At 41.0% G+C, this 72,089-nt stretch overlaps 2 protein-coding genes across 2 annotated transcripts; one reads left to right on the top strand and one right to left on the bottom strand.

The window, feature by feature from the left end:
• Positions 1-25,704: 25,704 nt before the first annotated feature.
• SERINC3 (serine incorporator 3) lies at positions 25,705-45,203 on the top strand. Its single transcript, XM_020789243.3, has 10 exons — positions 25,705-25,861; positions 31,607-31,768; positions 33,691-33,848; positions 36,114-36,193; positions 38,231-38,368; positions 38,955-39,124; positions 39,731-39,821; positions 40,724-40,904; positions 41,665-41,892; positions 44,360-45,203. The coding sequence occupies exons 1-10, from the start codon at positions 25,823-25,825 to the stop codon at positions 44,496-44,498; spliced, it is 1,386 nt and encodes a 461-aa protein (XP_020644902.2). The 5' UTR covers positions 25,705-25,822; the 3' UTR covers positions 44,499-45,203.
• A 3,117-nt stretch (positions 45,204-48,320) lies between these two features.
• Positions 48,321-59,801, bottom strand: TTPAL (alpha tocopherol transfer protein like). Its single transcript, XM_020789248.3, has 5 exons — positions 59,697-59,801; positions 57,491-57,945; positions 54,960-55,153; positions 53,272-53,382; positions 48,321-52,172 (listed from the first exon to the last, which is right to left on the bottom strand). Exons 2-5 carry the CDS (start codon positions 57,927-57,929, stop codon positions 51,897-51,899), a joined length of 1,020 nt encoding a protein of 339 aa, XP_020644907.2. The 5' UTR covers positions 57,930-57,945; positions 59,697-59,801; the 3' UTR covers positions 48,321-51,896.
• Positions 59,802-72,089: the final 12,288 nt, after the last annotated feature.

Raw genomic sequence — 72,089 nt, 5'->3', positions numbered from 1 at the left:
CTTAGGAAGCCAGCTGAGTTAAATCTTGACTGCATTCCAACTGTTGGCATCCAAACACAGCCAGGATTGAAGAGTACTGTAGCTTCTATCACATTGCAGTTAATCACTCTAAGGACTCAATCAGACAGGTATTTGTCCTACTGTTTGGTGTGCTGTGGGGACAGATGGGTTTAATCTTTTTCCCCCCGGTCATCAAGATGTAATCACTAGAGCAAATCAATCTCCCCTTCTGTCAGGGGCTCCTACTTTTTTGGTGTGGGTAGGTTCACTCTAGTTTGGTCCTTTTCCTGTGCATGTGATCATTGGGAACAGACCAAGAAGCAAGCCTTAAGCTGTCCTTCCGTTGTCAATTTCTGGTGTTGTGAAGTGGCGTAATAAATGAGCCACTTCACAATACTGGCAAACTTAACACTTCTCCTGCTCCTTGGCTGAGGGACAAGGGAAATGAAATTATTATTTTTGACCCTGCTAAACCATCACTGATGTGCTACATCACTTAGATTAATTTTTTAAATTAACATCCTGTATGGAGGAGAGTTCTGCAATTTTTCTGCCCCCCTTTGTGTTAATTATATGGGAATGTATAGCAGAAGTGGGTGTAAATAATAGTTAATAATAGATAATTAACAGCGCAATCCTATTCCCGACTGCTCAGAAGTAAACCTCATTTACTTCAGTGCATTTTTTTCCAGCTAAATGGGCATAGAATCATAGCTTAGAATTAGTAACTAGATAGACAATAAAGCCTTTCACCAAACTTCCCCTGAAAATAATAATGGTGGGAGAATGATTCTATACTTAACGCTCTCTGCTGTTAAATGCATGATTGGATCAAAAATTTCATGTGAGGTGTTGTGGGATGGCGGTACTTGACCTGAGAGAAAATACAAAGCCTGGAGGGGCTTTGCATGTGCCAGGTAATGCCATCCAGATTATTAATATTATGCAAAATATGGAGTATCCAGTCTGGCCTGCCTGCCTGCCATTCTTACTTCATTAACTGGGAATATCTTGGTAGTGTACAGCAATATAATAAAACAATTACTAAAGAAAGCACTATATAAAACAAACATAAAAACCAGTAGCAGAGAATAAAAGATTTTGAGCATATAAAACTGGATTAAAACTGGCAGCATAAGAACTCAAAGATTCATTACAGAAACATTAAAACAGTTATTCACAATGTTAGGAAAAAGGACCAGGTTTTAGTCAATCTGTGGTTTAGCAAATTGTGCAGTACCATTAGTGGTCAATAAAAGCATCACGTACTCTCAACATTTGTATTGTTTAATGGCCACATGGTTCTCTTATTTCAACGGAATTCTGATAATATTTTTTAAAAATCTCTGGTTTATGAATGTGGAATATTATGCTTCTGTACCCACTATTAAAAAAGCCAGGAATAGCCCAATATTGCTGCAGAATATCATGCCTGTGTTGCCGGAAGGAAAAAGGATGCCAAGCTTTGTACATAGCAAAGGGCAGCCTGAATGTTTACAACAATAATGGCAGCAGTCAAGGTGGTCTACAGCAGGGATCCCCAACTCCTGATCTGTGATCCAGTAGCAGTCTGTGGCGTAGGTAGGACACCAGTCTCCTGACCCCCCGTGAGTGCTGCCACGTGCATGTGCACAGGGGCAGTCCACCTCCTGCAAGTGCGCCGTGCACATGCCTGCGAGCGGGCCCCCGCGAGTGCCACCACATGCATGCATGTGAGCGTCCTCCACCCCTTGCAGGCATGCCACACTCCCACTAGCGTGCCATGCTCCCCGTGCGAGCATGCCACACAGCCCCCCAACCAGTCCACGGTCTGTAGGATACAGTGGAGCCTCGACCTACGGACGTAATCCGTATTGGAACAGTGTCCGTAGGTCGAAAATGCATTCCCCATAGGAATGCATTGAAAACCCATTAATCTGTTCCAGCCCTTTCTCCCCCACCACTTCTCCGCTGCTGTAACCACCATTGGGCGCAGCGCTTTGGGAGAAGCCTCGCGGTGGGGGAGAAAGTCCGGATCAGATCCTGCCTTTCTTCCCCACCACCCGGCTTCTCCCAAAGGGCTGCCCCAATGGCGATTTTAGCAGCGGAGAAGCTGCCCGGTGGGGGAGAAAGGCCAGATCAGCTCCTGCCTTTCTCCCCCACCGCCCAGCTCCCTCCCATTGGGGCAAAAGAGCTAAAGAAGCAGCCTCTTCACCACCAACAGTTTGAATTTCCCACCCTTTTTCATCCGTACATCGAAGCTCCAGGCCGCAAATCGATCCAGAATTTTGCAGCTGGAGCTGTACGTACATCGAAAAGTCCGTAAGGGGGGCCATTTATAGGTCAAGGCTCCACTGTATTTCCTTCTGTTCGCTACCATTTACAAAGTGACACCATGCAAAGGAAAATCCAGAGATTGACTACTTTTTTCATCAGTTATGTATTTCTCACCCAAACACCAAACAATTCTCAGGGCTTTCTGTGAAGATTCTCAGTCGTCCAGGTGTGGTTATCTGGAAGTTGAGTCATGGCGACTGGACTTCTTTCTTGTTAGGTTGAAATGTTTCGCTACTTGGAGGAGGAGCGAAACATTTCAATCTAACAAGAAAGAAGTCCAGTTGCCGTGACTCAACTTCCAGATAATTCTCAGGGTTGTTTTTTAACAAGTGTGAATGGTAACTTAAAACTCTATGGCAACAGAGATCAGTGATTCCTGCATGTGTTACCTGAAAGTAGGGGAAAGTAGTCACTAATGATTGGTGGGAAGGAGGTGACCACAATCATTCTGAGTTGTGAATTATTATGTATTTTGCAAAATTATGTTAAAACTTTTGATGTTTTCTATTCTCAGACTATGAAGTACCTTTTCCATGTTCATTTTCCATTGAAAAGTTTTTGAAGCTTTAAATGAGAAAGCAGCTTCACAACAAACCTTACTTACAGTGATTTGCTTTTTCATGTCCCCCACGCCCCGCATATCACGCACACTGGGGTGGGAAGCTGTTTTTCAGAAAAGAAGAAGTGGCTTGGGAAAGGAGATGCGGCTGCTACAGCCACACCATCTTTACAACAATGCCTGCAAGGGAATAAGCCTGATCAAATCCCCCAGTTATGAAAAAGTTTTAGACCTCTGGAGGCAGTGAGGGAGGAAAAAACAGTTTGACAGCAAATATGCTGAACCAATTTGAATCAGCCTTGTTTGTCATGCAGAGCAGAAAGGTTAAAAAAAATGGAATTCACCCATTTTATAAGCAAAGTAAATTCCATGGTATTTGACCATGTAGTCGTCCTCGATGACAGAAATCCAGAATCCATGTTATAGTGATATCTTTATGAGCCCAAAAATCTGTGTGCCTTCAAGCTAAAATATCTCTGTTGGGCATGATGATACAAAAGGCTGATTTGATGTTAGTGATTTCAGATTGCAAGCTGCCTAAAGATATCACGAGGAAGAAGAAGCTGATTCTAAAACAGGGCTCACTAGGTGTCAGATTTCATGTTGAACAGCCCCTAGTTTTGTTGGGAACAAGAAATGCCATAAAAGGAAATAAACTTTGAATCTCTGTTTTGAAAACAGAGCCCCTCCTTTATGACCCCGAGTTCTCTATCCAGGGCATGTTCCACATCCCTTTATACAAACAGATCAGAGAGTCTTAGGCAGTTTCTGCATTGTCCAGATGGAGGTAAGTTTCAGGCCTGGATCACTCCTATCAAAAGTCCCTAAGCTGTGACAAATGGTAGTACTGCTGGTGCAGCATTTGCAATCTTCAGTTTAAAAATCCACCTTTAATTCAGTCAACCAGAAATGTTGCTTGAGTATGGAATTTGGAATTTGCTTTATGGCCACCATGTCTACCTCTGGTTATGTACATATAATATTTTAGTTTATTTATAAATAGGGTCCACATATGTGAAGTCAAACAGCTGAGATCCTTTAGCAAGCAGCCAAACACAGTGCCCCACATCATATCTCCAGAAAGAGACTAGCATTGCAGGTGTAGTCCTTACCAGTATGAGCAGATGGCAGGCAAAAGGCATAGGGTTCACTCACACACTGTGGCCTACTTATGCATAATCAATTATGCCATCTGGACATGACCAACAATGACCATAAAGGACTGAACCTGTAGGTGATCACAAAAGCCAAAATCAAGACTAAACAATAGAAATGGAAATGCTATGGAGAAGCACAATCACTACCAGCTGAACAAAATACTGTATGCCACATACTCATGCCAGAAGACTGGATCTACTTGCAATTACAGTAGGACCCCCATATCAGTGGGATTGGTATCTGTGGTTTCACTTACTCACTTTTTGCCCCCATCCTTATATACAGTATACAAGGGTATACTGGCCTTGGTCCTGCCCCATTCTTTGTTGCAGTGATCTCCAACCTTTTCCCAACTGTGGACCAATTTGGGGTGGCGTAGCGCACCCATAGGGAGACAGAGCTCGCTTGCACATATGATCATGTCGCGCTCACAAGGGGCACTTGCATGCATACGCACATTGCGCTCGCAGGGGCAGAACACGCTCGCGTGCATGCACACGTCGTGCTCATGGGGACACTTGCGTGCATGTGAATGGCGTGCTCGCAGGGGGCAGAACACACTCTTGTGCATGCATGCACAGCGCTCCTGGGGGGCGCTTGCGGGGGTGTGTGTAGGAGATCAGTGCCGGGTTGCGGACCAGGGATTAGGGACCTCTGGTATATAGGATTCCCTCATCTCCATGGTTTCAGGCATCCATTGTAGACCATGGAACCGATCCCCTGCAAATACGTGGTCCTACTGTAGTGGTGTCATACAGTATAGCTGATGGAATAAATATCAAAACAAACAATGAGAAACATAGCACAAAGAGTGGGAGAAATAATTGTCTAGTCACTCCCGAAGGTGGGCAAACTAATAGGTTTGCAGGATCTACTCATATTTTCTTCAAACCTTGAGATCCACTGATCAGAGCATGGTGCAAAAACCTTGAACTTTGAATCCCAAATTCAGGAATTTATCCTGGGTTCCAGAACTGAACTAAGGACATAATCTTTGCACAGAAAAGTCCACTCTAAGTCAGTCAAGTTGCTCAGACACACGTGCATGTGCTTGTGTGCACACACCTATTTTTGTTTTTATTATTTCAGTACTATAATTTAGATGTGGGGGGGCAATAGTTCTGCTGGTCTCGTCAGTCAACAATTGGGAATTATAAATCTTTGCTGATCTCTTTCAAATCACCCACAAATCTGCTCCTAAATTGTGCTGCCCCCCCCCCCACTGATGCCAAAGTGCCTTAAGAAGCGTGTTATCTCAGTCGCTGGACAGCTTGTTTTTGTCTGTGAGGATGTGTGGATGTGCTAAGAGAAGAAACAGCCACTTTGAAAGCAGCATTAAATAACAAGGGGGGAAGAGTGTTTACTCTTAAAGAGCTATTTATAACTCTAATAATCTGTGCTGAAACGATAAAGAGGTGGTGGTGGGGAGTTTAGTTACTTTTCTTTCTGTCTCTGGGGATTTCATTCCAAAAGTGTATCCCAGTTTCTTCTAGAGGAAACCTCACTCCCGTACAACTTAATTTGATCTGTTTTAAATGTAGCTCTTGCTTGTTTTGCTAACAGTATGGTTCTGAACCCTTAAAAGAGAAAAGATATTTATTTACAGTATTTCTTTAATAAAACATCAACGTGTGCCTCAAATAGGTCAGTCTTTATCATTTCTTTATAAAGAAGAGGACAATAAATTGCAGTTTGTGAATAATTCTTCTATGTAAGATTCTGCTTTGAAACCAAAAGTCTTGTGAAAACACTTAGTTGATTAGATTATGGATACATAAGAGATTCAAATGAATCCCTTTCTATGACCAGGCATCACATAATCTTTGCTGGCACAGCTGTAACAGTGAACAAAAGCCTTGGAATTTGCAAATGCATGGAAAGCACCAAAGTCTATGTTGGCTGGGAATGATGGTCGTTTTAGTCAAAAACAGACGGAGGGCGTCCAGTCAGAAAAAAGCTTAGAAATTCAGACTCTGCAGATCCAAATGGAGCTGAGGAAGTACTTGGTCGAATTATGAACACATTGGGGGTTTCAGGAATAGGTATGTTTTTTTTTTCCATACATAACAGTCATAAGGAGAGGATGTTGTTGTCCTTTTGACTTATATACTTCCTTATAGTGCTAGAACACTCTCTTGGAGGTTTACAACATAATTATGCAATAAACACTCCCCACCCCCAATGAGCTGGGTACTCATTTTACTGAAATCAGAAGGACAGAAAGCTGACTCAACTTTGAACTGGCTACCTGAACTTGTTGGAATCAAACTCAAATTGTGAGCAGAGGTTTGACTGCAGTACTGCAGTTTAACCACTGCACCGTGGTTGCTGAAGGCAGCAGGAAAAATGGATGTCTGGTGTAATAGACAGAGTAATGGACTAGGATTCATGGCTCTGCCATGGAAACTCATTAGGGGGTAGAACTGGAAAAGCCAATCCTTGAATACCTTATTTACCCTGAAAGCCCTATTAGAGTCACTCTATGTCAGTTCTGAGTTGAAAGCACAGGGCACAGTGCGACAACAAGGAGAGGGAACCCAGATTGGGATCACTTTGGGGAGTGGAAGAAAAAGGGGACTTAAATCTCTGTCTCTGCTTGGCGGAGGGAAACTATTCTAGATAACAAGGCCTATGGCTACTTAGTATACTAAAGGGAAGCAACAGCACAACTGCCAGTTGAATGAGTAACAGCTGAATTGACCTGGAGTTACCAGTACTCCTGCTCTGGCAAACAATTTTTTTTGTCAGGATTACACTGTCACTTGGTATGATGAGAAGCTGTCCCTCTGTCACATGTTGTTGCTTTGTGCTGTCTCGTCATTTGGAATTTATGGTGATCCTATGAGTTAATGATGTCCAAAAGCTCCTGTCTCTAACAACTCTTGCTCAGTTCTTGCAAACTCATGGCTGTGGATTTTTTATGGAGTCAACCCATCTCATAGATGGTCTCCCACTTTTCCAGTTTTCTTGTTGCCTTCAGCTTTTCCTAACATTACTGTCTCTGTCACCAAGGCAAGTCAAAGCTTGCAGCTCTCCACTTCCCAGTTAAAATTCTTATAGGCTGAGGTGGATTGATCTAGTTTGTGCATATGGTTTCCTTTATACCTTGCCAATTCTTTTCAAAAAGTCTGCCTCTTGTCTCTATAACATACTATAATTTCACATTCTAAGGGAATGGTGATTATTCTTCTCTCCATTCTTGTGATGTTTTGTTTCTTAAAGGAGGCAGAGCCAGGACTTCTTGTTTTACTCTTCTATTCCATTTCATTCTCCAATCTTCCTGATTCCTATTAAAGACACCTTTGGAACATCTTCAAGTTAGAAGAGGCTGGCAACCAATCCATTGCAGAGTTTTTGGAAAAGCCTGAACAAAAAGCTTCAGAAATTACGGTAAGTTTTAGAAGAGGTAGCTATGTTAGTTTGTGCCAGCATGTCAGGCAAAACCAAAACAAAAGATATTTTTTGTAAAAAAAAAATTAAGAAGGTAAAAACATTGTGGCATCATAAAGACTAACTACTATATTTTAATGTGAACTTTCATGGATTTCTTGTTTTTTCCCCCAGAAATTAAGGATAATGTCAGATGAAAACACTATAGCATTACAAATTGAAAGGTATACTATTATTCCATCTTTTGTGGCATTGCCAGGAGAGCAACTTTATATTCCCTGAATTTTGGGGGTCAAAAACTGAGACCACATTAACTCCAGCTAGCATGGGAAATGTTACTGTGCTTGCTTACGTCTGGCTTTTGCTTTTTTTAAAAAAGTATTTATTTATTTATTCCATTTATACCCCGCCTATCTAGTCATTGCGACCACTCTGTGATGAATCCTACTCAGATGCACTCTCAAAAGGACATGTTTGGCGACCTTCTACCCACTTACCTACATTATCTGCCCACTCAACTGTTCCTTCATTGTTTCCCTTCCATAACTTCCATTTCCAACAAAACTGGTAAAAGACTTGTCAGTTTCTCAGACACTCCCTTCAAAATGGCCAGTAAAACTGACACATAATCCAGAGTCATGTCAGTTGTTGTCTTCCTTCTGCTGACACTGAGAACTGTTGGAGGCCAGCCAGCCCTGATCTAGCAAAGCAAGTCTTATCTACTTACAACAAGGCAATGCAAGTACATACAATTATCAAGAAGTCTTACTGGTGAGCTCACCCTTCACCATATAAGGAGTTAAGAATTTTTTTTTTTTTGCTCATAAGTCATAATGAATGGCAGTCTGCAAATACACAACAGCCATTTACATTCTCCAAATACACAACAGCTCTTTGCATTCTCCACCCAAAGTAGCATAATTTTATACCCTCTAATGAATATACGGAAGGTACGTGGTGGCGCTGCGGGTTAAACCGCAGAAGCCTCTGTGCTGCAGGGTCAGAAGACCAGCAGTCGTAAGATCGAATCCACGCGACGGAGTGAGCCCCCGCCGCTTGTCCCAGCTCCTGCCAACCTAGTGGTTCGAAAGCATGCAAAAATGCGAGCAGATAAATAGGTACCACTTCGGTGGGAAGGTAAACGGCATTCCGTGTCTAGTCACACTAGCCACGTCACCACAGAGGATTGTCCTCGGACAAACGCTAGCTCTGTGGCTTGGAAACGGAGATGAGCACCGCCGCCTAGAGTTGGACACGACTGGACAAATTGTCAAGGGGAACCTTTAACCTTTACCTAATGAGTATACAGCTGGAATCCAGCTCCCTGCTGCTTTAACATTTCCCAATGTTTCCCTATATGTTATACTCTTACATGACACCAGTTTTTAAACAGATATTTTTATGAATCTCTTCCACCCAATATAGGAAACAAGAGTACAGTAGATAGGGTTTTTTTGATAATCTGTCTTGACCTAAATAAATTCCTTTAGTTTACTGTTCATACTTTGAATCAGGAAATTATCAGAGAATTATCTGAAAAAAGTAATGTGTAATGATGGCATACAGAATATTTTAGTAAAAGTTTTCTAAGTATGTAGCATGTCTCTGTGAAAGTTGCGCACAAATGCTACAATATGCAAGTACTTTTAAATGCCCCCTTTTACCACATTACACTCTAAATGCATCTAGAGTCTGCCGTTGTTATGTAAGCTACACTGAACAATTCCTAAGACTTGTCTATTGGGATGCTTTCAGACAAGGCTTCTACTGTGCAGCTGCTCTCCCTCCTTCAGATAATATTTAAAAGAGGTCTAGAAAAAGCTGTCCTCTACTTATAGCTCTCAAGTGTTTTTCCATCACTACTTATTTCTTTTTCTTTTTAAAAAGGAGGAAATAAGAGAATGTGACACAGTGGCTCAATTCCTGTTGCTTTGTTATGCTGGTGTAACACAAATGGTGTAACTGTTACAGGTGAATTGCCTTAAGTTAAGAAATCAACATAGGCATTATGAGTTGCGTGACTCAGCATGCAATTGTTAATGAGTATGATTATTTTTGAGAGGGACGTGGTGGCGAGAGGGACGTGGTGATGCTGCGGGCTAAACCGCAGACGCCTCTGCTGCAGGGTCAGAAGACCAGCATTTGTAAGATCGAATCCACGCGTCGGAGTGAGCTCCCGTCGCTTGTCCCAGCTCCTGCCAACCTAGCCGTTGGAAAGCATGCAAATGCAAGTAGATAAATAGGGACCACCTCGGTGGGAAGGTAACAGCGTTCCGTGTCTAAGTCGCACTGGCCATGTGACCACGGAAGATTGTTTTTGGGCAAAAACGCTGGCTCTATGGCTTGGAAACGGGGATGAGCACCGCCCCCCTAGAGTCGAACACGACTGGACAAAAAATTGTCAAAGGGAACCTTTACCTTTACCTTATGATGATTTTTGGCAGTGAAAGACAGGAGGGCCTGATGTGCTCTAGTCGGACACGATGTAAAAACTAAACCACAACATGCTGATTTTTAAATATGGGGCAATTTACCTCCAACAGTTGTGTCATTTGTGTAGCTATGGAGGTGGATTTTGGCCAATGCCTCTTGTTTGGGGGGAGCACCAGAAGCTGTGATAAAGCATCCTTGCTTACACTTGGTTTTGCAAGGGTCCACTTCATCTCGATACAAGAAATTTTGAGTATGGAGTTGTTGGTGACTTGTACATTGCAGAAAGTAAAAACTAATGACATTTTTGTAATATTTGCATATATATCAATAATGCGCAACAGGTTGGTTAGTTAGTTAGTTAGTTAGTTAGTTAGTTAGTTAGTTAGTTAGTTAGTTAGTTAGTTAGTTAGTTAGTTAGTTAGTTAGTTAGTTAGGAAGGAAGGAAGGAAGGAAGGAAGGAAGGAAGGAAGGAAGGAAGGAAGGAAGGAAGGAAGGAAGGAAGGAACCCAATAGACTGGTATAGCCAAAAAAAGCAGCATCTCTCAAATATGTGTGTCTTATTGAGTTTCGGCTTTCAAAAAGCTCTGTCTGCCAGGCTTTGTCATTTCTTTCTTTCTTTCTTTCTTTCTTTCTTTCTTTCTTTCTTTCTTTCTTTCTTTCTTTCTTTCTTTCTTTCTTTCTTTCTTTCTTTCTTTCTTTCTTTCTTTCTTTCTTTCTACATAATGTCATACAACCACTTAGAGGTGGCACACAGGATTTTCTTCTACATGTCATACTCACGCTCCTGTTTCCGCTACCTGAGAGAAACAGACTGCCACCAGAGGTGATTGATTTTCCTTCATTGGAGGATTGTAGGTTAAGGTTGGATGGCCACCTTTCAGGGTTGCTTTGGCAATAGATTTTCTGTCTCTGGAGGGCCATGAGAGCAATCATCAACTGAGTGAATTTTTGGAAACTCTGAGTCCCTTCCAGTTCTACATTTCTTTACATAGTTCTGTAATGGAGAGGATGAATCGCAATAACTGTGTGTTGCTGTTGCACTACCCCACCTTGAGATATTATTAAAGGTTCATGGAAAGTTTGTGAATTCTGTATGAAATCTGGATTCTGATGGTTGTTCTGGGTTTTTCGGGCTCTTTGGCCGTGTTCTGAAGGTTGTTCTTCCTGATGTTTCGCCAGTCTCTGTGGCCGGCATCCTCAGAGGACAGCAACCTGTGCTCTCTGGATTCTGGATTCTGTTTCAAATTTGGAGAAATTAATCTCCATCATTGGGTATATATTACCTTCTTAATTGCTTACTCACATTGAACTGCTTTACATGAAATCTAAACAATGGATTGGTCTAAGGAAATAAATCTCTTAGTTTTGTGGTCACATTTAAGCCTTATTTCTTTTGAAAAGAAAGGGGGGTTAATAGTTTGAATGTGCTAAGGGAAAAATATCTGAAGTCTAGAGATTCAAGATTCCTTATTGTGTTTGTTTGCTAGATAAATGCTTATGAATTCTGAAATGACACTTGTTACAGAAGTGACACATGCAGATGAAGACATTTAGGAGAGGAATAAGGCACCTGTCCTATGTCAATGTGACACCTATATTAAGAATTAACCACTAAGTGATAATATCATGTACCATTTACAAAGGACTTGTGAATGTTCAAAGTACTCCATCTTGTTGTAATCCTTACAGTAACCCAGTAAGATAGCTATTATTAGCAGTAAATGGTGGGTTGCAGGCTAAGAGCCAAAATGAATGTGACAGTATTAAAAAAAAAATCAACCACCAGTGAATTTTCAGAAGCAGGTACATATCATGCCCTAATTAGCGGTAGGAGCCAGTCTGGATTGTGGTCCTTCATGTAGGGTTTTAAACCTTTGTCTTCAACTGAATTACTGATCCAGAGCAGGGGTCTTACACTATAACTGTGCTGTTTGCCCAGGAAACAAAGTTCTTATAAGGTGAAAACTTCACCTTAAATAGGGCTGTAACTTTGTGGTAGTACACCTACCTCACATTATAAAGGTAACAGATCCCATTTCTCTCATATCCTGCCAAGACAAGGGAATACCTCAGCTTGAAATCCTGAAAAGCTATTGCCAGCCATTGTATACGATACTGAGGCAGATGAACCAAAGGTCAGGATTTCCTACATTACTTAGAATGTTCTACAAATGGGGACCATTCTGCTGGGGAGCTGAGGAAGTAAAATTCCCAGTTGACACCCTGTAATTAGCCTTAAAGGTGAAAAACAGACAGATGTCAGTTGCTTCTTGAACCCCATTTTACTGTGGACCCAACAAACTTTCCAGACACTAGATTTTTAAATAAGATTCCAAATTTTTTACCAGATTGTGTATGTTGTTGAGTAGAATACCTGTATGACACAAGATAATAATCTTGATCTTAGAACTCCAGAGTTGGAAGGGACCTTCTGGATCATTGAGTCCAGCTGTCAAGCAGGCACAGTGGGGAACTGAACTCCTGACCTAAACCACTGAGCTAGCTGAATCTCTGAGTGAGTAAAGATACCACCAAGGTGTTTTACTTATGTTTGCCTTCTTGCTCAAGGAGCTTAAACGGCTTCATGGCTGAGTGGATGTTTGAACTTGAGTCTTTTAGAACAAAAATATAGGCAACTTCATACAAGGAGGGCATAAGAAATGCATTATTGAAGGTGCTCTGTTTGCAAAGGCAACATGCAACTGGAGCCTGATTTTTTTTTCTGATGACAAATCACCAAACAAAAGCATGTTTGTTTGTTTGTTTGTTTGTTTGTTTGTTTGTTTGTTTGTTGAGAGAGAGAGAGAGAGAGAGACAGCTGTCCACCCCAACCCATAAAGACAGAAATAACAAAATCCAAACAATAATAACAACAGCTCAAATATAAAATAGATCTAGAGGAAACAATGAATCAAGATCAACATCCAATTCATGGATCCACAAGGATGTCAAAGAATGCTTCTGAATCCCTCTTCAAACAATACAGATTTTACAGATTATAAATTGCAGTTTGTGAGACAGTAAAAGATTTAGATGATGAGCATGCAGCTTTAACTACTTCAGACAGCTCCACTTCCAATTGCAAAATGTACCCATCTAATGTACTTTGGGTGGAGTTCTGTTTGCAGTCTTGCATGCTGTCTGCAGTTTGTGTGATGGGGAGGGACTTTTCTGGGCTGGGATGATTGTCTGTCCAGCACTAACCAATCATTCCTTCCAGCTTTTGAATTCAAAGAGAGCCCTGCCTCTCTGCTGAGTATTCTTTTCCCTCTTTGGTGGCCACTGTTCGGTATAGTGTCGTGAGAATGGCTGATGGTCAGATTCCAAAAGATCCCCTGTATGGAGAATTAGTGCAGGGAAATTGCCCCAGAGGGAGACCACAGCTGCGATACAAGGACATCTGCAAGCGGAATATGAAAGCATTAGTAATGGACCTCAACAGATGGGAAACCCTGACATGTGAGCATTCAGCCTGGAGACAGGCGTTGCATCACAGCCTCTTCCATTTTGAAGAGACATTTGTCCAGCAGGCTGAGGCAAAGAGGCAGTCCCAAAACCAACAAAACCTGGGAGCTGGACAGGGGACAGATTGTATTTGCCTTCAGTGGGGAAGGCATTGTCACTCTCGAATTGGTCTTCTCAGCCATTGTTCCAGGTCCTCCATACAGAGCATGTTACCATAGTCTCTCGAGACTGAAGGATGCCTAATCATCAATCAATCGTTCAGCAAAAATTCATAACTCTGCAACACTTTGGTGCTCAGTGGAACCCACAAATACCTACATCATACTGCGAAAGAAGCTACAGCCTGAGAAATAAAATGACATTCACAGAGCTAAACTGCAAACGTGAAACTTTTTCTGAAGCTTTCTGTGACCCACTTTGGTTATCTCAAAAGCATTTCTGGAACTTGGGAACCAAGCCAGCTTTGGACAAATAAAGAAGCCACAGTTAATGTTGATATTATGGTCCAGATTGTTTTATGTTAAATTATTTCAAAGACTCTTTTAGATTTATGTTTTGTTTTCTTAAAGTTGCTTTAAAACAGAATAACTAATTAGAAACATCAGCCAACACATTTAGTTTAAAAGATCTGTTGTTTTAACGTTATGTTGCTCATTCCAGCACATTAAATGGCACGAGAAAAGATTTGTCACACAGAAGGGACCACGTGAAACTATCTTTTCAAAGAAGAAAACCATCTTAGCCTCAGGGACTCATTTACAAAACTGTCTAAACAACAGAAAGAACTGGAATGTATTAAGTGCTTCTTAACATTCTTATAAAAAATCCGGAGTCTAAAATGTCAGCTGCGATGCCATTTGATTCAATTATTACGGGTTGGGATATTAAATCATTAATTGGTTCTATTTTAAAAGATTAGGAAGAACTGGATAGCAAAAGAACAGCATCACCATTGTACAGCACTAGCAACTAGTGGCTACTTAGTTCCTTCAAAATCATCGGGACTTAAGTCATGTGTCCTATCCCATTGATTTCCCTAGGGTTAAACCACAGCAGCCTTAAACGGGGATTCAACTAATAGCATTGGAAGCCCTAGTCAGATCTGTGACACAGCTCAGTCAATTTTACACATGTGTCATCCAGAGGTGAGAAATCTTTGGCTCTTCCAGTGGCTTGGACTTCAACTCCCAGCAGCATAGCCAATGCTAAGAGATTGCAGTAATTGTAGTCCAAAATATCTGGACGGGCAGGGTTGACTGTCCCCATTACAAGCATAATGTCTACATGAAGAGCTAGCTGTTAGGGAAAATTTTCAAAGTCTAGTTGTTTCTCTGATATCTAGATTCCTTTGTGCAGATATCTAAATGTATATAATCCAACATTCCATTACATAGACCTCTCACTTTCTCTATAAGAAATCCTAAATGGCAAACATAGTTTTAAATCCCCTTTGAGAACTAGATCATAGTTTCCTTAGGACTGTAAATCGTGGTCGGTTTTTATACCTGTTAGCCAGAATCCTATTACATATTCATACTTTGTAGCAACTTTAGCATAAATCTCAGTGGCTACTTGCTGCAAGTTAAGGAGCCAGTGTAGATAGAATGTAAGATACTTATGTACAGAAAGGTCAAGGATTTGGGAACCGTTCCTCAGTAATCCCTTGTGGCTGTTCTGCATTTCCAAGAATTTAGGCTGCAGTCCTAAATTAATTGACCGTTACCATATGCTGAAAAAAAGAATTACATTATAAGGCATTCTTCTTCTGTCAGTAAAATGCATGTTTCAAGAACCAACTCAAAAATAAATATAGCAAGCCTGTTTCACATCTTGATTTTAGCATCATGCAAAGTTTCCTCTGAATAATGATAATGATGATAAAGGCAATAATGATGTTGATTGTGATTAAGATGGTGACCAAGATGATTGCAAGATCCTTCCTTTGAACAACATCAAAAGTTTGTTCTTGCAAGAAGCCCTTTACCTAACATGAAAAGGGATAAAACAGCTGCTGATCAGCCCTGGCAGAAAGTAATCCAGTTATTGCAAGATTCATCCAAATAGTTAACATGGCTTGATAACATGCGATAGGAAAGGGCAGTTACTGGAGTGTGATTTCTCCAGTGGTCTGCTCCTAGCTAAGGATTTATTGAATTGTTTGGTTTGCAGAGCTGTAAGCGTTGAAGCTTTATTTATAGCCTGGCATGCTGCCTGTGGTTTGAGTGACTGGGAGGGGTTTTGGAGGGCTGGATGACTGCCAATCTCTCCCACCTCTGAATTCAAAGAGAGCCCCGCCTCTCTGCTGAGTGTTCCTTTCCCTCTCTTTAGTTTGTTGAAATTCATTTTTGTTTGCTGTTGATCTGTTCACAAGTGTAAGTAATGAAATGTTTTTATTCTTTCACTTATAGATGTCTCAAAGTGAGTTAATGAAACCTTAAGTGAGAAAGGGATGGAATATTTGGGGAACTTGTAGCTATTCTCCTCTGTGAGTCTCTGTACTTTTACTGTGTAACAAAAAGGAATTTTAATCAGAAATTTGAAACTCTGCAACAGTAAGTAGGGTAGTGCAACTGTGGTTTTGCCCCAGGGTGCTAAAATCTAGAGGGCACCCAAGTTAGAGATGAATCTGTTGGAGATTATTAGGGAAAGAGATGATGATTCAGCCTCAGAAGAGCTCTCCACAGAGCCACAGCTCACCCCACCTCTTAAAGCAGGAAGCAAATGCTGCCACTGACAACTGCATGTCACCCTAGTATTTCTCCTGGAAAAAGAGAATGTTTATGCCTTCAAGGACAGAAAAAAGGACACCACAAAGCCCTACCCATCCTATCAGACAAGAAGGACTGGTGCAGCTGTGCTGCAGGGGAGGGAGTATCAGATTCCAGCACACTGGCCCTGTGGAGTAGGCCTGTTCCTACCCAAGAAACAAGAGGAGGAGGCTCAGGGCACTGGGCAGGCAATGCTGCTTGTTCCAGTTCTCAGAACTCCTAGCTACAGCCCTACTGTTTGCCTAGGTGAACCAGGTGGCTTACAATACAGTTTATGACTACTAGTTAAATTTAATATGCCTCTCTGCCTATCTAAATTGGACTTGCACAGGGGGAATCATTAACATGTTTTTGTACCTATTGCTTATGGTAATAGAAAACATGTGCGCATATTCCTCTTTTCCATCAGCAGAAGGATAATAGCAATACCTAACAGATTCAGTGCAGTAACAGAATAGAAACTGACATTTTGAACGGTCTATTTTATGTCTTCCTATAAAGATTCTACAATAATTATAAATTGTTGTTGAGTTCTTTCTGCCAGAAAGGAACTTATGCCTGACAAACAATTTATTACAGGCTCATGATTGCGATAACCTTCTGACATATTCTGTTTCTTTTCCCACAACAGTCAAAAAGGTGGTTTCATCTTATCTCTTTATAAACCCCTGCACTTCAAGATGACATTGAACAGAATCAGGATGATTTGTGTTCTGGAAGAGCCACCAGATATCTCTTGTGACACATCTAGAGGAATGAATTACACTATCAGTCCAAGGAATTTCCAAAGTCATTTCATCAAGCATTTTATAGTCATGACAACTTTCCATGCACACTATAAGATATAATGAACACTGCAATACTATGCATATTTTCTAGAACGAGGAGAACACAGAAATTTGTGGCATACATTGATATATTCTACAAGAGATAAGCAAATAAACATCTCTTATCTTTTAAGGGTTCAGAATCTTACTGTTAAAACAATAACCAAGAGATGGATTTAAAACAGATCAAAAGAAGTTTATGGGAGTGAGATTTTGTCTGGAAGAAGCTGGGATCCCCAATTAACACCCCTCCCTACCTCTTTATTGTTTCAGCACAGATTGCTAGAGTTACAGATAGCTCTTTAAGAGTAAACACTTCTGGAAGGATCTTGCCTTGACAGACCAGGGGGAAAGCTAGGAAGCCATCGACCACCAGCTAACCTTTGCATTAGAAGATCTTTTCTTATATTATAAAAACAACCACCTGAAACTAAACCCTTTAAAAGCACCGGTCTGGTTCCTCCACTTAAAGAACAGAGAAGAGTTAGCTGGGAAGGCAAGATTCTGGAACGTTGACCTACCCCAAAGTATTTGGACGTCACTCTGGATTGAACCTTGACCTGCAAAAAACATTATCTAAACACCAAACAGAAAGTTGCTGCCAAAAATAATATACTGACGAAAATGGCTGGGTCAGGCTGGGGTGCATACCCACAAACAACAAGAACAAGAGCTTTGTCCCTGTGCTGTTCCACAGCAGAATATGCTAGTGCCGTATGGTACAAATCACCAGATGTGAAGCAAATGGATGTGAATGAATCATGCAGCATTATTACTGGCTGCCTGAATCCTATCTCCATTGAAAAAGTCCATTATTTGGCTGGCACTGCCCCTCCAGAATTACATCAAGAGGTGCTAGAAAATAATGAATGAAATAAGGGAATACAGCACCAAACCCATCAACTTTATGGACACACACCCTCCCCTGGATGGCTAAAATCGAGGGAAAGTTTTCTGTACATAGCTCAAGGGGTTCCTTGATTAGGCAGATTATTCAGATCCATTCCAACTTGACTTAAGGACTAGTTATGAAATGCAGACTACTTTGGTCACCTTGGTGGATGCCCTAAGCCAGCAACTGAACATGGGGAGTATGCCCCTGTTAGTTCTGCTGGACCTCTCAGCAGCTTTTGATACCATTAACCATGGTATCCTTTCGGGTCTTCTTTCTCGAATGGGACTTAGAGGCACTGTTTTAGTGTGACCTTGGTCCTTTTTGGAGGGCAGAACACAGAAAATGGTCCTGGGAGAACCTTGATTGACATTCTGGCCTGAGGTGTCCCTCAAGATTGTCTTTTGTCTCCTCTGCTGTTTAACATCTACATGAAACTGATGGGAGGGATTGTCCAGAGTTTGGGGGTTTGCTGTCACCAGTATGCCTAAAAGGCAAATGGTATTTTAGGCTGCATTAACAGACTACTGTATAGTCTCCAAATCCCATAAGGTACTAGTTCCCCTCTATTTGACACTGGTTGGCCACATCTAGAGTACCGTGTCCAGTTCTGGACACGTCACTTTAGGAAGGATGCCAATAAACTGGAACAAGTATCAGCAAAAAAAAAAAACTTTTAACTGTAATAGCAGTACAAAAATGTACAAATTATCCTGGTAAGTGGTGAGCGCTCCAATGCTGGAGGTGTTAAAGAGAAATTTGGACAACCATCTGTCAGATCTGATTTGTTTTGGATTCCTGCATTGAGCAGGGGGTTGGACTCGATGGTCTTATAAAAGCCTGCTGCTTATATACTGCCCCATAGCACTTAAAGCCCTCCCTGGACATACAACATAGGTTCCTTTCAACCCAATTATTCTATGATTCTGTGATTGTATGAGTTTGCAGATGACACACAACCCTGTCTTTCCTTTCCATCAGAATCCAAGGGTTATTTCAATTCTAGACAGAGGTGCTCCTGGTCACTTGAAAAACAGAATAATGGGACAGAGATTCAGCCTGTGCTGGATGGGGTGACACCCCCTCTGAAAACAAAGGTGCGTAGCTTGGGATACTCCTGGATTTGTCTTTGAACCTCGATGCCCAAGTGTCCAGGAGTTCTTTTACAGTTAAAATTAGTGCACCAGTTGTGCCTGTTCCTGGAGAGGTCTGACTTGGCTACAGTGACACATGCCTTAGTTGCATTCTGGCTGGATTACTGTAATGTGCTGTACTTGGGGCTGTGTTTGGAAAGTTCAGCATGTCCAAAATGCTGCAAATAGTTAACTAAGTCAGGTTACGCAGATCACATAAGCCCTGATACAGTAGCTCAACTGGTGCCTATTAATTTCTGGAATTCAAAGTACTGGTTTTAACCTATAGAGCCTGGATTGGATGTAAGCTGTCTCAAAAACTGTATCTCCCTTTATAAGGCTGACCAGGTGTTAAGATCATCAGGAGAGGCCTTTCTCTCCGTTCCACCATCCTCATTTATACTTGGTGCGGACACAAGAGAGGGCCTTCTCTGCCTCTGCTCCCAGACTCTAGAACTGAGAAGGACAGCTATGCAGGAACTAGAAAAAAAAATACTCAAGTGTAATAAAGATGTGCTGCTGGAGACCAAGGCCAAGATCATCATACTATGATATTCCTTTACACTGTCGGGTTTCTCTGAAAATGAGACAGGGTCTTATGTTAATTTTTGCTCCAGAAAACCCATTAGGGCTTATTTTCAGGAGATGTTTTATTTTTTTTTCATGTACAACAATCTACATTTATTCAAATACAGTCATGTCATCTTCTGGTTGCTGCACAATGGTGGAGGGTGGAGTTTCACTTAACTGGGGCTTATTTTTGGGGTAGGGCTTATATTACTAGCATTCTGAAAAATCACACAAGGACTTATTTTCAGGTTAGGTATTTTTGAGAAAACAGGGTATGTATGGATATGAAAATTAGGCAGTGTAGAAAGCTGACAAGAAAAAAAAGTGGTTCATTGAAAATATGGTGTTGGAGGACAGCTTTAAAGATACCATGGACCATCACTTCACAAAGAAAAATAAATGGGTGCTGGAACACGCCTGAACTCTCTAGAAGCAAAAATGATGAAATCGAGGCTATTGTACAAGACACACTGGAAAAGACAGTAATGCTAGGAAACACTGAAGGCAGCAGGGGAAAAGGAAAAGCAAATATAAGATAGATTGACTCAATAAAGAAAACCAGAGCATTTAATCTGAAAGAATTTTGCAGGGCTGTTAATGATAGGACCTTTTGGAGAAGCAACTTAATATCACATAACAACAGTAATGCGGTGCCATCATCATGTGCAGTTCTAATCTCAGTAGGGAGTAAGTCCAGTTGATTTCATTATTGTTTTTATATTTATGCTTTACCTACCATTTAGTTTCAGAGGCAAGAAATTCCATAGCCCAATAAGGATTACAGCATGAAATCAACAGTGGACAAGATCATAGTGAAGAGTCACATAAGCCTGGTATGAAAGGAGGAAAAGCAATTGCACACACATTTGCTTCTGATTTACTTCTGCATAAACATAATACTGGGCTTCACAGAAGCAAATAAATGGTTGCTTACATTGCTGAAATTCCATATCTATTAATAGCGAGCAAATATGCTTCGCTTCACCAGCTTTGTGTCCCACCCCATGCCTTCTCTACTCTTTCTTTCGCACTGTTCTCCTTCCCTCCCCATTCCCCCCCCAAAAAACATTACTTCCACCCTCCCACTAGATTTGTTCATTTCAATGGAAGTGTACTGTATAAAAGATAAAGTTCTAGAATACAGAGGACAGAGTATTCCAAAGTAGAATACTGTTCCAAAGTAGAATAGTGTTCTCAAAGGCTTTCACAGCTGGGATCTGATGGTTGTTGTGGATTTTTTGGGGGCTATTTGGGCTGTGTTCTCCAGAACACAGCCGAACAGCCCAAAAAAACCCCACAACCATAGAATACTTTTGCTTTGGAGATTGTTTCTGAGATGTTTTGAGATTACAGTTCCCAGAATACACACAAGTAATTCCTTGGTCTCCAACCTGCAGAATCTGCCTCTCTCCCATGCCCCCCAACTATTTGTTGATATGACTTTTGGTTTAGTGAAGATTACAAAACCCAGAATACCCAAGCTCACATGGACAGTCTAAATGCAGCCTATCTATTTAATGGGGGCACAGTTGTATCCATGTACCAGTTAATGTTTCCATCTCTTACTTTTTCAGACATTGGACTGTGGCGATTATAGGACTACAGCTCCCAGTATCCCCTAGCCATCATTATCGATTGGGATACTACATGTCTGGTATTTAAACTGGGACTGTGTCTGTGCACAATGTGTGTTTGCAGTTCTTATTGTTTCAGAGAAGATGATCCCCCAGCCAGGAAGTCTGGTTGAAGCAGTTGTGAAAGCAGAAGTATTTTAGGGCTAACTTTGTATTTGTGGCACTGACCATTTTTACAGTTCCCAGGATTCCCTTAGCAACATGGCTAATCAAGATATAACCCACCCAGTTTTTTCTCAAGTAGAATCTCTCTAATGTATATGCAAAATGTCATGTTTCTGGGTATCGAGCGACATGCAACTCCCAGAAACCCCCAGCTGAGCAGTAACCCAACTAAATATAGATGTAACCCAACTATTGTTTAAATGCATTTATTTATTTATTTATTTATTTATTTATTTATTTATTTATTTATTTATTTATTTATTTATTTATTTATTTATTTATTTATTTATTTATATGCCGCCCATCTAGACATAGTCTACTCTGGGCGGCTCACAATTTAGAAGATAAAAACAATTTAAAATATACAGTTTTACATTAAAAACAAAATGATATAAAATGTAATATAAATTTACGATTTATATTAATTTACAGGCAGCCTACCCCTTTAGGCTGCCTGTTACTCTCAGTGCACAATGCAAATGATTTGGGTACCCAGGCAATATTCTACTTTAAAATACATTTCTCCCTTCAACAATTCTGGGGTTAGGGGTGCTGGAGCCCCCCCCCCATACAACAGTTTTCTCTATCTGGATTCTCTTGCGTAGCATTGACATTGCTTTCCTTACAGTATCATGTGTAATGAGCCTTAAAGATGCTTATGACCTCTGGATTGAGAGACTGAATTAGAGCTACTGTGTTTGGGAGCAAGCAGACCATTTTGAAGCCTTCAGTGTTGAACTAATGGGGTTTGGGGTAGCCAGGGGCACAGTATTTATTGCATATTTATTTAATGCATATTCATTTATTTATCAGAATATTTATTTATTTTTAAACATCTGTGTACAACTAAAACTATGCTATTCAGAACCATATAATTCAAGGGAGAAGTATACTTATTTTTTCATGGGCTCAGATCAGATCAAGTTTAATACAGTCATAGACCAATATCTAGGCATACAAATCAATGTACAAAAACAATTAAACACATATATAAAAAGAAAAAAACATACTAAATTAAAAACAGAGCAATATATTATACTACCTTAGTCTTCCTTTCAGGTACCCACTAATAACTAAACTCATGTATAGTAATTTTTAAAACCTTCCTTTCACGGATTTTAACAACAGCTGCAAGGAATTTCACCACATTGTTCCAGATATCTATATTGCGTCCAGACAGCAATAGAAGCGTGTAAAAAGCCTTAGAGCGTCCAGGGAGTAATTTTAGAGGATGTTCAATAAAATTCCACAGAATATCAACATAATAAGGACAGGACAGGAAAACATGCATAACTGTTTCTATAGCACCCAAATTACAAGGACATCTATGTTGAGAGTATGGAATTTTTTTATATTGTACTTCCCTTCTTGTACTGCCGATGGTAATGCATATAGTCGGGCAAGGGTAAAGGCTCTACGATATTTGAGTATTAACAGTGAGTAAAGGTAGTTAGCTGGTTTAAAAGGCAGTAGTGTTTAATCCAAATAAATACTATTTGATATTGCTCCCAAATCATATTGCTTCTCCACCTCCATAACTCGTTGCTTAAGAGCTTGGTTTGCAGCATCATATCAAAAATATATTATATTGCCCTCTGAAAAACCATAAGATCTGAGCTTGACTAGTAAAGCTTCCTTCCAATTTGACTGATCATTCTCCTGTAGTATTAGAGAGGTCAAACTTCTTGGGAAAAAATTAGTTTCAGCCAGAAGCTAAAAGATGGTTAGCCAAAAATCTTTGTTTCAACCTTCAAGAATCCTATCTCCAGCCGTAGACCTGCATTAAGAATCTCACATGGTACCTGCAGAATTGCTCTTAGAAATCTTGTCTGGACCCTTTCCAATGGTGTAAAGACAGAATAGGGTCCTAATTGCGCATCACAGAGTAACTGGTTAATTGATTTAGCCTCAAACACTTTTAAAGCTGCTGGAATATATTCTCCCCCTTTGTTATAAAAAAAAATTCAGTGTTGCTAATGCAGATCTCTATGCTGCTTGGGCCACATATTCTGCATGTGATCTACGAGTGCCATTTGCTTAGAAGACAACTCCAAGGTCTCTAAAGACCTTTGTTTGTTCAAAATTGTATGAATTTATAGTCTATTTATAAAGTTTTGGTCTTGTCAGACCTTTTTATTCCTGCCTAGTTCCTTGACTTATTTTTAGTATTGATTTATATCTGGAGGACAAATTTATTAGCACGACACTTCTAGCCTTAGTGCTAATGCAGCAATCAACAAATAACACCCCATCCCCTCCATTTTCCAACCTCTGGTGTTCAGATCTTTGCCAGGAGGACCAGAATTTTTTTTCCTCTGTTATTTTATTTATCGTGTATTTACACTGGTTGTGGCATTCGGTGGAGAAATGGCAGCTTCCAGTTTTTGTTTCCTGCCAGCTGCTGGACCTCCCACCCACCCCAACAAAATGATGTAAATTTTCTCCCTGTTGTATGGGCACAATGTGATTGAAGACTAGAAGAACCTCTGGATGGTCCATTCAGAGTTGCCTGCTTACCCATCCTACTCCTCTTCTCCCTCCAGACATCAGAAGAAGGTCCACAGAAGGGAGGAACTGATATGATTTTCTTGTCTTACCCCCTAGCCAATCTTCCCTTCTTTCTGTCTTCCTCAGGAGCTGGACAGTCTTAAAATTGCTTCCACATCCATGTCCTGCTTTTGTGAGGACACTTGTCCTGATACATCCAGGATTCTTTAGATAATTTGCACATTAAAAGGCTGAAAAATCTGGCATGGGAAACTCCTAAGTTGTGACTTCCACACTTTGTGTAGAGAACGTTGTGTTTCCAGGTTCCAGTTGTGTTCCTAATTTCTAAGATCCTACTGGACAACAAGCATGCAAACTTTCTGCTATATTTTTAAAATTCATGGTAGATGGTCAAAGACCTCTGTCTCTCAGACATTTTCCAATAACAACTCCTTTAATGTCTAAGTTGCCCAGACAAATTTAAGTGTCAAAGGAAAGACAGAGTGGATTTTTTAAAAAAACCCGAACTACGAGCCTTTTATAATCTGAAAATAATTGTCCAAGCCTGTCCAAGCACTCCCAATCAGCTACTTCTGAGAGATGTTATTTTGCACCAGTCTCTCAGTTTTAGTAAACAGCTTCCACAAGCTTGAATTTTGCCCATTTCTGCTGTCTTGTTTATTAACACTGTGCATAAACAATAGGGTTCCAAAAGATCTCCTGTATGGAGAATTAGTGCAGGGAAATCACCCCAGAGGGAGACCACAGCTGCCATACAAGGATATCTGCAAGCGGGATCTGAAGGCCTTAGAAATGGACCTCAACAGATGGGAAAGCCTGACATCTGAGGGTTCAGTCTGGAGGCAGGCGGTCCATCACGGCCTCTCCCAATTTGAAGAGACCCTTGTCCAGCAGGCCAAGGCAAAGAGGCAGTCCCAGAAGCAGCAAAATCAGGGAGCTGGACAGGGGACAGGTTGGATTTGTCTTCAGTGTGGAAGGGACTGTCACTCTCGAATTGGCCTTCTCAGCCACACTAGACGCTGTTCCAAGTCCTCCATACAGAGCACGTTACCATAGTCTCTCAAGACTGAAGGATGCCAATGGAGACAACAGGAGAAATTAAAGAAAAGAATTCCAAGAATTTATAGTAAAAAGGTTTGGAAAGCAAGATAGAGTACTTTATATATATATATATAACTTTTCAAAATTGCAGAGCAGTTTACAATACAATAAAACACAGTAAACACTGACGAAACACAATTAAAAAAACATGTGACCCCGCCCCCACATTTTTAGTGACTTCAGTGGTAGATAATAACTGGGTATCACTGTTTGGATAGCGGTTCCTAATAATTATACAGTATGTCTGTTGTTCCAATATGACATCATCTTCAAGGTTCATAGATTCTTCTTTTTTTTGAAATGCTCTGGACCCAGGCTGAACCGCATGAAGAGGCAATCTCACGAACCTTAACCCTGCAAAATGAACAAAATGACAAAACAAAGACATAATACACAAAAGGATAACACGCTACTGTTTCTATGGCAACCATTCCCGTCCTTGCAGTAACTATTGCAGCAAAGATGGGCGGGACACTTCCCTTTTCCATCCCTGTTTCTCCTCCGTCCCACCCCCTGAAACAAACCAAGCTCTCTAACTGGTTAACAACTGACAATGGCATCTGTTTTTTCAAAAGCTTCTATCCAATCAGCTTGTACAGTGAGCTTTTATTTTAAAAAAATCATATCTTCTCTCTCTCTCTCTCACCAAAGCGTGGAATTTCACCACGCGTCTGTCTTTCCGCCCTCGCGACAGGCTCGGTCGAGGCGTTCCATTGGCCGCCTCGCTTAGATCTTGCCCCTTTCCAATGATTGGTGTTGGCTCGTCTCACTCTGGACCTCGTGGCCAATTAGCGCGGCGCTGAAGGGTGGTGATCACGACAACATCAACGGCGACAGGCGAAGCGGAAGTGGTAGCGCCGGGGAGGCTGTGGGCGGAGGGGCGACACCGTTGGGACCATCGCCATGGGGGCAGTGCTGGGGGTCTGCTCTCTGGCCAGCTGGGTGAGTAGGGGCGAAGGGGCTGCGTCGACCGAGCCGCCTTGCGGCTTCTGGGGTGACAAGGGGGACCCCTGGCTCCCCCTTTGGAGACCTTGCGAGGCTCTCTCGCGGTGAGCTCTTTCTTTCCATCCTGGGCAAGGGAGGGAAGCCCCTGAAGCGTTTCCGTGCATCTTCGTCGCCCCCCCCCCCGTCAGCCCCTCAGGCTGATGTCAGATCGTCACGGTGTGCCACGGAGGGAGGGCCTGTCAACAACCATATCGTGAATTGGAGACCGGAGGCAAAGGAATTGTTGTCCCTCGGTCCCACTTTTAGGCTTCTGAGGGGCATTTGCCTGATAATTGAGAGGACATTAGGTTGGAGTGCTGTCTCTTTTTAACCTCTTTTTACCCAGTGAGCTTAGTAAGTCTTACTTCTGAATAGAGGCACATACTATTAGCCCGACCCAATAATGTTTTTTTAAATTTCATATTTACTTTGTTGTTTTCAGGCTGATTTTGTTTGCGTGTTTTGAAGGATGTTATTGTGAAACAAAACGGTTTTGTGATATAGCATATAGCTTAGATCTAAAACTGAGTAACATCAAGTAAGGAGAAACTCACTAAAGCAGAAATACAGTTTCCTCATAACCCTAGGGTTTGTGATTTTGTCACTAGGAATGATGTTTTCCTTCATTCAGGAAGTGGCTGCTGAGTCACAGCCTTCTCGGTACTTTAACCTGTCCTGTGAGTATTTGCCTGTAATTCCATATTGGAACCAAGTATTGCAGATCCACTCCTGAGTGACAGCTCATTTGTTTCTCTTCCCTTGCTCTGATTCTGTTGGATTATTTTGGGTTGATTAATACATCAGTACTATTTTATTTTATTTTTACACTCCCTTTCTCCTTATAGAAGGACTCGAGGGGACTGACAAATGATTAAAAATGTAAATATTAAAACTGATACCTGGGTATGCTCAAACACAGTTTTAAAAGTGAAAAGGCCCATTTTGAGTTAACTAGGAAAAGGCATTCTTTGCAAGTATAAAATTTTTCTTGTTTGTTACCTTCCACCCACTTTGAATTAGCAGATGGCCAGGCTCAGGAATGTTGCCAGAAGGCATTGTGAAGATAGTAGAAACAAAAAACTAGCAGGGAGACAGAGATTGAAGGCCATACATTTAGGCCCAGGCCAGGAAGACAACATAAACATATCAATAGATAAGGAAGATGGAATATGCATTCCTACAGACAGTGAAGTACATCATTGAGGCAGATCAAAGGGGAACTGGGGCATCTTACATATATCTATACAGGTAGTGGACCAATAATTTTGTAACCTTGTCACCATTATCCAATTAGGTTTAGGATCCAAACTTTAGGATTATACTGACCAATAGTATTGTAGAACTTTATGGCTCTTTGTTATGTTATGAAATATCTGTACACTGTATTTTCGGGGTCTTCTCTGCTTTTAAAAGAAGTCCCAGATGACTTTGTATTGCTTATTTCAATAAAATTGAACCTTGGTTCAGCTGGCTGCATCTTGCCTGATCCCTTACAGGAGACCAAATTGGGGAATCGGCTTTGGTTCATAACAAAACCATTATAAATGTGAAAATCAAAGTATAATAATAATTAAACATAATCATTATTTTAAAAGCACAAAATATATCCCAGATATAAAAACCAAGCCTTGAAAAAAAGAAGACTGAGAGGAGATATGATAGCACTTTTCAATTATTATTATTATTATTTATTTAATCACGGTGGACTACTCTAGGCGGCCAACAGCAGAGATAAAATACAATAACATAAAACAACATAATTACCACAACAAATAAAAGTAGGGAAACAATAAAGGAGAGAAGAAAATCAAAAGCTATCTGGTGAGAAGGCCTGCCGAAACATCCAAGTCTTTACAGTGGGGTCTCTACTTAAGAACGTCCCTACTTAAGAACAATCCAACTTAAGAACAGCTCCATTTGCTAAATTTTGCTTCTACTTGAGAACAGAAATCCAAGATAAGAACAGGAAAAAAAAACTTTCCTGCTCTTTTTTTAACCTTACGGTAGGTCATCTTAGGTTAAAAAAAAATTCTCCCCCTAGTGGTAGAGTACGTATTAACCAGCTCTGCATTGTAGTTCCTATGGGAACTAATGTTTCAATGTACGAACGCACCTCTACATAACAAAAAAACAGCCAGAACGGATTAATTGGTTTTCAGTCCATTCCTATGGGAAATTTTGCTTCAACTTAAGAACGTTTCAGCTTAAGAACACCATTCCAAAACGGATTAAGTTCTTAAGTAGAGGTTCCACTGTAGTTTCTATGGACGGAAAAGAGCAGATACGAATTAAATGGTTTTCAATGCATTCCTATGGGAAATGCAGATTCAACATAAGAACTTTTCAACTTGAGAACCACCTTCCAATACGGATTAAGTTCTTATGTAGAGACCCCACTGTAATAAGTTCTTAAAGGTGCCCAGCGAGGGAGCTCCGCGAATACCAGGAGATAAGTTATTCCAAAGGCGAGGAGCCACCACCGAGAAGGCCCTATTTCTTGTTTTCTCTTTTCGGGAATGTATTTATTTATTGGATTTCTATCCCCCCAGTGTTTTTTTGTTTCAACCCAGTGCTGCTTGTTTTGTCAGTTGAAGACAGTTCATAGTCAACTGAAGTTATGGTATTGCTTTGCAAAAGCAGTGTTCATATTTAATTTCTTAAACTGTCATCCACTCAGAATAGTGTAAATTATCTCTTTTTAAGGTGGCTGCTATCTCTTTTTAACAATTTAGAATGAATCACTATTCAGAGTTTGTGCTTTCAAAGTGCTTTGCACCGTGGCATCCCAATACAGAGTGTTGTATGTGTGTGCACTTATATGTGTGTGAATGTATGAAGAGTTGGGAGCATGTGTTAGCTAACCATTGTTTGCCAAAATATAGACACCATAAAAATATTGTAGGGCCCACTAAAGTGGTCCTTGAACAGTCTTCTAACAGTACCATAACAAAATAGGCCATTAGAAATAATGTTAGTGGAAAAGCTCCTGTTAAGACCAAAATGTCCCCCACTGATATGATTGCTCACTGTGCATTTCTATGGCCCTGGACTTGCCTTCCTCCATACAAATTTGTGTAGAGAATATGACCTTCTATTTTTGAGATGTGTTTTGAATTCATTTAGTCAAATCGGAGTGTCTGATTATAGGATAGTTCACTCAGGTATAAACTGTTGCATTTTTCCTTTCTACTACACAATGGCCAAGATCCTTTTGCTGACTATTGATTCAAATGGGCCTACTCTGTGATTTACTTTAGCATAGCAAGACATTTGGTTACCAAGGCTACTCTGGGCAGTTCACCTGCTTTTCTGTAGATTGAAATGTAGGATGCATTAGGAAGTCATGGCTTCTTATGACTGTGTGAACTTGCAGGCCTCTGTGCCCATCCTCCCCTGTTTTCTTTCATATGCAGACAGAGATGACCAAAGCAGTTTCCCCCATTCCAACGAAAATTTGTCATTTAGTTCAGACGAACCAGGGGCGAACCACAATGTATGATCTGTGTATGATCCACAGTTTATTAGATAAATATGTAAACAAATCACAGTTGGAAGCAAGTGTATCTTATTTCATGCATGCTAGGAAAGGAGAGGGTGAGTGCCTGGAATCTAGGACTTAATACAATTTATATACAGGCACTCCTCATTTAACGACTGAGTTCCATTCCTAGAACCAGGTCATTAAGCAAATTGGTCGATTAGTGAGGAGCATTAAACTGTATACAAGAGTAACAAATCATGTGCTGTGCAGAATGTGTAGCTTGCATAATTGTAAACCGCCCAGAGAATGCTTTAAGTGCTATGGGGTAGTACATAAGCAGCACGCTCTGTTTTCTTTAAAGGGGTGTGTGGCAAAGACACAAGGACACATTTATGAGGGTCATAAAGGATTGTGAATCCTAGCAGTTGTTAAATGGGTATATTGTTAAGCCTGTCTACTGAAGAAAACCACTATTTCCTGTTATATTCAAACCAACATTTATCTGGCCTACCTACAGTTTTTGCCATTCCCCAGTTCCTCACAGCTCTTATCTCACAATCACTGGCTGAAACTTAGTTTTGCTTGGCATAGTAAATTGCATTAGAGTAGGGCCACTGCATGAGGGAGGATTTAATAAGTCAACTATGTGATAAATTCCTCAGAGTCAAATGGGTCTAACTGCAGTTGTGATTTACTACACTAAGCAACAGGTTTTCATCCACTGGTTGGAGTAAATGTGATTCTTGTCTCAACTTTACTTATAGATAGGCCTTTCTGTAGTCCTGCTTTGTAAAATGATGGCATTAGGGGTGGGGCTTTGGGATATGTCCTGGGATTTTCTTTGATTCTCTTGGTGTGTGTGATGTGGTTTATGTATAAAAAAAACATAGTTGACAAGAGTAGATTAATGAAGACTTGACTGAAATCGGTCTTTGAGCTTGTTCATACAAATAAATTACAAAATACATATTTGAAAGTATGTAAAAATGCCTTCTGTATATTCCTTTCCCTTATTAAATTTTTTTGGGCTAATGTAGAAAAACTCTGTTGGAAAAATAATTTGACTGTTGATCGTGTTACAGCATTTAAGCAACAGGTTTTTAAAAGTGTTTGTAGTTTAGAGAATAATTGTTTAAGAGCACAATCTGTTTTCAAAGTCTGTCAGCCTTCAAGGAACACATTGTGTGTTAATTAGAGATGGGGATGAACTGTCAAAATGGCGGTTCATCCTGGTTCATGGTCCGTCAAAGTTGATGAACCATGAATGTCTTCCCCATGAAAAAATGAACCACAAATTGGTTCACTGAGGTGTTTTTTTAAAAGACAGCTAGAGGCTGTCTAAAAAAACAACAGCTGACCCCCCACCCCAACAGCCTCCTCCTCTGCCTGCTTCCGATTACCACTGTCGCCTTCCTACCTTGACTAATGCCATCTGAGTCCGCAGTCTGTGTCACCACTGCCATCCACAGCGGCCTGCGCTGTAGTGGCCTCTGCCACCACCATCCACCACCACTCATTGCGATGGCTTCCACTGCTATGGCCTGCCTTAAGGGAATCCGGGCTGCCCTTTGCAAAGATGGCGGCTGCAACTTCCCTAAGAGAAGCTGCAGCTGCCATCTTTGCAAAGGGTAGCCTGGATTCTCTTAACGTAGGCTAAGGGAATCTAGACTGCCCTTTGCAAAGATGGTGCCTGCAACTTCCCTGCCCCAAAAGAAGCCACAGCCGCCATCTTTGCAAAGCGCACTGTCCCTTATGGCAGACTGCGGCTGCGGAGACCACCACAGTGGGCAGTGATGAATGGTGGCAGCGCTGAGGGCGGCAGATGGCGGCAGCGGCTAAGGTAGGGAGGGGAAGTGGGTGGGGGAAAGGTTGTGGGGATGGGTGGCTGTGGGGCTAGCTCGCTGCCTATGATTGGCGGGCCCATAGGCAGAGTGGGAAAGCCATAGGCAGATGGCTTTAAAAATGTAAAAAATGTACAAATATTCATCCCTTTGTATTTGTCAGGGTCTCTGGAACTCATGAATACAAAGAGACGAGTGTTTAACGAATCAGCAATTTTTAATGAATATCGCAAATCATTTTTTTATTTGTCTAGTGTTAATTATTTTGTTTCAATATTGCAATCCTATAACTCTTATCGTTGCTTTTTAAAAAGAAAATTCTGTTTGAAAGGGTAAATACTCAAGATGAAAGCTCATATCATTCACATCTCTGCTTTTTAGATTCCATGTCTGTTCAGCGGTGCATCATGTTTGCTGTGTCGTTGTTGTCCCAACAGCAAGAATTCTACCGTGACCCGGCTTATTTATGCCTTCCTTCTCCTCCTCAGTACTCTGGTTGCCTGCATCATGCTGGCACCAGGTATGGAGAAGCAGCTGAAAAAGGTATGATATGGGGCTGTCAGTCTGTTTGTAACACCAGTGACTGGATACTGATTCAGCAACAAATATAACATCTGCCTTGGAGCAGGCTGAAGAATCTTAACTAATCTGGATCTATCTAATAGTTGTCGGTTTCTTTGGGCTGCGGATAGCTCAGGGGTTTAGACCTCTGGCTGCAGAGTCAGAGGTTGGGAGTTCAATTCTCCACTGTGCCTCTCTGATGGAGGATGGACTCGATGATCCTTCCAGCTCTATCATTCTACCATCACAATTACCGTATTTTTTCGTTTATAAGAGGCCCTGTTTATAAGACACCCCCTTTTTTTCTTATCCAAAAATTAAGAAAACTTAGCTTTGAATATTCAGCTTCTGGGCTCAGAACACTAGGACATTATGACTCCTTGCTGAATCTGAGCACTGCCTACAGGCTCCGCCTCCAAGGAGGTGTGTTCCAATTGGTTTGTTCAGCATCAACTGATGTAAGTTCCATAAGGCTCATGAATGGAGGAAGCTAAGTCTCCTGACTGTGGGAAGCTAAGCCTCGTGATTGAAGGAAGCCTGTTTACAGAGGCAAGGTACGGGTCATTTTGTTCTCTCCTTTTACTTCTGAGTAAAAGACACTCCTCAATTTTTAGTGTAATGATTTTAGGAAAAAGTAGTGTCTTATACATGGAAAAATACGGTATGTTAGTCAGGTTAGTATCAGAGGACAAAATTCCAGGTGTACACTGGAGAACTTCAATGCAATTTTGTATTGTCTTTTAATTTATTTTGTGACCTTTCTTCAGAAGCTCTTCAGTTTTTCTCTCTGTGTTGCAAGAATAATTGCTCCCTGATATGGGCATACAATGAGATCATGTGATTGTTTTTCTGAATTTTTAAAATATATTTTCTTTTAGCAGTGATGCCTTTATTGTGATGAAAAGCAAATTGGAAGGCAATGCAGTTGTTTCGGCAAAGGAGTCTTATACTCTTGCATGCAGCCTCTTATGATTTGGGCCTCTGCTTTCTATGATGATGGCAGTTTCCAAATACTCTTCAAGGCAGTCATATATAGATTGATAGTTCAGAAATGATGTAACTAAGACATATGTTGCTCCACTGACTACATCTGCATTTCTTTAGAGTGAGCATATTTGATATACTTTCTCAGCTGGGAAACAGAGTATTGGCCACTATTGAGATTTGAACATCAGTGGTTCAGATGTTCAATAAGCCCTCAAATAATGAAGCTGCCTGTGTAGGAAGAGTGCTGTTCCATGTAGCACAAATTGAACGTCAGTTCCCAGATCAGTTGTACTTGTTTCGACTGGATTTGCTTCCAGTTTATTAGACTGTTTTGAGTCCATTATTTTCTTCATGGAAGAGTTCAGATGTCTCCCTGAAATAACATGAGGTGGAAAGGAGAATTGGTTGTCCTCTACATATTGATGAGACCAAACACTCAGATCCCAAATAATCCTCCCCAGCAGCTTTATATAAATGTTAAAGAGCATTAGGAAGAAGACAGAACCAGATCTGCTGTCTCAGCCCAGATAAAGAAGCCTGGAAACAAGGCTGGGGAGGATTCAACTCCTCCCCACAGGCCAGGAGTCAAGGCATCCTGATCACCTCTGAGACAGGTCATCCAGGAGAGACAGAAGGCACTGAAACACGGACTCCCAAGCACCATACCTGTGAGCAGACTGAGGTGGATACAGTGAATAATAAGCTGCTGAGATGTCTAGCAGACCAAGCCTGTATAACATTTAACCTGAATCCATTTTGTTGGATTTGACAGAATCACTATATAAAAACCAGACTTTACTTTCATTTTTGAATTTTAATTTCTTTTAGTGTTCATGGCTATGTCAGTCCCAGGAGTATATGGTAAGGATGCTGATATTGCATAATCAGTTTTTGGATGTATTGTTCTGTTATTTCAGATACCTGGATTTTGTAACAGCTATGATTGTGAAGCTTTGGTTGGGTACAGAGCAGTCTACCGAATTAGTTTTGCTATGGCCGTGTTCTTCTGCCTGTTTGCACTTCTTATGATACAAGTGAAATCAAGTAAAGATCCAAGGGCAGCTGTGCATAATGGGTATGTTTGGAGGTGGATTTGTCTTGTCTTTCCTTGCATTATCATTTGTAATCTATGTATATAGAAACTGAAAAACTGAATATATGCTTTCATTTTGGTGGGGAAGTTTCATGTGGCAAATAAAAGTGGCTTCATTGTTCCAGTCTTGGTGGCTGTATAAGTATGCCTCCAATGGAGATAAATAGCTGTAAAACCACGGTTACTATTAATTTCAATTTTTACTACCTTTGGAATATATACTGTATGTGTGTCTGTGTCTGTGTTTGTGTATACACAAACATACACATAGTATACATATATATATATGCATTGTATGTTTATGTGTAAAAGAATTGCTTTGATTTCCAATATCTTGGTTAGAAATCTCTCTGAAAAGTAAATATATATGTTTTCTTTGACAAAATTAATATAAATATTTTCTGATTCTTGAAGTGATGAATAGTGGCCCCTGTTCAAGCCTGGTGCAGATTACAGTCACCTTTTAAAAGTACAGTTTTAAAAACTAGAACTAAAAAAAGCCCTAAAACCCCAGTTGTTTGAAAATACTAGCTTTGGCTGAACAGTCAATGAATTTTTTATCTAATTGAAAGACTTCATTCCTAATCCAATAATTGTTTTCAGAATCCATCACCTAAGCTGAACCAGTTTGCTTTCCCTCTGCATAAGAACTAGGCTATTGTCCAGCACAGGGGTCTCCAAACTTTTTAACCCCGTGGACTGGCTGGGGATGGCGGGGCACCCCCTCACGCTTGCATGCATGTGTAAAGGAGCGTGCACTCTCTTGCACAGGCATGCGTGCACTTGTGTACACGCGTGAAGGAACGGGAGGGTGCTCGTGCATGCACGCTCATGCACATGTGCAAGCAACGGTGCCATGCTCATGCAGGTGCTTGTGCACATGTGCAAAAGGGTAGGGGAGTGGTTGTCGGCGTGCATGCATGCGCAAAGGGGCTGTGCGGAGGGGGAGTACTGCGGGGGTGGGTGGGTTGGGAGGTCTGTCTCCAGGGCCTGGGCCTGCTCAGCACAGACCAGCACCGGACCACAGACTAAGGGTTGGGGACCTCTGGCCTAGCACATCCAGCTGCCAGATTTTGAAGTTTCTGTGTTTTTATCAGCTGCAACATAGGAAGCATCTTTTACACATCAACTTGTCCATTCCTCTATTAAAGCAGGGACTGTATTGTTGAGGTGTCTTCCAGGTCCCCATGTGTATGCCACTTCCTTTATTTTCCTCTTTTCTGTTGGTTTGATGGCAAGTGTATGCAATCTTATAAAGGCTGGTACGGCAGACCCCCTCACTTATGACTAAGTGATTTCTTGATGACAATAGTAAAAAGGAAGATTCTGTTGATCGCATCTCTAAAATGTTACCATAAACACCACACACTGTTGTAACACACGGCAATGTAGATGCACCAGTTACAATGGTTATAAAAATGATTCTAAGATGCAAGTAGGGGTTATTAGCTTATATTGAAATGATCACAAAAGAAGATGCGGTTGCAGAACACGCCATTTTAAGTCACAGGACATCTGAAGGGTTTATGCTCAAATGTAGTGGCAACTTTGGGCTTGTTTTTAGGAACCTATTTATTTATTTAAAAATATTTTTGCCCCACCTTTCTCTTTAAAATTACCCAGGGCAGTTTACATCATTGAAAGACAATATTTAAAGCTGAAAACAATGAGAATACAATGGTGGTTTACACCATTATCAAACAATATTTAACAATATTTAAAGCTAAGAATAACAAGTATAAAGAGACAGTTTACATCATTAAAAGGCAGTATTAAAGCTAAAACAACAAGGATGCAAATACTAACAAGGAGCAAACAAATACCACTCTGAGAGATGGTAAACACAAGTAGTACTAAAGACCCGGTCAGAGCAGTAATAGAAATCAATTAATCTAAACAACCATCATGTAACTAGCCATGTAGCCAGTTACTCATAAGAGAAAGTTTGTCTGAAGAGAAAGGTTTTTGCCTGTTTTCGGAAGGACAGCAAAGATGGTGCCAGTCTGGCCTTTTGTGGGAGGGAGTTCCAGAGTCCAGAGTAAAAACAGAGAAGGCCCTCTTCTGTGTCCCCATCAGAAGCAGCTTCGGACTTGATGACTAGAAGTAGAATTGTAGTGCAAAGAATTACACATGCTCATTTTTCATCACTATTAGAAAGTCTCCTTATGACGTATCTTTGGTAGAGAAAGAGGATTTGTTACAGATAAGAATGATAACTCCCCAGTCACATCTATTTTTTTTTAACAGCTTCTGGTTCTTCAAAATTGCTGCAGTTGTTGGCATCATGGTTGGAGCATTTTACATTCCAGAAGGGCCTTTCACAACTGGTATGTATTCATGATTAAAGAAATAAACAGTGGTGCCTCGCTTAACGGTGATAATACGTTCCAGGAAAATCACTGTTAAGCGAAAACATCGTAAAGCGAAAATAAAAAGCCCATTGAAATGCATTGAAAACCGTTCAATGCATTCCAATGGGCTAAAAACTCACTATCCAGCGAAGATCCTCCATACGGTGGCCATTTTCGGTGCCTGTATAGCGAGGAATCCGTCCCTAAACACAGGGGGAGCCATTTTAATTACCCACCGGCCATTTTGAAACTGCCGATCAGCTGTTAAAAATCGTTTTGCAAAAAATCGGTTCCCAAAACAGGGAACCGATCATCGCAAAGCGAAAAAAACCTATTTAGTCCATCGTTTTGCAATCGTGAAGCGGATTTGTTGTAATGCAGGGTAATCGTAAAGCGGAGCACAATCGTAATAAGTTTTTTAAATGTAGTTGTCTTCAGTTTTTCTTTTTCCAAAAATCATACAGGTAGTGCTGTGCTTTTGGCCTGCAGAAAGATATTGATATTAAAGGAAACCTTTAATATAGGTTGTTTCACATGAGCAATTGCCACATAAACTCAGCCTGTAAACTCTTCAGAAGTTAGTCAAAACCCTGATGTGAGCTACTCAGCTGTACTGTATCCAGCAAGACCAGTGTAACTATGCCTCCCAGGGACCGGACCTTGACTGGCTTTGTGGCAAGGAGGAGTTGGTATTGGGCTTAAATGATCCAACCAGCTATCTGTATATTATAGATCTGACCTTGCAAAAGGAATTTTTTGCAGTATTGTTTCTGGAGTCTTCTAGCCAGCATGGACACTGGCTATGCTGGCCAGGAGATTCTAGGAGACGTTATCCAAGAAAGTACATTTTCCATTGTGTGAGAACAGCTACTCCTCTCCTCTGCCCCTGAGATTTTACAAAACAGTGGGCTGCTTGTTCCTCATCCACCTTAAGAAAGCTAAGGGAACACAGTTAGAATGTTGGTAGATGACTAGAGAGGCCTGGTTTCAGATTCCTATTTGACCTTGAAACTGAGTGGATGACCATGGTCTACTCACTGTGTCTCAGCCTAACCTAACCTCATGGAATTGTGAGCACAAAGCAAGGAGGGTGAGGCTGCTATATGTCAGCTGGACTTCTTGGAGAAAGGGGGAGATCAATGTATTGGCCAGTATACTCTTCAGAGTGGTTCTCTTGCTGAGCTCCCACAGTTCACAGCTTGCTTTGTGCTTACCTGCCCACAGCTTGAGAGACATGGCAGAGAAGAAAGCAAGTCTGGAATTGGAAGCAAGTTCTGACCATGTTGTAGGAAAAGCAGAATGGAATGTGCGGCTGGTGTGTCTTTTTGTTGTCAAGAAGAAGCAGTGATCTGCCCAAAAGCACACTGGCCTTGCCTTCCTTATTCCTTTTTTTGAAAGACTGTCATGGCTTACTTCCATCTCCAGGCTTTTTTGACAGTTGCTCTACCATCAGCTGTACAAAAACTGGGCTGATTGGATATCTCCTTGTAGAAACTTCCATGTGCACGACTGAGCATTGCACGAACAGTATAGGCCAGTGGGATTCTGGTTGTCAGAAATAGCTGAAGTATTGTGGTACGTGTATTCAGCCTAGCACTTGGTTTTGTTTTTCCCCTTCCCATGTTCCATAGGGATTTTTGGCTCAAATTATACTCCTGCAGAATTTAGATAGCTCATTGAGTTTTTCAGTTAAGACTATTGTAAAGCAAACAATAAACGTGAAGCCATACATAACCATACACCCCCGGAATCTCTATAGGTTTTGCAGTTTTTACAGGGCATTTTATATTAATGTGATTGTTAGAGGTACCTGTAGTTATGAGATGCTGCTTCAGGTGTAGGAGAAGAATATAACAACTGATGAGCTGATGTAACACAAGGGTGAAGCATAAATACATGTTTGAACATCTTTGCTGAGTGAAGGAAGAAAGTCACAGAACCTCAGCCAGTTACTTTTGGTCCAAGGTTACCAAATGTTACAGGCTGCTGCTAACCCTCTTTTCTTCCTTCTAGCGTTGTTTGCAATCGGCACTATTGGCGCCTTCTTTTTCATTCTCATCCAGCTGGTGCTTCTGGTAGATTTTGCTCATTCCTGGAATGAATCCTGGGTTGAACGAATGGAAGAGGGAAACACCAGGTGTTGGTATGCTGGTAAGTGGCATTTAGTGGATAACAGCAAAGATGCATAAGAAACAGGGAAGTTTATTATTTGCTTTTAGTAACAGATATCTGTATTTGGCCAAGCTTCTCGGTATTGACAGCACAAGTAGTTGCTACTGCACTGTAGCTACACTGTGGGAAATGTTTTAGCTGTAGTTTAGGATTGAATAAATAAATAAATAAGTTGTGATAATCTGAACAAAGGATATTTCACAATTCAACCCTAGTTTCACAGGTGCAAATCAAGTAACTGCTTTTCTTTAGTCTTCTCCCTGGTGAGAAAGAAAAATTATGTAGATGCTGTACTGATTGTGGTTTATATGGAGAATAAATATGCTTCATATGGAGGTTGCAAAAGTAGGAAATCAAGCTAAGAATAGGTTTTTTCATCCATTTGTAGCAATAGTTAGCCTTGCAGGGGAGGAGAAATCTAATATTTTATTTGAAATTAATCAGTCTTATGTCTTTATGGAGTAACCTTACTCTTAGAAAATATAGGATTAGATTGATATTAATAAAAATGATGCTTAATTTAATTTATTATGTTCATGTTATAATAGAGGTATATTTTTTTCAGCTCTGCTGTCATGTACCGGCTTGAACTATATCCTGTCCTTAGTTGCCATTGTGCTCTTCTATGTTTTCTACACAAAACCTGATAGCTGTACTGAGAACAAGTTTTTCATCAGCTTCAATATGATTGTGTGCATTGCTGTGTCTATCACATCAATCCTTCCCAAAGTCCAGGTATGAAGAATTTTTCATAGCTTCATTATGTGGATCAGATATACAGATCTGAATTTTTGTGGGCTTTAGATAGATGTGATACTTCTCCTTCAGGGCATTTTCTTGGCTTGCTCAGTAAAGCTGTATAATTTACAGGAGAGTTCTGGGGGGGCTGAGGCTAGTCTAATGTGCTGGTTCACGCCCACTGACCTATGAATGAGGTCTAGTATAATTTTGAAAATAATATATGTTGTAATGTTAGTTATTTTCATATGTAGCATGGCAGCAGATGTTTTCTGTGGTGAAGAAGAGGGGGGGAACCAAAGGTTACACAGCTAGCTGAATGTCAGCACTTTTGGAGTGATGACAGTGAGCTGTGGTTGCTTAAGTGGAAGTGAAACAAGTTAGAGAATCCTGAAAGAGCTGTTTGGTGCCTAAATTAAAGTATATCCAGTCAGTAATTTAGGGGAAAAGGGATTGAAACAATCCTTGAATGTTACTCATCACTATTTGATAATGCTAGTGTATTTCTTACACAACTCTAATAAAAGTGGAATAGGATTTCCAGTCAAGGCTTTTAACCTGATTAAATTTGATTATGCAGTAAAAAATGGCTTGTTTCAACAGGAACATCAGCCTCATTCTGGCCTTCTCCAGTCATCTGTCATTACTCTCTACACCATGTACCTCACTTGGTCAGCTATGTCCAATGAGCCTGGTAAGCTTTCATATTTCCAAGCAGTTGTCCATGTATTTCACATGTGTACTTGTAGAAGTGAACAGACCCCTTGTGCATTAATGGTGGGAAGAAATCTGAATATTTTGGAATGTTTCTAAAGATGGGCCTAGCCCTTGGACTTCCCTATCTTGCTAAGCACTTTTGTGGCTACAGCCTCTCATCAGTGATGAGGTTAAGAGGGCATTTAGAGATAAAATTCCCTACATAAAACTGAGCTGTGCTTTGCAGGAGACAAGCTGTTGCGCTGTGGCTTAACTCCTCCAGAGAGCAGGAATAGAATGGAACTGTGCTCTCTGTGCTTGATGATGAGAAGTCCACAGAGGGAGAAGAATGATGGTTAGGCACAACCATTTTGCTTTGCCTCTGCATTCTCTTCTGGGGCTCATTCATCCAGTGGATCTCGTCCCACTCGATGGAGGATTCTGTCCTCAGACCTTTATCGAATTGGAATTTGGTTGTGGACTGAAAACAGTTTCCCCACTCCTACCGCACAGTTTCTTCACTATACCCCACCCCGTTGTAGAGTTTAGTCACTTCACTTTGCCAGCAGGAAAAGACCTTCTTTTGTAGACAGACTTGGATAAACAGGGGCTATAATGGGATACTATATATACTGACTTAAGAAAGGTGTGGTTTCATGTGTTTTTAAATGATGGTTTATAATATTTTTGTTTACTTTTTAAAAAATATATCTTACTATGTTTTAAACTGCATTTATTATGTTTTGACTGATTATTAGCCACCATGGGTGTGGAAGGCAGCATATTAAATAAATAAATAAGTGTGGAGCTTCTTAATAAGCTACCAAACAAAGTCTTCTGTTAGTTGCTATAACAAAGACAGTTTGTTGCATGTTTGATCTCTCCAATATAACATTCCAGATCGCAACTGTAACCCAAGTCTTCTGAACATCATCAGCCAAATAGCTGTACCTACCTCCTCCCCACTGAATACAACTGTTGTTGTTCCTCCTACTCCTGAACCACAAAAATCTCCACAGTGGTGGGATGCACAGAGTATTGTCGGGCTCTTTATTTTTGTGCTTTGTCTCCTGTACTCTAGGTAAGAGCAGAGATTCATATTTATGAAACTGCAGGCACATAGGAAAATGGTATCATAAAGTTGACATACATTAAATAGATACAAGTTTTTTGTGTGTTAACTTAGAGGAAACTTCAGAATGAATGTAAGGTTACTTTTGTATATTTTAAAATTTGCCAGAACCATGGAGTGTTAACTCATAACACCACTGAGCTAGTCTTCATATTGTAACTAACAGAGCACAGACAGAGTTCTGCCTCCTGTCCTCTGAAGGTGCCGGCCACAGAGACTGGCAAAATGATAGGAAGAACAACCTTCAAAACATGGCCAAAGTGCCTGAAAAACCCACAACAATCATGTAACTAAATTCATGGATGTTTAACTTTTCAAAGAGTGGTGATTCAATGATAGTTTAAGTGCTAGTGTTTTAGACATGACAATCTGGTAAGGGATTCATTCTTTGACACTCTTAGTTTCTACACTGATTGTAAAAATCAGTGTTCTATGAGACAAGATGATGGGTGGAAAGAGAGAGAGACCAACTTCCTGCTTGTGTAATCCAAACTCAAAGCATCTTACATCTGGTTTTCAACAGTCCTCTTTCCATGCAGCTGACATGCAAAGCTTGCTTAGCATCAGTGGTAGAATTACGTTTATGCACTTTTAGAGAAGTGGAGGCTTAATTTATTCTTGAACCTTTTTAAAACTAATCATTTAAAGGCAACTATGCTTTTCACACATTTGAAATGTGTAAATCCCCTTTCTTCTGACTATTTTGCAGCATTCGATCTTCCAACTACAGCCAAGTGAACAAGCTGACCCTGTCTACAAGTGACAGTGTCATTCTGGATGATACTCCAGCCACTGCTGGTGGAGATGTAGAAGAAGGAGATGTTCAGCGGGTCTTGGACAATGAAAAGGATGGTGTCCAGTATAACTATTCCTTCTTCCACTTCATGCTGCTTCTTGCCTCCCTGTATATCATGATGACGCTTACCAATTGGTACAGGTGAGAATACTTAGCCTTAAACAACATAGCTAACAATGAGGGATCCTAGGTGTTGCAGTCAAGCAGCATCTGGAGAGCTGCTCTCTGCCTGGTACTTGACTGCCAATGACTCTCCAGGATTTCAGATAGCTATCTTTTCCAGCTCCACCTAGAGATGCAAATGAAATAGTATCTGGTTGTCACGATTCCACGTGGCCCCTGTTTGTTTCATCAGCCAAAGAGCTCATGCTACGTACCCCTCAGCTGCCACCAGTTGATTTCATCAACAAAACCTATTATTAATAATAAATGTCCAGACCATATGTCATTTTAAAAGAACCAGATAGAAATTGTTTATTGATACAGGTGTTGACAGAACAAGCAATGTTGTTAACTCTTAAACAAGCATTTTTCTTTATCCACCCTCAAACACCACTCTCCCGCCCAAACTCCAAAACTCTCTCTCAACTTTCTAACTAACCCTCTAATTCTCCATCTCAAAACCCTATCTCTGGAACCTTATCTCAACTCCTCCTCCTCTTGCTGAGTCTCTTATTCCTTATGACTCCACCCCTCCAACACTTCCATTGGTCTATGCAAATAGTATATGAATAATCATGACCTGGGTGAACGCCACACTGGTCGATATAGATTAAAGAATAATATTACAGTTGATGAATAAACTGCTTTTCTAAGTACTCAAAATGTTTTACATGTATTCTCAGTCTTGTAAAGAAGGTTAGTATTCCTCTCTGGTATGCTGAGTTAATAGATTGAACAGAAACCTTGTGGATTTTAATGCATGCTTTAATATGCTGTTTCTGATTGTTTATCAGAATGATAATTCTTGCCACAGAGTGAAAAGAGGCATGGTATTACAGGGATATCCTTGTTGCTTAGCATAGCAAGTTGCAGCTAAAGGAGATACACTGAATAGTGTAAATTTGTCATCTCAACTGCTCTGAGTTCTATTGACTTAATGAGCCTAGATGCAACTTACATGCTAAGCAGCAGGATTTCAGCCGTTCATTCAGTGGGCCTACTGTATTTGTGAATCACTATGCTAAGCAAGAGGATTTCAGCCATTGGTGTGTGTTTCAATGTTATCTCCCAGTTTCTCAGAGGTAAAAGAGAGTAGACCTAGCCAAACATATTTTGAAAGATTGCTGCTAGTATAGCACCTGGTTCAGTAACCATTACAGTGGTGCCTCGCTTAACGAGCGCACCATTTAATGACGAATCCACATAGCGATCTATTTTTTTAGATTGCTAATGCGATCGCATTGCGATGTTCTGAATAGGCAAAACATCGCATTGCGATGATCGGTAAGTGTTTCACTTACCGATCTTCGCATTGCAATGTTTTTTTAAACAGCTGATCGGCGGTTCCAAAATGGCCGCCGGGTGCCCAGAATGGCCACCACAAGTGTTTTCGCGCCCTGCCTTCGTTTACCGAGGGCACGAAAATGGCGGCGCTATGGAGGAACTTCGCTGAACTGTGAGTTTGGGAGCCATATGGCTATGGCTTTTTCCGTTCCGTTTAGCGATGTTTCTGCATAGCGACGATTAATCCGGAAGGGATTAACGTCGCTATGCGGGGCACCACTGTATACTTAAATTTGCCAGGCTTTAACCTAGTCTTTGACACAATGGTGGATCCCTGCAATTGACTGGCTTACATGTCATGCAGCTGAGTATCTTGCTTGTAGAGTTTTAACCCTTTGCAACCCACTTTCAATAATTCCTCTAAGCCCATTATTTTGCTTCACAGTTTACATGGCACTGTTTTCCTCCATGGTCTGAAAAGAGATACTTTTTGTTGTTTGGGCCTTGTTTTATAGTTCATTCTGTGGTTCACAAGGCAGATTTGTGTGCCCTGGTTTTAGAAAACTTCTCCCTTTAGAAAACAGTAAAACTATTTAAAATCAGTCCTTTGCAAGCTTTGTTATAGATCTTTTGGATTTTCTGAGCCGTTGCTGTAAGGTGTATAAAGTACAGGGTTTGTGTAAATACATGTCCTTTTTGCTTGGTTGTGTTCTGATAAGCATGATGAGATGCTTCACAGGCAGGTTTCACTGGGGAAGGACATCCCAGATAGGGCCATCTGATTGAATCAGAAGAGACTCAAGTCAATTTCATCTAATTCTTACAAAAATAGCATTAGACATTTGATTTTCCCCATTGTAATTATTAGGGTAGATAATGTTGCCTTCAGAAAACATGAGGACTTTGCCCCTTAGACAAAAGGTGAGGTGTAGTTTTTTTGGAGTCAATGAGGCAGGTTTCAAAATGGTTCCCCCCCAATGCACACCCCAATACTTTTCTAAAGAATTTCAAAAATAAAACCATCTATAGCTATGCATAAAACTATGCATAAAACTACATTCTTGTTTTTTGACTTGTTTTAAAAATGGCTTGTTTTTCTCTTGTCTTAATGAGGCTTTCAAGCTGTGGCTTAATTCATTTACCTCTTTCTTTTATTGTATAGCCCTGATGCCGAAACCAAAAACCTGAGAAGCAAGTGGCCAGCTGTCTGGGTGAAAATCTCCTCAAGCTGGGTCTGTCTCCTCCTTTATCTCTGGACCTTAGTGGCCCCTCTTGTCCTTACCAATCGGGATTTCAGTTAAATGGTAACTTTCTGAAAGTGTGGAAACATTATATTCTGCTCTGCTGAAAGCCAAATGTTCGGTGTTGCTTCTTGGAGCCAAGATTCTGGCTGTATCTCCTGCAACATACAGATGAATAGACAGCTGCTCTCTGGTATTATGCTTGAGCCAAGATCTAAACCATATACAGTTTGATGTGTTTAATTCAAAGCTAGCTTTACTGTTATTCTACTACAGCTCTGCTGTTTAAACATTTTGTAAAACTCAAAAGAAACTTGGAGTGTAAACAGGATGCATTTTGCTATTGGAGAAAGCTTAATTAGGCCGAAAGTAATATATTTTAAAGTCCTTATGCTTCAGTATATAGAGGTGAAAGCCATACTGTAAGTCTACATTCTGCTTTGGGAAATGTATCTAGTAGTGTTGTTTTTAATAGGTAGGAGTAGATTTTCTCAGTAGAGAATGGCATGTTAATGTAGTGTAGCAAATCAGCAACTGTTAGATCATTGTAAAAGACAGATTTTTATACAGAACATGTGTTTTGCTAAATAGTAGTATTTGCCACTTTATTTCATAGGGTCCATATCCAGTATGCTTTAAGCAAATTATTGAAATGAAGCATTTACTGAAGTGCTTCTTTCTAATGACCAATGCTTGTAAAAGCCAGTGTACCAATTTGTCCATTTTGACATTTAATATTTGCACTATAAACATGTTTGATTAACACTAAGTGTTCAGTGTTATTTATTTTTCTTATTTCTTTTCAAGTGATAGTTCAATTCTACATCAAACTTTTGATCAGAGTTCAAAAAAGTTACTTTTTTGAACTACAGATCTCAACACTGTCTGATATGGTCAGCGCTCCTGTTGAAGCTCAGGTCACCCTATGGAATAGGGAGATGACCCGGGTGGTTGACATGATTGCGCCTAAGCGCCCACTCCCTTGGTATACTTCTGAACTGCGGGCGATGAAGCAAGAGGGGAGACAGCTGGAGTGCAGGTGGAGGAAGTACCACTGGGAGTCCGATCGAACATGACTTAGAGCCCATTATCGGGCCTATTTCATGGCAATACGGCTGGTGAAACGGCATTATTTCTCCATCCGTATTGCTTCCTCAGAATGTTGTCCAGCACAGCTGTTTTGGGTGGTCCGGGATCTTCTTCAACCAGGAAATCCGGTAGAGGTCCTGGACTGCTCTTCAGCTTGCTGTGATGAGTTTGCCGTTCATTTTGAGGGGAAAATCGCTTATATTCGCTGTGGATTGGACTCTACTGTTACTGCAAAATCAGAGGATGTGTCCAGTGTGCCATGCTTAGGTCAAATATTAATGGATGAGTTTCAATTTTTGAGACCTGAGGATATGGACACGGTGCTTGGATATGTCCGTTCTACCACCACTCTGCTCGACCCTTGCCCATCTTGGCTAATTGGAAGATCTGCCAGGGGGTTTCGTACTTGGGTCCAGTAGGCTGTGAATGCCTCGAGAGAGGGAGTGGTTCCTACCACCTTGAAAGAGGCGGTAATTCGACCACTCTTTAAAAAGCCTAACCTGGACCCAAGGCTGGTGGTTAACTACCGACCAGTGTTGAACCTCCTTTATTTGGGCAAAGTGTTGGAACGGGTTGTGGCCGGGCAACTCCAGGCGCTGCTGGATGAAACGGATTTTCTGGATCCATTTCAATCTGGTTTCAGGCTGGGTTTTGGTACGGAGACTGCCTTGGTTGCCCTGTACAATGACCTTTCCCAGGAGAAAGACGGGGAGTGTGACCCTGTTGATACTCCTGGACCTCTCACGCGCTTTTGACACTATCGACCATGGTGTCCTTCTGGATAGGCTGACTGGGTTGGGAGTTGAGGGCACTGTTTTATGGTGGTTCCGCTGCTTCCTGGCTGACCGTGTCCAGAGGGTGGTGCTGGGGGACAGTTACTCTGCCCCATGGCATTTGTGTCATGTGGTTCCTCAGGGCTTGATACTGTCCCTCATGCTGTTTAACATCTACATGAAACCGCTGGGAGAGGCCATCAGGAGGTTTGGGCTGAGGAGTTAGCAGTATGCTGATGACACTCAGCTCTACTTCTCGTTTTCCACCAATCCAGGTGAGGCGGTTTCTGTGCTGAACTTGTGTCTGGACCAGATAATGGATTGGATGAGGGTTAATAAATTGAAACTCAATCCAGACAAGATGGAAGTGCTGTTAGTGGTGCTTCACCTGACAGGTTGGAGGGACATTTCCCTGCCCCGAATGGGGTTACACTCCCCCTAAGAGACAGAGTCCGCAGCCTGGGGGTGCTCCTGGGACCCCAGTCTAACTCTGGAAGCCCAGGTGGACTTGGTATCCAGGGGCGCCTTCCTTCAGTTACGGAAATTGTACCAGCTACGGCCCTACCTGGACGAGTCGAGTCTCATGACAGTTACCCACACACTGGTAACATCTCATATAGATTATTGCAATGCGCTCTACGTGGGGCTGCCTTTGAAGACGGTCCAGCGACTGCAACTGATCCAGAATTGAGCTGCGCAGCTGGTGACTAGTGGGGCTACTAGAGAATACATCAAGCCGATTCTGTTTGTTACATTAGTTATCAGTTGCTGCCCGGGCCCAAAGTGCTTGTTTTGACATATAAAGCCCTAAACGGCTCGGGCCCTGGATACCTGGAATGCTCTCCCGACTGAGATTCGTCTGGTGCCGATGCTGATGACATTTCTGCGCCAGATCAAAACCTTCCTGTTCCAGAAGGCTTTTAATTGAAATAACATCAACTGTGGGTCCTCATGGCAATTTTTAGATTGTATTTTAATTGTGTTTTAATCATTTTATCTTTTATTTTTCAATTGTGAGCTGCCCAGAGACCTCTGGGTAGAGTGGGCAGCATATAAGTTGAATAAATAAAGAAACAAACACACACCTAGCCAGTATGGTCTGTTTTCAGTAGTAGTTCAGAGGAGTCAAGTGTAGGCATACAGAGTAGTGTGGAAAATGCTAGGCAAGAATGTGGCTACAATACCCCTGCTTTCACTGTTTTGTTAAAATACCATAGTTCTGTTAGGCTTTAATTCAGCATATGTTGACCAATACACTGTGTGCTTGCTCTACCGTGTTTCCCTGAAAATAAGACAGAGTCTTATATTAATTTTTGCTCCAAAAACACATTAGGGCTTATTTTCAGGGGATGTTTTATTTTACAGTCATGTCATCTTCTGGTTGCTGCTCAATGGTGGAGGGGTTTCACTTAACTAGGACTTATTTCTGGGATAGGACTTATGTTACTAGCATTCTGAAAAATCACACTAGGGCTTATTTTCAGGTTTAGTCTTATTTTCGGGGACACAGGGTAGTTGCAAGGTAGAATAATTCAAATATACAGGTTTTAAAACTAAGTTAGAAATACATGATTGTTTTCCATTTCTTTTTCTGGATCTTGAAAAAATCCTCCACATTGCTGGCTGTCAGAATTTGCAGCTTGTGAAGACAAGGAAAGAAGGTTACCCTTTCTACATCAACTCCTCCCCTTGCTATTTCCCTAGGAAGCATGTGGGAGTTTTCAGCAGGATTGTGGCAAGGACAAGAGGAAATGGAATAAACTTTCCAGGACTTATGATCCCAATTGCCTCCATCCTTCAAAACCCTGATAGCCAATCTTTCACACCTATACAGAACAGCCATACATACCACACTTTTACAGGTAGAAAGCAACATGTTTGCAATGTATTAATATTTGTATCCCACCGAACTAGTGTCAGAGCCACTACTCTGGGCAGCAAACAAATTATCATAACACAAAATACACAACAGATCCAATAAAAAATCCACATGTATTCCTTTGAAATAACTAGAGGCTGCTTTAAGGTAGAATTATTTAATATCCACACATGCATAAAGTTACACTTAAACTGGTCATTTATAAAGTGCAATATAAAAATAAATCCTCAAAGGTATATATATCAACTGAACATCCAAATTCTACATACAGCAAAAGGCAAACAAATTCATATGAATCAATTAACAAAATGCAAAAACTGACTGAAGAGTAGAAAGAAAGCACCTTACCTACCCTCTGGAAAGCCTCAGAATTTACAGATGCTTATTCTGCTCATAGTAAAAATTCAAGTATTATTTATAATAATTATTTTTTTTATTTCCTATGTAGATAAACTTAAAGGCAATAGTACAGTTGAGATAGGTTAACAGCATCTCTTGCTTGAGTTTGTATCTCCCTGATGCAACTGCTTGGAATGACTTTTTCTACAAGTTTCAATATCATCAAAGAATATTTTCAATCAAAACCTCAGAAAAATACAGGATATGTTGACAGCATTTCCCTTGCTTTTAAAATACTCTTGCCTGAATTGTGGAAGCTTTAGTTTTCATAGTACTCTTGAGACACTTTAAAGCTACTGCATGTTTACAACAGGAACCTCTAATGCAGCCACTACTAAACTAAGGTGAGCCAGCAAATACCGTGTAAAAACAGCTGTTGGGGCCAGGATGGTAACATTTTGCTTTGGAGCAAAAAAACAAAAAGACGTATCTCGTGTCAGCCTTACATGTTCCACTTTTTAGAATATGTGAGGTGAAAAGAGGACAGTGACAAAAAAGTGAAAAATATAAGGTAAATTTCATGCTGGTTACATTTATGAGTTAAAACTCATCAGAATCATCAACGTATTTCCATCTGAGCACTTTTACAGGAACCCCAAGCTTTTCTTTACAAACTATGAGCACCCACATCTTGGGACTAATCTGCTCAACAGAGGTCTTTGAAGAGAAAAGGAAATTACTTTCTATCACTGCATTTTAAAAATAAATAGCAGTCTTTTTTTGTACATAGCGATGAACTTCTTCGTTCAGTACCATTTGAATTTTTCTCCTTATTCCAAGAAAAACAACTTGAGGAAATTGTGAAACAACTACTTATAACAGCTTCTGCTGAAAAGCATAAGCCAGTTTGAGGTGGGAAGCTGCAGGGAAGCTTTTCATGAATGCTAAGACATGCTTCAGGCCATTCTGATGTTTAAAAAAACTTGATCAGTGAAAACTTACAACAGAATAGTAAGTTAATTTGCAAAACTGATTTAAGATACCTTTCAAAGTGGCACACTACAATTGCAGCCCTCAAAGACTGGACCACTTCAATTTAGATATTACTTCCTATGGAAAAGACACATCAAAGTAGGCAATCTGGGGGCCTCAGACTTTTTAAATTATAATTCCCACTATCCCTAGTGAGAAAGCAACAGTTAGTGGAATGGTACACCAAGATCTTACTCCTTTTGGAGGTGATTTCTAAGTAGAAAAATTGATAAGTGTGTATTAGGTGACAACACAGTGCCCATTATCTATAGCCTCCCATTTTCTCTAACCATTGGACCTGCTAATTGGGGTTGATGAAACCTATAGTACAAAACATCTACAGTACATATTTGCTTATTCCTGCAGATAATATTCAATTTCTTACTGAATGCCTAACTCAGAAGCAGTTTTCTATGTCTGCCACACAGAGATAATTAGATACATGCAGGACTATTAGAAATTGGTATCAGCTGGGGTAATTGAGGGCTTGCGTGGGAATCCTGGAGGAGGCATTAAAAACAAGTTGCATGACATGACCTTCCTGACAGTTTGTATATAACAAGGTACTTAAGCAAAGGGGAACGCTAGTTGAAGTACAGTCCTGGCAAAACAGCATCACCTTTTGGCAATACAGAGGCAGGTGATTAATGAAAAATACAAGTTTGGCACTAATAATACAATAAAGTCCTTCTGAAGACCTTTTTTTTCATATTTACAATTAAGCACCATTTTCTGGTCTTAGTTGGCACAAAGAAAATGTGTCTTCAAACAGCTCCAGTCATTTTAAAAGTGCTATCAGATGAGATGATATGTTAACCTGCTACCTTATTAGCATGAAGAAGAAGTCAATGCATACTGCAATGCATACAGGGTACCAATTGCCATTAAGGTTTGAGCCTGTAGTAGTCACTGTACTGTGAAGAATGGAATCAGAATGTGCTTCTCTAACACAATACTAAGAAGAAAGAGACAATATCAATACATGGATAGACAGAACACACATGATCTTAAAATAAAAACCATATAAAGGAGGATCTAAAACACTGATGTATGAGTTCTGAGAGGTCGCTGAAAGGGCCCTTGGTAGAGAAAGCCAAGACTAAAACCGCACTGAGGTCCAACTGACAAAATACCACACACTGAATGGAAAAAATGGCCACAAACAAACCATGTATTGTGCTTGTACAATACCCTGTCTATATTTGGTTTAGACACTATTTGAAAAATGCCATCACCCCAAAATAATACCTAAATAAGCCTCTTTCTCTTACCATAGACATCTAGAACTACGGACAAGTTCTGCATTCTGCCTGAAGACCTACTTTAACAAAATAGTCTCTTAACTGGCAGCTAAACATTTAATACACAAATCTCTTCAGTCCTTTTCATTGGTCCTGTCTATTGCACATGTTCAAGTATGGGTATAAACTGTTTCATTTCTCTCACACACGCAGAATGATTGTGTGCTTTCACTGAATTTAGTGATAACCACTGTACTTACTAACTCTTGCACATTTCAAGTCAAAGACTTGCTCCTCAAGAGTGACAGTCCCTACATGATCCATCTACAAAAACTTATGCTCATTATTAACAATCTGAAATTATCTATTGAATCAGTGGTTCCCAACCTTTTTAGGCTACTAATATTTTCAACCTCTACTTCCAAAAGACCCAGCCATCATATCAAATAGTCAAGAATGCTGGGAGTTGGAGTTCAAAACAGTTGCAGTTAAAAATCATTACCTTAGATTAAGATGTGAATATGCCATAAAATTAGCCAAATATCTTTATGTCACATTTTTTCACTGAAAGGGCAGCATGAACACGGTATATGATCTGCGCTGTCAGACTTGTAAGTTATTTTGCCCCTTCGAGCATGTGAGAGAGACTAACTCCTTGAGCCTAACCATACTTATTTAGAAATAAGTTATGATAATAAATTATGTTAAAACTGTGTTCTTATCTGGAAATAAGTCCTGTTTATTTCTGTTTTTGGAAACAAGTTGTGTAATTTAATTACACTCAAATAATTGTGCTTAGGAGCTTTGTTAGCAGTTTTCTTTGTGATATTAATTATACGAGACATTTCATCTGAGAGAGTGGCTCTTTTGTGAAGGGTCAGTAAATCACAGAAACACTTGACCTGACAGAAACTGCGCCCATTTGCCAGATTGAACTTCACCTTGCTCCATGGCTACCTTTGTTGTTGTTGATTTTCAGTTTGCTTTGGTTCCAAGGTAAAGTGCCACAGTTGTCTCTATGTATAGGCTACAGTTTTAGGAACACATCAAAGTTCACAGTCTCTTTGTGAACAGGAAAGTGATTTTTTGGAAGCTGTAAGTGCAGCTAATAGCAGGAATAGAGCTGTGTTTTCAGGCTTCGCAAAGAGTCATCACATTGCTTCTCATCAATCTCTCCACTCATCAGTGGGTCATGGGGTGAACAGTCACTGGAGATGGCCAAGTGAGAGAAGTCATACAGGAAGTCATCCTCTGAAGCCAGCAGTAGCTCATTCCAGGTAGAGATATCCAGTTTCCCAGCAGTGCCCCCATACTCTTCTGGGAGGATTTCTGGGGGAAGGTTGTGATGAAGGGAACTCAAGTCTGACCCATGAAGGAAAAACTGAGGAAGAGAAACTCAGATATTTTAAGACTCTTATTGAAATGAGTGGTATTCCTTGAATAAACTAATGGGATCAATATTCCATTAGTCAGACTATGAGTCTCAGCTTGCCCACTGACCTACCTGAGGAGGGCAAAAATAACTATTTTTTGGACTGGTCCTATTTGGTTACAATTTTTTCTAGGTTTGTAATCCTGGTTGCATATTTATTTCCCTCTCTCTAGGGAAGCTTATAGTATCTATACATCCTTTCCCTGAACAAATCAGTAAACTGCATGGAGGAGGAAGAATAGTTGAGTGAAAGGAAGATAGGATTGATCAAAGGTTTTGAACAAACCAGAAACTGAATATGGCTATTCCAAGGGAACAGGGGAAAGACTACAGACATTCAGATTCACCAACCCAAAGATTTAGAGCCTGGACAGATCAGAGGTTGGGGCTAAATCTGGTGGATGGAGTTTGAAAGAGAGCAGCTATACAGCTCCTCTATGCCAAATATTCAAGGGGTGGAAATGGTGTGCTGGAGGTGAGCAAGATTCAGAGGAGCAAGGAGTCCTCAAATGTATGCCATCTGTTTTGTACAGCATTCATGCACCATCTGGTGGTGACTTTCATGTTAATTTGTGCTTAGGATGCAGATCAACAGATCTTTATATGTCCAGTACATGGAACAGTGTGATGAGATGTGAAGGAGGATGACTTTAGAATAAACTGAGGGGAGGGGTAAGTTTTCTGTAAAAGAGATCAATAAAACTTAGCTGTCAAGTACTACAGAGTAACTGTAAAGGAACAAAGAAGATAATCTTCTAGTGAGCTAATGCTAAGTAATACATTAGGATCCAAAGCAAGATCAACTAAAACTGCCACCTTAAAGACTCAATAGATTTATTTTAGCATGTTTTTTTGATTACAGCTCATAGAATCCAATCAGGGTGGCCAAAGTCCAAAAAGTAACATTTTGGAGTGTTGAAAAAGAATTTTTCAGACCAAGGGCCTATTTAGCCCAGCAACACCAGTCTGGTGTTTCTGAAAAGAGGAGATTTTCCTTGCTATTACCCACCCACTGACACAATTCCAAATAGCCATGGTTCCTACTTACCCGATTGGCTATCTTCTCTTTCAAAAAAGGTTTGATGATGGCAAAAATGCCCTTGAATATGCGAGGTTCATTTATGATATTAACAGCTTTTATTCTAATAGGAAAACCATCCTGGGAAAAAGGATTAAAAGAGAAAGCCAATGAGATTTAGACAGTTTAGGAATAACTGTATGTCTTCAAAATAAACTGCTTTATGGAAATAAGCCTCATCTTTGCTACTGTTGTATGAACTCACAATGGAACCAAATCAATTTGTTACAGGAAAGGTTTCTAGTCCCTAGAAGTCTGAAAAAGCTAAGCTAAAAAGCACCAGGCTTTTAAATTTAGAGTTAAGTGCATACTATAATTTTTACATCCTGGGACCAGAATTTCTTCTTGCATTACAACCTATTTCTAGAAGGGAAGCCACATCAGTCTGAATCAGAGAAGAGGTGAGCTCAGTATAGCTGAGGGCCATTTTTTCGAACTTGCCAGTAACCCAAGGATCCTCTTTCATAGGCAGAGCTGAAGGGGAGCGACTTGGTCAGAAGCTGATCTATATATTTTATGCACTACAAAGGTTGCTACAGTTAGTTCTCATTAACTAAAAATTATTTTAACAACAATAAAAAGCTTTGTCAAAAGCTAGAAAAACTCCCAGCTTCCTCTAGTGGCCCTTTAAAAAAATTAAAGAGCATTGAGGAGCACTTGGAAGGCTCTCTTATCATGGGAAAATTACTCCCCAGTGTCCCTAGAGAGCATTTCTGAATTTTAAAAAAATCTAAATAATTTTTAAATGGGGGTAAGCACTGTTCTTCCTGCAGTGATCCTGGGCATCATGTGTCCCACCCATGATATAGCAGTAAGAACAGACAAGACTTGGTTTGTCAGATTAACACATCTGTTACGGTGCTAGTTTTCATGGACTAGAGTCCACTTCATCCAATGCATGAAGTGCTACCTCAGGTTGCCAGATAAATATATACTTTGTTCGCACTTACCCAATTCTAAGAACCACCATATCAGGTGCAAGAGATTTTAGAATTAGGTTGTTAAATGCAGAATTTAGTAATTACACTGATCAACACTAATTGATTCAGCATCAAGTGTTATCAATACTGAATAATGTCTAAGGCATTCACAATAATTATGATTGTGTGCTGTCAAGTCAATTCTGACTTACAGTGACCTTTTTCAGGATTTTTTAGATAGGAGAAGTAGATTACCCTTCCGTTCTTCTGGAGGTATCCTGAGCCTGCCCAAGGCCACAGAGCCTGGCTCTTCTGTGAAGCACAGTGGAGAACAGAACTCCGAATTTCTGGCTCTGTGGCCAGTTATCAAACAAATACACACAATTTATACCTCTTCAACATTTTGATCACTTGTGTATGCATTGTATAATCTGGTACATACTGCTTCAGATCAGTATGTAGGTGTGTCAATGGGTATACTGCTCAAGTACCCCACTTGGATAGATCATAAAGTCTTCTCAAGTTCACAGGAATGGACTTTAATATCCACAATTCCTGATCACCAGCCATGCTGTCTACAGGGGCTGAAGTTCAAAAAACCCGAAGGGCTGAGTATCATTATTCTAAAGACAGAGAAGAAAGCATCCATTACCTGGATGAGGGAGATGCTATAATCAGGAAGACACAATATTTTATACTGCACAAGCATTTCTCCTTCCCACTCAAGCCAAATCTTACCTGAAGAATTCCAATCACTTTTTTGGCGATAAAGGGACCAAAATGAGATGCCTTCGATAAGCTGACTCCTTTGTAGTCTGCAAGGATTACAATTCCATTCACTTGGGTCTCCTCCGACTGAATGAGCTTTTCTAGTGTTAAGTATATGGCACGGATGTTTTCCGTAATCGGGTAGTTACTTGGTGTCCATCTATCTATAGTTGTAAGACACAGATAGTAAATTACAAAACTGAGTAGGAAACCAACAAAGTATTCCCAACCTTAATATTTGATTTGGTTTTTAACTACGAGCTGTCTGTCAATAGTCTTCGTCCTTCTTTATAGTAGTTCTTGCTTAAGAAGGAGGTCTCTTGCTTCAGGAAGAATAAGCTCTCTAAACACCAGGTATTTTCAGGCTTCATATACTTCAATACAGTGGTGCCTCACACAACAATGTTAATTGGTTCCAAAAAAATCAACGTTGTGTGAAACATCATTCTGTGAAACACCATTTCCCATAGGAATGAATTGAAAACCGGTTAATCCGTTCCAATTGGAACAGATTGCCATCTTTAAGTGAAAAAACCCATAGGAAACATCGTTGAGTGAAACAATGTTTCCTCCATTGGAATGTATTGAAGCCGACTCAATACATTTCAATGGCTTTGCGAAGTCCTTTTTCGCTCCTGTAAAAGTGCCTTACAGTGTCTGGAACAGGTTTTAAATGCTTGCAATTGTTAGCCCACCTCCTGAACCCTATGCAAACTTAATTTGATGTTGCTCTGAGTCGTCCTTAATTTTTGGTGATTTTTTAAATTTTCTCTCATTGGAATGCATTGGATGGAAAGTTCAATACATTCCAATGAGAGAAAATTCAAAAAATCACTAAAAATTAAGGACGACTCAGAACAACACCAAATTAAGTTTGCATAGGGTTCAGGAGGTGGGCTAACGATTGCAAGCATTTAAAACCTGTTCCAAACATTGTAAGACGCTTAGAAATGAGCGAAAACGGAAGAGCTTCAAAAGCACTGAAGCCGGCTTCAGTGCTTTTGAAGTCTTTTCCGATGTCCCTTTTTGCTCATTTTTAAGTGTCTTACAATGTTTGGAACAGGTTTTAAATGCTTGCAATTGTTAGCCCACCCCCTGAACCCTATGCACACTTAATTTGGTGTTGTTCTGAGTCGTCCTTAATTTTTGGTGATTTTTTGTTTTCCCTATTTAAATGCATTGAACTGTCCATTCAATTGATTTAAATGGGGAAAATAAAAAAATCACCAAAAATTAATGAAGACTCAGAACAAAACCAAATTAAGTTTGCACATGTTTCACAAGGTGCACTTTGGAATCCAAGCATTTAAAACAGGTTTCAAACATTTTAAGACACTTTTAAATGAGCAAAAAGGGACATCGTTAAGTGAAATTCCCCCATAGAGAACATCGTTAAACGATGGGGGAAATTCCTCAAAAAAACCCATCGCTGTGTGAATTCATCATTGTATGAAGCAATCGTTGTGCGAGCCACCACTGTATTTGAAGCCAAACAGAAGGCCTATTTCTCAGAAGGTGAAGTCTGAGGTTTAGCGATATTTAAAGAAAAGCTGCATTACTATACAATGTGTATATGAAAATAAAGATGAAATTGGGCCAAAATATTTTGGAAACACATTTCTCTAGTGAACTCTCCACTAAAGATGGGCACTTCCTATTCATATCTGGAGACATGATATACGAACCATTGGCTCAATTCCCACCCCCAGATCTGGCCGGACCACTCAGCAGGCTTCACATGCCTCTGCATTCTCTCTTTGGCAGCAGCATGCCAATCCCAGCAAGAGCTTGGCTGGCCCGTCCCCACACAGGTGATCACTTTGGGATGGAGGACGGAGAATCTCCCTGCTCAACCAATGAGTGGTCAGATGCACAGGGAGGGAAGGAAGAGCTGGCAGGGATCTTGCAGGGATTAGTGTGCCACCACTGAAGATGGACCCCAGGATTGCATGGAGCCTGTTGAGTGGTCCAGCCAGTTCTGGGGGTGGGAACTAGGCTCATGTTTCATATCCTAGATATGAATACAAAGTGCCCATGTCTACCTTGATAATTTGTTCAGTCATGTCCAACTCTAGGGGGCAGTGCTCATCCCCATTTCCAAGCCGTAGAGCCAGTGTTTGTCCGAAGACGGTTTCCGTGGTCACATGCCAGCGTGACTAGACACGGAACGCTGTTACCTTCCCACCGTGGTGGTACCTACTTATCTACTAGCATTTGAATGCTTTTGAACTGCTAGGTTGGCAGGAGCTGGGACAAGCGACGGGACCACACTCTGTCGTGTGGATTTGATCTTATGACTGCTGATCTTCCGACCTTGCAGCACAGAGGCTTCTGCAGTTTAACCTGCATCGCTACCATGTCCCTGTTAGCATGTTAGAGCCCTCAAAATTTGTAACACTAATTAAGACAAAAGGAAAAGGAAAAAAAAACCTACACTTTTTACAAGCTGACACTTGCAAACACAAAAAGACAACCAATTCCATATTAAACAGTAATCATACCTGGACGAATGCAAACCACATGGCGCCCTTCAGCATCTAAGTGAGAAAGCACAGTGACAAAACCAGATTCCAATACAGGCTTTATAGCAGATGGTTTCAGGTTAGTAAAGACCTCAGGCCAACTTCTTCTACAGCAGTGGTAGTTCACAAGAAGCTGAAGTGCCCGATCATAATCAAACTTCCTGGCCCTCAGAAACCTGAGCAAGAAAGCATCTTCTAGACAGGTTCCCAAGTTGGGATAGTCCTTGCACACCATGTCTCTGAGTGCTTGAACATCTCGAAGCCGCCACTCTGGTTTTTCCTGAAGCTCTTCCCGTGCCTTGGCAACAAGCTCAGGAGACAGCGAGCACACATACTTTGGCTGTTCTGGCAGGACCTCAATTCCTGACAAAGATCCCGTAGAGGGACTTCTAGTGCTGCCATCGCCATCTCCTGACATTGGTTAGTTGGAAAATCTGTAACAAAAGACAAAAATCAAAAGGCTATTACCAAACCTGGTATTTAGGACAGCAAGACAGTCAAGAGGCATTCACCCCATCTTAGATTTTGATGTTATGTTCTCAACAGCAACAATACTGCCAAGGTGGAAGTGCTAGCCATGAAGCACTTCTACCAGTGCACTGCTCAACAATGGCAATGGAAATTGCAAGACAAACCATACAAATCCCTGTTGTCTCAACATAACACTCAGCAAATTTATATGGCATAACTTGGCATTATGCCTGCACAAATAGGACCTCAGCCACAGCATACTTTCTTTTTTTAAAAAAAAACCAACACCCTTAATTCACTTCCACTAGTCAACCTGGTTTGTATCTCCTACTACATTTCCAAGATAAAGGCTTCACGTTAAGGCCCAAAACAAAGCAGTTAGCTCACTGCCCAAATTACTTGATCTACCAGGAACAAAGGGAAATGGGCTGAACTCTCTCTCAGAAATATCTAAGAAATTCACTTGGTAGTATCCTCCCTTGAAGTGGGTTTCTCCAGGTTCTTACCCCACTAAATATACACATCAACAGATTATGAAAGAAAAGAGGAAAAAATATACATGGTGATGAATAAAAGCGACCTTATAAGTGTGTCTAATAAGAACACAGCCTTGTTCGATGAGTTCAGCTCTCTAGTTAGCGACTCATATTCTGCTTCCTACAATGGTCAATTGATGTGCAACTTGTGATTCAAGCAGAGGAGAGAATTAACTCCAAAATGCTAAGGCACAGGATCTTCTCCCACTCTTGCAACAGCCACCCAGACACTTCCAGACAATCCATAAACAGAGTATGGAGGCAACTCCTTTCTTCTCACTCTTATCTTCCTATCAACTGGCACTGAAAGCTGCATTTTCTCAGAACATGAAGGGTTTCTTACAGCCACCATCCTCGAGGCCATTTATATCCCAAACATTTCTCTCAGAGGATGTCTATATTCCTTTCTAAAAACATAACTAAGATGAGTACTACTTTCTGGGACAGTAAAATTTCTACAATGATTAGCCTTTGTGCGGAGAGGGGCATTTTACCTGCCCATCTTGAAATTTCCCTGCAGTCACATTTCCTGCTCCAACTCCTCAATTTTAATATGAAGGGGTGAGGAATCATTCTCTGTTCCTTTCCACAACACACTGATGACACAAACTTGTGAAGCACCTGTAAGATGAACTAGTTTTTATTTTTCATAAACTTTCATGTGTCTAACCACACAGATAAATGTAGTGCTGCTGTCTCATCTGAAAAATTGTGCTTAAACACAAGAAAGCTTATCTTAACTAGGACTATGTTACTGTTTCCCTTATAAATTATTATTCTACACACGAACATGGCCACCTGCCACCATATATATTAGGTAATAAAGCAGTTTAAATTAGGCATAGGGAACACATAGTCCTCCAGATGTTACTGAGCTCCAACTGCCACCCAGCCTTAGCCAACGGTTAGATCAGGGATGATGGGAGTTGTAGTCCAACAACATCCGAAGCACTGTGCGTTTTCCATCACTAATATTCTCTCTCTCTACGCAGCATTTTCCGAGAGCGTTGCTGCTCTGAAGTCAAGTCCAGGAGCAAAGGGGACAAAGTCCTCAGCACGAAACCGAGGCTTCCTCGGTCATCGCTGCCCAGACTTCCACCCGAGCTACGATACTCCAAAACCGAAGCCAGGGCGGTAACAGCCGCCTCAGAAACCACTCCACCATCACCCCCACTTACCACAACGCCAGCTCTACTAAAGCTGACGAAAAGGTTTCCGGGGGAAAGAGATGCCGACCGTGACCCGGAAATACTCAAGTGACGTTACTCAACCCCATCCCTCAGAGACCGATAGGATTGGGCATGCGTGGAATTGCGGAGGCGGCGCCTCGCGAAACAAAGAGGCCGATCGAGTCGGTCAGAGGCAGAAGTAAAACTCCGGTTCCCGGGTTTAGTGCTTTAAGGGGAGGAGAGGCGGCAGGAGAGGGAGGGAAAAAGGAATAAGGCTGGGCTGTGTGGAAGGCGAGTTACAATCGCAGGGCTTTAAAGCAGAATGTCCTCTATTGTAGAAAGTAAAATTAAAAGTTGGTTGACGTACAGCTCTTCGTCTATTTTTAGCATTTTTCCCGTTTATGTCCTGAAATGAACTTTATCTGTACGGAGTTAAAGTGCGCGCTTTAAATGACTTCTGGTGACATGCGTCGCTTCTGAAATTTTGACGATGTCTAAACTCTTGTCAGTATTTTGATAGAACCAGATTCTGAAGTGCAGAAGATAATGAGTTTATTTTCTCACATCCATTCAAACATCAGGCAGAGGGAGCAATATCCAGGTTATTCGAATCAGCATGCGGGCAATTTAGCCATATACCTCCCTGTGAGCAAGGGTTACTGAAAGGGGTGATGGTGAATCCTGCCTGCCTGCCTCAACTGGGTTTTTAAATCGCACCAAACTTCAACCAGAGGTCGCAAGATAGTTGAAATGCATTTTTTAAAAAAGATTTTAGGAACCTCTGCAAGCAATCTTGTGGAGTGTTATTATTTCAAGTAGCCACAAATATAGTGCAGGAACCAGTTTTAAGAAATCCAACCTTTGCTTTATTATTTTCCTTATTCTTTGACTTTGCTTAGATGAATTTATCACAAGTGATAGTAAAATCTGAAAGTCTTGCATTCACATGTGAAGCTAACAGGATTGTGAATTTCCCCGGTGATATCACTGATCCTCTGAAACAAGACCTCTGCATTCTTTTTTCACTACAGCACTTCCCACCTCTCACCATGCCTCCCCCCCCCCCGAAAAACACAAGAACATGCAAAACAAGTATACAAAACTGACGTTCATTTTGGAGGATTTGACTATCTTTAAAAAGTTCTGTCTGTGTCTGACAAATTCAGCTGGTTCAAGTGTCCAGGGGGCAGATCTTGGGATTTATTGCAAGGTTGACCTGTCATTCATCCCTTTGCCTTTGGTGCTAGGATTTCAGTGTACCAAAATTGCTTTTTCCTTTCCGTAATTCAAATTGCTGACCCTTTAAACTCTACAAATGCTGTGTATGATATAAAAAATACTTTGTGGTATTTCTTTGCCCCCGGAGTGAAAGGTCACTCATTCTGCCCCATTTTTGCACATATGTCAAAAGGCTGTGGCATATCTAGTGAATGTTTATGCAAAGAAAAAAAATGCAAAAAAGGGTGGCTATGACACCTACAGAGAAGGACAAATACTAATTTTTATGTAGAAAATCACAGAGTACCTGAGTGTAGCCAGAAAATCTCCACCTGTCCTTTGTGCTTGGTTGGTGTGTCCTATCCAAGTGCCAATGGCTGATGGTGGTCAAGGCCTTCTAATGACCAAAGGTATTTTTATTTTATTTTAAGTATGGGAGCATATGCCCCCTAAGTGGGCATGGAGCAGAAGCACAGAGATACATGGCAATCTCCATACCAGACAATTTGGAGTCTAAGTACGGGTGATGAAGTAGGCAAAATCATCAAGAGAAGCCAAATTATGACATTGCCTACTGTTCACTGGAATATGTAGTCTTTGGTATAATGCAGACACTCTTGGACAATGACCAAACTCCATCTAGTACCTGTTTGCTTAATATCTTTAGGGTTCACCATCTCTAGTTCAGTGCGAGAACAATTCCATCCCACAAGTGACAGAAATTCTTGTAATGCTGGAAGACATTGCTAAAAAGCATTTCAATAAAATGTATATAGTAATTTGAGTTGGGGCCTGCAAAGGCAAATGGTGGGAATGTAGGTAGATAAACCACCAGAAGGCATTGCTTCTTAAAGGAGACTTATAGTTAAGGATGGGTATTGATTTTCATTGTTCGTCAACACGCTGTAGGAACCAGAGTGGTGTACTTGATAGAGTACTAGACCCAAGAGAACTGGGTTCAGATCCTTGCTTGACCATGGAAGCTTACTGGAGACTTTTTGGTAGTGATAAACCACTCATTGAACATGTCACAAACCTCAAAAACCTGTTAGGGCTGCACACATGGTGAGCAACTTAACAGCATGTAACAATACTGTACCTTCTGTTTCAGTCATGCAGTTCAAAAGGTTTATCAGCAGAGGGAGCCAAATGCACTTTACAAATAGAATCAAGCATTTCCTAATGATTTAAAATACAGTACAGTACTTTACACTTTTCCATAGTCTTACTTTTTCCTCTAGGAGTTGTTTAAATGAACAATTAGGTCCCAAGAGTTTTTAAGAGCACCAGCCCAGCATCTAGTGCTACACTGTGTTTACAGCACTGACTAGTGGACTCTCACAAGTGGACATGAAGGCAGTTACTGTCCTCTATTGTGGGAGTGGGTGGTGGAGACTTGTTTTGCTGTCATATTCCCCTTGGTTGCAATGGGATGCTGCCCTTCATCTCTCACTGCTGCTGTAGCCGGCTGGAATGGATTAAATCCAACAACTATAAGCCCCTCCATATCAGCTTAAATGATCATACTTGATCACTTGAGCCTCCTGGTGCAGTGGTTAAACTGCTGTACCGGAGCCAAAACTGTGCTCACTGCCTGGGGTTCAATCCCAGGTAACCAGCTCAAGGTTGACTCAGCCTTCTATCCTTCCGAGGTCAGTAAAATGAGTACCCAGCTCACTGGGAGGGGGGGATTTGTAGCCTGCATAATTAACTTGTAAACCACCCAGAGAGTGCTTGAAGCACTATGGGGAGGTATATAAGCAGCACACTTTGCTTTGCTTCACACTGCCTGAACTGATTCCAATGTATTTGATTAAAAAATAAAAATAAAAAAATAGGAGTCCCAGCAGTGGAATAAAAATCAGCAGGATGGGGAGGGAGAGAACTCTGGGCTGATTTACATGGACTTTTACCTCATGGAGTCAATAGAAATTATTGTGAAAGTGACCATTCCTATCCCAGAACATTTCCTGCATTATCTGTCAATTAACTACAGTGTAGCTCCTTTCTTAGTCTATCACTCTCTTTCCCTCAATTGCTCACCCGTTTTCATTCTGCCCAGGAGGCAGCCAGCCAAGACATGTTCTCTGGTCAGGCCAGCAAAATCTCAACTGGTAACAGTCAGAGGCTTCCATTTCTCCATCTATTTACCCTTTTGGCTCCTCCTGCCTTATTGTTTTCTTCTCAGATGACAACAGACTGCTTGCAGATGATTTCATTCCATTCCATTTGCCGCCCAGAGTAGACTATCTCTAGATAGGCGGGGTATAAATCTAATAAAACAAACAAACAAACAAACAAATTTCATTCCATCCTATCTTTCTATTGCTCTGTCTTTTTAAGATCACCACTACCAATTTTCTCCATCTAGGTGAAGTTAGCTAACGGGCCAGATAGCTTATCTGTGCTGTACTGGTTGTTCTCCATTCCTTAGTATTCGGATATAGCCGTGTATGTGTGTTCTCCTAGCTGCCTGCATGTAGTTGGATATTTAACCCACATTAACGATGGTGAATGTGGGAGACAAGGACAACCAGCAGCTACAATTTCAAGAAGAACCAAAGTCGCTTCTCAGCTATGTTGGTCGTTTCACATGAGGCAAGTTATGGTGCAGTATTAAAAGTATGCCTTGGTGCCATTTGAAAACTATTTGAGGGCTTCTCTCCCAGCTAGCCAGAGCTGGGATGTTTTTCAGCTGCTGGCAGTATCAGTTCAGGGCTCCACATAAGGTAAAATCAGAGCTGTTGCAGATGCCCTGCAGGCAAGAACAGCATTGCTGTCTGGCCAGTGGGGGGGGGGGGGCTTCCCAATAACCTCTGTACAGGTACTGGCTGACTGGAAATGGTGTTTTCCTTTGGGGGGGCAGGGAGTAACCCTGGTGTTGTCAATAACAGTGGGAGGTTGGCCAACCTGCGGGCCATGGACTGCTCTGCATCCTGCTTTAATGCAAGGATTCAAATTAAAGCAGGATGTGTGGAACAGATGGTTTCACAGCTGCTTTCAGATAACCCACAAAAAAAAAAAAACTTACTGTGAATTTTCTGAAACACATCATTCTTGCCAAGAAGAGCTAAATCCAATTGTTATTCCCAACTACAGGTGGACCTGTTCTGACCCAAGATTCATTGAGTTTACTCTAGTCTGTTCAATGGGTCTACTCTAGTTGGATCCAACAATTTCATTTAGCCTGAACTGTGGTTGTCTGTAACGACAAACACTATGGTCTTAATTAAGTTATGCTTTCCCATCCAAGAAGGACTTGTGATCCTTCTATTAACAGAAAGTAAGGTGGCAGCAGCAAATAAAGAAGATAGTATATAAGCAGACAGGCAGACGAACGGGTTCTAGATCAAATCAAACTTGTAATCTGATTAGAAGGGAAAGTAACTAAAGTTCATACTTGGGCATTTCGCAAAAAAGACAAAGAGTTGCTGGAAAAGACAATAGTGCTAGAAAAAAAGGGGGGATTTGGTAGAAATAAAGAAGAATGAATGCAAAACAGATTGAGCCACTACCGTATGGGAGTCTTAAGCAGGACAGTATTTTTGAGAAATCATTAATTCATAGCGTCTCATAAGTAAAAAAAATGGCTTAATGGCACATGAACGGTGCAACAAAGGTGAGACTCTTTTAAAACTATATACTTTCCTCTTTTGCTGTCTTACCCTTGTTCTGCTCTGAAGGAAAGACCTGGTTCATCTGTGAATTATTTGAGAGAACTGTACAGTAATTCTCTGGGATAAGTTCACAGGATTGGTAGGATGAAGTGTAGGGTGGGAGAAAATATTTTGGGGAATATTTTGTTCTCCGGCTTCCAAAAAAGAGCATGGCAAATGATAACCTTTTGCTAGTCACATATTGACTTTTTAACCTTCTGAATCAGCAGAGCTGCCTAGCTTCCTTTGGTCTGGTACAGTGTGTTCTTTCTGACACTGACCTAGAAACCAGACAGAAGCCCAAACTTTTCCAAAACATGACAGCAGCAGTCAGTGCTTTCAGACACATTTATTGTCCACAAAGTGTCATCATAAGCACCACAGTAGAACTGAGGCCTGACTTTCCAGCAGCCAATGCCACCTCCTTTTAAATAAATAGAAGCTTTTATGAGGTTTGGCTGAGCTACTTTGAGCAAACTCAGGCAGATGTGTTTCGGACTTTTATTTTATCATCATGCTCAGTTTTTTTTTTTTTTTAAAAGAATATAATTTGCTCAAATAGGCCTTGGAAAGAAAAATGAGCCTACTTGGGACAGTGGGGAAATGGATTTTCATTGTTCACTGTCAATGATCGTTGACATGATTGAAATAGGTTGATTTTAAGATATGTGGCACGTACTGAAGCTGGATTCATAGATGCAGAGGTGGGCCATCTCTTGTCCAATGAATTTTTTGGCCAGGAAACTTAAACAAATCGAGTCCGCAAACTGGTTGATGTTGAACGATCCTGATCTGACTTATATTTCTTCCATACTGTATTGTGTTTATGGATGTGGCCAACAAAAGATTGAGAATAGCTGCTATAGGAGATTTAGAGTTAGATTATCAAAGGACATAGGCAAACAGCAAATAACAAACTGAAAACAGCTTTAAAGTGCAATGACAAGCCATCCTAACCACTCACGAAGGCTTTCACGGCCGGGATCTAAAGGTTGTTCTGGGTTTTTCGGGCTCTTTGGCCGTGTTCTGAAGGTTGTTCTTCCTGACATTTCGCCAGTCTCTGTGGCAGGCATCTTCAGAGGACAGCACAAGAGAGATTAAAGAGCTTTCCATCTGATCTAGTCCAGAGATAGACACCTTCTGTTGCAGTTCCAAAGGTGTGCTTCAACATGACAGTAAAAAAAAATCTCAAGCAGGGTCGGCGCGCGGACACAGCGCTGTTTCACTCCGTTTTGGATGTCAAAGGGATCTGATGCTGAGCCATCAAAAGCTACAGTGCCCTTCATTTCCTCATGAAAGGACCTGTTGATGTTAAGGAGTCAAAATGGGCATCCATTTTTTAGGAAATATTTTAAAAAGGCCCTCGCTGCTAGCCAAGATCTATGAAGGCCACAAAGAATGGGAAGAAAGTTGTTCCCCACATTTCTCCTGCAACTGTCTGAAGGAAAATACTATGTCAGTGATGGCTCTATTAGCTCAAAATCCACACTGTGATTCTGGATAGACTCTGTCTGCAAGCACCTGCAGTCTCTTCAGCACAACACGGGCAAGCAGCTTCCCTACAACGCTGAAAAGAGAGATGCCACAGTAGTTATTGCAGTTGCCTCTGTCTCCTTTGTTCCTATACAATGTGACAATGTTTGCATCCTTCATGTCCTGTGGTACCCCACCTTCCCTCCAGCAAAGACAAAAAAAATTCATACAGTTTGGTGGTGATGATCTCTTTACAGCACTTCAACAGGGATGTTATCCTTCCCAGGTGCCTTGCTGGAGGTGAGGGAATCCAAGGCCTCTTTTATTTCTGCTAAAGTTGGTTTGCTGTCTAACTCTTCCAAGACAGGCAGGCACTCAATGTTATTTAATGCCTCTTCGGTTACTGCATTCTCTCTGGAATATAGCTCAGAGTAGTGCTGCACCCAGTGTTCCATCTGCTGTGCTCAGTCCTAGATGATCACACCTGTAGCAGTCTTCAAAGGAGCAGATTTATTCTGCATTGGACCTAAAGCCTGCTTGATACCATCATACATTCCCTTGATGTTACCGGTGTCTGCTGCTATCTGTATCTGAGAGCATAGCTGAAGCCAATAATCGTTGGAACATCTCCTGGCAGCCTATTGAACATTGCGACGAACAACTTAGGTTTATAGCTCTTGTAATAATGTAAACTGCATGTGTTAAGTCCATTCCGACTTATGATGACTCCTCTTAGGGTTTTCTAGATATATTCAGAAATAGTTTACAATTTCCTTCTTCTGGAGGCAATCCAGAACCATGTTCATGGCCATACCATCTGGTTGTTCTCCTTCAAGGCACAGTAAAGCAAAATAAAGCAAGGTATGCTGCTTATATACCACCCATAGCGTTAAAAGCACTTTTCAGCAGTTTAGAATTTAATTATTAAAACTATACATTGCCCCCACTATGAGCTGGGTACTAAATTTACCAACCTTGGAGGAATCGATGGTTAAGTCAACCTTGAGTTGGCTACTTGAACCCATCAGGATCAAATTCAGACTGGACTGCAGTATTGCATTTTAACCACTGCACCACAAGGCTCTTTACAGAACGGTACCCCTGACCCAGCCATTCAAGCTCACTGAACTATCCAGCCAGCTATAGCTCTTTAACATGAACATAGTGTGTGGACACTTAGGCAATTATTTATGAAAGCCACAAGATTTTCCCTGAAGTACACCCATATGGGTGTGGTTGTACAGAAGTTATGTTAAACATAGATGTAGAACAAGGGAAGATGTTGGGACATGGATGATCCTACACAATGCAAGACATACTTTGGGTGGTTTGTTTCCTACTCAGCCTGGAGCATATCTAGCAGACCTTGAAAATATTACTTTTTGGAAGCAACAGAACCAGAAACTTCAGGATGTCTGCGAGTTGGGAGTCCAAAAAAGGAAACTTCTGCAGACTCTGGTATCTAAGGCAATACCAAATATTGTTCTCACCTTGGGAAACCAGATTCAGAATCTTAGCCAGGCCCCTCTGCTCTCAGGTAATGCATGCCAATTATCTTTATTGCTATACTGTTATGTTTGTTGAGTTTAGTGATTAAATATCTTCCCTAAAGCTTTTTCTGTTTGAAGTTTTTTTTTCACTATTCAAGTCAACCACGTCCATGGGATTGTAAAAACTTTATTGCTAATGATTGCTATTTCAAAACACACACACATAAAGAAAAAAAAACTCATGAATTTTCCCAGGCTGAGAGCCTGACAGAAGCAAACAGGTGAAGATCATTGATTAAACCCTGAAGGAAACCCATCAAATATAAACTGACTCTACTGCCATTCATTTACAGCACAATGTCCGTATGCCCAGGACTGATGCATACTATACTTTATAAATGCCTGAACAAGTAAGTGCCTTCCAGACTTACATCTATCATCATAGGGTATAAACAACTATTTTACCATTCCAAATGATTTTTGCATTTCTGTGTAGTGGCAGTCTTTAGTGGCTTCAGTTTAGCCATTGCTTTGCATGCTTGATGATAATCTACTTGCTTTCTGCTTTGTAGAAAATATACAAAATCTGGTGCACATACTGCAGAATGTGGGGGAAGGTAGAGACCAGATTCTGGACTGGTAACAAAGGAGGTACCATTTGAAGTGGAGAGAAATCTGTAGAGTTGGGTAGGAAAAATAAACAATTGCCAACATTAAATTCTTTCTCCCTGATGTGCTAGCTTTCGGTCTGGAAAGAGCAGTGTAAAATGGCACCTGTCAGTGGCAAACCAACGAAAACCTTCTCAATTGCCATTTATTTAAAACCCAACTTGTCCATATGCCCCAAGGTTGAGGCATAACTTCCAGCATGGTGAGCCATGGTTTATAAATGCCTGACAAGTGAACAGGAGGAGGAAGGAGAAATTAGAATGTGCACATTCCAGACTTACATCCATCATGATGTAATAAACTGTTATCTTTCCAAATACATTTTGCATTTCTGTGTTAATACCATATAATTGTAGAACCATAGAATTGTAGAGCTGGAAGAAACCCCAAGGATCATTGAATCCACCTCCCTGTCAATATACTGTAGAAAGTCCATGCCTTAAAGCAGGGGTGTCCAAACTTTCACCTTCCCTGGGCCACATTAGAAGATGAAAATTTGGTTTGGGCTGCATGGGGGGGCAGCCCTAGCCATCTTCCGCAGCCCCACTCCAAGCACGCTTACTGGCAGCTGCGATCTCAGACAGCAGAGGCTGCCAGCTTCGGTTCTGGTGGCTTTATGGGGCCGGGAGGGAGTCCACCTATTGACGGGAATGGCACAATGCAGTCATACTGCTCCCCTCCCCTCCCACTCCTTCCTTCCTTCCCTCCCCCCCCCCCCGTTGTGACGTGCCCCAGCTGCATTCCAGCCACAAACACCGGCAGTGTAACTTGAAACTTTGGAATTTCTTTCAAAATAAAAAATTGCACTGGGCCGCATTATGAGCCGACCTGGGCCGCATGTGGCCCTTGGGCTGCAGGTTGGACAAGCCTGCCTTAAAGCATACCTGACAAGTGGCCATCCAACCTCTGCTTAATAATCTCCAGTGAAGGAGAGTTCAACCCCCTTCAAGCCAGTTGGTTGTATTGTCCACATGACTGAGACATAAGATATGTGGCATACACTGAAGCTGGATTCATAGATGCAGAGGTGGCCCATCCCTTGGCCAGTAAAATTTTTGGCCAGGAAACTTGAACAAATCCAGTTCACAAACTGTTTGACAGAAAAGGTCCGTTTTATTTGACTGATATTTTATGACCTACTGCTGCAGCATCAGAGATCAAAATCAGAGGGTGTACAGAAACATTCACAATCCAAAGGCACAGCTGACAGTTTTGCCAAAAGTCTCCAGAGACAAACCAAAGCCCTTGCAAATTTTTCTCTGCCAGCCTCTGGTTTTTACAGTACTGTCTTGCAATCATACTCCTGTTTGGCTTTATTTCCAAAAGGCATCCCATTCCATCGCGTACTGCAATAGCTGGACCTACGGAAAACATCTGGAAAGAGAATGTACAATCTCATTTTCATCTGCAATGGTTTTTAGAGGGAGCATCTACAAGTTTGCAGACTCCACTTGCAACTTGGAAACCCCACCCCCACCCCTTCCCATTTTTCGGCAGGGGATAATTGTTTTTAACAGGACTCAGAACTTGGTACCAAAGACTTGGACTTGGGACTCAGACCCAAAGACTTTCAAACATCCCTGGTGTTTATGTCGCCCACCCTGAAAAAGAGCATGCCTTCATTAGAGGAGTATCTTTTGTAAGGTAGGTCATATGGCCACCCTTAAGAGTTCAAGGGTAAGCTCACTCCGACCACTAGAGGGTGCAGTGGGGCCTGGACAAGCCAATAGAGCAGTCCTTTCTGCTATGACACTTTTTTTAAAGGCAACCTACAGATCATGAACAAATATTTCGTAAGCCTTAGGGCGGTTCCCTGAAAGAGGACAGGATGAAGCAGCACTGACTGCTAATCACTCCTGCAGATGAAATGGATTATGTGGGGAAAAAAACATGCAACGCAAACTTATTGTTTGGCCTCCTCAGCTACATTACAAATAAATCATATTGTGTACACCCTTATGCATCTTAGCATCTCTCAAAGAGCCATTGGCATTGCCGTATTGTTCCTTATCTCCAGCTGTCCCAGATTGAACTGCAATTTAGAAATCTCTGGGATACTCTAGGAAGAAGAAATGACCATCAAGTCTTTAAAATATGTAAGTCGTGTAAAAGAATGGCTGTGTAATTTACTAGAACCGGGTTTGAAACTGACAGTGCTGTGTTGTATATAGTGTACACGCCTGTAACCAAACAGATTCTTTTGCACTGATTTTATAGGCCTGAGTTGTGATTTCTGTCTTGAATAGCAATGTTTACCATTCGGGGCGGGGGGGGGGGAGGTTACGCCTTTCCATAAAAGTTTAGTTCAGGCAGGAGGCTGAAGTCTTAAAAGCAAGACTCGTCTCCTCCTGCTCCGTTTCCTTCAGCTGGAAGCACAATAGCCTGTTTCCTCCCTCCCCCCACCCCCAGGTGTCACAAAATAAAGTGTGCAAAAGTGAACTGCATTCAACCTTGAAGGAATGGAGCAGGCTGGCACATGAAATGCCTGTCTCAGCACTGCCACGTCTCCAGATTGTCCCCAAAGCCTCTCTGTTTTATGGCTATCAGGCCTTGGGAGAGGTGTGGGGTTTTATAGCAGTAATCGCTTTTCTTTTTTTCCCCTCAAGTATAATATATGGGGCTATAAAACAGTACCATTTTCCACTGAGGAGATATGAGTGTTCATCGGAGAAGGAGGAAGGTGGAAAAATTCTGAACTCTTTTTGGATAACTCCAGAATATATGTGAAAAAGAAAGACTATGCATTGCACAGTAACACATGCTCTTCAATACCATGGGCACAATCCTGTTGAAATAAATTGTTTCCAAGGCTTGTTCATTTCATTTGGAAGGAAAGAATTAAGCAATTCCCTAACTCTTCTAGGCAGAAGAGACCTATAGATGTTTAATTTTATTTTGATTTTTTTTTACACTTTCTCAAATAATGGAAACATACATACAGATAGTTTCTAGTTACTGAAATAAAAATGCATAAGGGACAAGTTTTACTCTTCTAGTTTCAGGAAAGGGGAAAAGAATAAAGTTGGGATAGGTAACCTCTGCAATTGCTTAAAGAAAGACCAAGGCTTTCTAGGTTTAGACAGCCACCCACTTACCAGGAAGGTCCTACTATGACTAAGATATGTATGTAATCAACACCTTAAAAGCTCTTTACCTATGTATGCTATAGTCACACTTAAAGTTCATCATCTGCGCCAGTTTCTCTTGTAACCTATTTTCTCATTCTCACAACCATGTGTAAAATGTTTATAAACTTTGGGCTAAATATTGTAACTCCATGTTACAATATCCACTGAGAAAGTGGATAGTGATCTACAAAAGCTGACAGTGAAGTAAAACAATTAATCCTTCAGATGTCATAACAGTTCTGTTTTTATTTAAATTATTCAGGTTCCCAGAAGTTTTCTGCCAGCTAACTCCCCACACCTGTTTTTATCTCCCACTAATGCTTCATCACCATGTGACTCTTCCAAAGTCTGGGCCCCTGCCCTAATTTCAAAAGTCCTCTCCAAGGGATCACCCTATGTTAAAAATGACATGCCTGTCACTGAGCAGCCTGAAAAAAATGGATGGAGAGAAGGACAGGGTGTCAGAGAGAGAGGGGGGAGGGAGGGAGGGAGAGATGGGTCAACCCACCCACTTTTGGCTCTGGCCATTCTTTCATTTTCTTTCATCCTGTCTATTGGCTACTGGCATGTAGCCCCTGGCAGATTACTCCTGAGGAAATGCAGTCTCCAACAAGTAAAAAGAGGTGGTTCTGCAAGCTTTACATAAAGAATAGAGTAAGCCCCAATCATGTAGCACTTGAATAAGGAGCCCATGGAAATGGTGGGAGCATCTCTGGAGGACAATAGGTTGGATAATGTAGGATTAGACTAGGAACCGAACTGGGTCAG

This window comes from Pogona vitticeps, chromosome 4 (genome assembly GCF_051106095.1).
Source record: "Pogona vitticeps strain Pit_001003342236 chromosome 4, PviZW2.1, whole genome shotgun sequence".
Taxonomy (NCBI): domain Eukaryota; kingdom Metazoa; phylum Chordata; class Lepidosauria; order Squamata; family Agamidae; genus Pogona; species Pogona vitticeps.
The sequence above is the reverse complement of the archived record's forward strand: the minus strand, read 5'-3'. Positions and strand labels throughout refer to the sequence as shown.

Excerpts from the sequence above, each read along its gene's own strand:
- SERINC3 (XM_020789243.3), top strand. The coding sequence starts at position 25,823 with ATGGGGGCAGTGCTGGGGGTCTGCTCTCTGGCCAGCTGG. Across the intron at positions 25,862-31,606 it reads TCTGCTCTCTGGCCAGCTGG|ATTCCATGTCTGTTCAGCGG; the intron begins GTGAGTAGGGGC and ends TCTGCTTTTTAG. Across the intron at positions 41,893-44,359 it reads ACGCTTACCAATTGGTACAG|CCCTGATGCCGAAACCAAAA; the intron begins GTGAGAATACTT and ends TTTATTGTATAG.
- TTPAL (XM_020789248.3), bottom strand. The coding sequence starts at position 57,929 with ATGTCAGGAGATGGCGATGGCAGCACTAGAAGTCCCTCTACGGGATCT. Across the intron at positions 55,154-57,490 it reads TGTGGTTTGCATTCGTCCAG|ATAGATGGACACCAAGTAAC; the intron begins GTATGATTACTG and ends TTACAACTATAG. Across the intron at positions 53,383-54,959 it reads AAGTGATTGGAATTCTTCAG|GATGGTTTTCCTATTAGAAT; the intron begins GTAAGATTTGGC and ends CCTTTTTCCCAG.